The sequence below is a fragment of the Phyllobates terribilis genome, unplaced genomic scaffold (genome assembly GCF_046119375.1).
Source record: "Phyllobates terribilis strain yellow unplaced genomic scaffold, ASM4611937v1 Scaffold_11__3_contigs__length_659146591, whole genome shotgun sequence".
NCBI lineage: Eukaryota > Metazoa > Chordata > Amphibia > Anura > Dendrobatidae > Phyllobates > Phyllobates terribilis.
In genome coordinates, this window is record NW_027362771.1 from 24,422,539 (window position 1) to 24,494,627 (window position 72,089).

Here is a 72,089-nt window from a genome sequence, read left to right on the forward strand (position 1 = left end):
CGGACGGCAATTTCTCCTGCTCTGTCCACATCCACTGTACTACTGATTTAAAACCTCCTCCAAATACACCTCTGGCTCCTCTGTTTTCAGTATTTTCCCTGAGCTCCAACACCGCCAGTTGGCGCTCGGAAGTGCCGTCTGCACAGTCAACACTTGCTGCCGTGTTATTGGGGTTCAGTAACGTAGGCTGTTCCCCTGCTGTGCGGACGGCAATATCTCCTGCTCTGTCCACATTCTCACTACTACAGATTTTAAAGTTGCTACAATTACACCTCTGGCTCCTCTGTTTTCAGTATTATCCCTGAGCTCCAACACCGCCAGTTGGCGCTCGGAAGTGCAGACTGCACAGTCAACACTTGCTGCCGTGTTATTGGGGTTCGGTAACGTCAGCTGTTCCCCTGCTGTGCGGACGGCAATTTCTCCTGCTCTGTCCACATTCTCACTACTACAGATTTTAAAGTTGCTCCAATTACACCTCTGGCTCCTCTGTTTTCAGTATTATCCCTGAGCTCCAACACCGCCAGTTGGCGCTCGGAAGTGCCGTCTGCACAGTCAACACTTGCTGCCGTGTTATTGGGGTTCAGTAACGTCAGCTGTTCCCCTGCTGTGCGGACGGCAATTTCTCCTGCTCTGTCCACATCCACTGTACTACTGATTTAAAACCTCCTCCAAATACACCTCTGGCTCCTCTGTTTTCAGTATTATCACTGAGCTCCAACACCACCAGTTGGCGATAGGAAGTGCCGTCTGCACAGTCAACACTTGCTGCCGTGTTATTGGGGTTCAGTAACGTCAGCTGTTCCCCTGCTGTGCGGACGGCAATTTCTCCTGCTCTGTCCACATTCTCACTACTACAGATTTTAAACTTGCTCCAATTACACCTCTGGCTCCTCTGTTTTCAGTATTATCCCTGAGCTCCAACACCGCCAGTTGGCGCTCGGAAGTGCCGTCTGCACAGTCAACAGTTGCTGCCGTGTTATTGGGGTTCAGTAACGTCAGCTGTTCCCCTGCTCTGCGGACGGCAATTTCTCCTGCTCTGTCCACATTCTCACTACTACAGATTTTAAAGTTGCTCCAATTACACCTCTGGCTCCTCTGTTTTCACTATTATCCCTGAGCTCCAACACCGCCAGTTGGCGCTCGGAAGTGCCGTCTGCACAGTCAACACTTGCTGCCGTGTTATTGGGATTCAGTAACGTCAGCTGTTCCCCTGCTGTGCGGATGGCAATTTCTCCTGCTCTGTCCGCATTCTCACTACTACAAATTTTAAAGTTGCTCCAATTACACCTCTGGCTCCTCTGTTTTCAGTATTATCCCTGAGCTCCAACACCGCCAGTTGGTGCTCCGAAGTGCCGTCTGCACAGTCAACACTTGCTGCCGTGTTATTGGGGTTCGGTAACGTCAGCTATTCCCTTGCTGTGCGGACGGCAATTTCTCCTGCTCTGTCCACATTCTCACTAATACAGATTTTAAAGTTGCTCCAATTACACCTCTGGCTCCTCTGTTTTCAGTATAATCCCTGAGCTCCAACACCGCCAGTTGGCGATCGGAAGTGCCGTCTGCACAGTCAACACTTGCTGCCGTGTTATTGGGGTTCAGTAACGTCAGCTGTTCCCCTGCTGTGCGGACGGCAATTTCTCCTGCTCTGTCCACATCCACTGTACTACTGAGTTAAAACCTCCTCCAAATACACCTCTGGCTCCTCTGTTTTCAGTATTATCCCTGAGCTTCAACACCACCAGTTGGCGGTAGGAAGTGCCGTCTGCACAGTCAACACTTGCTGCTGTGTTATTGGGGTTCAGTAACGTCAGCTGTGTCCCCTGCTGTGCGGACGGCAATTTCTCCTGCTCTGTCCACATTCTCACTACTACAGATTTTAAACTTGCTCCAAATACACCTCTGGCTCCTCTGTTTTCAGTATTATCCTTGAGCTCCAACACCGCCAGTTGGCGCTCGGAAGTGCCGTCTGCACAGTCAACACTTGCTGCCGTGTTATTGGGTTTCAGTAACGTCAGCTGATCCCCTGCTGTGCGGACGGCAATTTCTCCTGCTCTGTCCACATTCTCACTACTACAGATTTTAAAGTTGCTCCAATTACACCTCTGGCTCCTCTGTTTTCACTATTATCCCTGAGCTCCAACACCGCCAGTTGGCGCTCGGAAGTGCCGTCTGCACAGTCAACACTTGCTGCCGTGTTATTGGGGTTCAGTAACGTCAGCTGTTCCCCTGCTGTGCGGACGGCAATTTCTCCTGCTCTGTCCGCATTCTCACTACTACAGATTTTAAAGTTGCTCCAATTACACCTCTGGCTCCTCTGTTTTCAGTATTATCCCTGAGCTCCAACACCGCCAGTTGGTGCTCCGAAGTGCCGTCTGCACAGTTAACACTTGCTGCCGTGTTATTGGGGTTCAGTAACGTCAGCTGCTACCCTGCTGTGCGAACGGCAATTTCTCCTGCTCTGTCCACAATCTCACTACTACAGATTTTAAAGTTGCTCCAATTACACCTCTGGCTCCTCTGTTTTCAGTTTTATCCCTGAGCTCCAACACCACCAGTTGGTGCTCGGAAGTGCCGTCTGCACAGTCAACACTTGCTGCCGTGTTATTGGGGTTCAGTAACGTCAGCTGTTCCCCTGCTGTGCGGACGGCAATTTCTCCTGCTCTGTCCACATCCACTGTACTACTGATTTAAAACCTCATCCAAATACACCTCTGGCTCCTCTGTTTTCAGTATTATCCCTGAGCTCCAACACCGCCAGTTGGCGCTCGAAAGTGCCGTCTGCACAGTCAACACTTGCTGCCGTGTTATTGGGGTTCAGTAACGTCAGCTGTTCCCCTGCTGTGCGGACGGCAATTTCTCCTGCTCTGTCCACATCCACTGTACTACTGATTTAAAACTTCCTCCAAATACACCTCTGGCTCCTCTGTTTTCAGTATTATCACTGAGCTCCAACACCACCAGTTGGCGGTAGGAAGTGCCGTCTGCACAGTCAACACTTGCTGCCGTGTTATTGGGGTTCAGTAACGTCAGCTGTTCCCCTGCTGTGCGGACGGCAATTTCTCCTGCTCTGTCCACATTCTCACTACTACAGATTTTAAACTTGCTCCAATTACACCTCTGGCTCCTCTGTTTTCAGTATTATACCTGAGCTCCAACACCGCCAGTTGGCGCTCGGAAGTGCCGTCTGCACAGTCAACAGTTGCTGCCGTGTTATTGGGGTTCAGTAACGTCAGCTGTTCCCCTGCTGTGCGGACGGCAATTTCTCCTGCTCTGTCCACATTCTCACTACTACAGATTTTAAAGTTGCTCCAATTACACCTCTGGCTCCTCTATTTTCACTATTATCCCTGAGCTCCAACACCGCCAGTTGGCGCTCGGAAGTGCCGTCTGCACAGTCAACACTTGCTGCCGTGTTATTGGGGTTCAGTAACGTCAGCTGTTCCCCTGCTGTGCGGATGGCAATTTCTCCTGCTCTGTCCGCATTCTCACTACTACAAATTTTAAAGTTGCTCCAATTACACCTCTGGCTCCTCTGTTTTCAGTATTATCCCTGAGCTCCAACACCGCCAGTTGGTGCTCCGAAGTGCCGTCTGCACAGTCAACACTTGCTGCCGTGTTATTGGGGTTCGGTAACGTCAGCTATTCCCTTGCTGTGCGGACGGCAATTTCTCCTGCTCTGTCCACATTCTCACTAATACAGATTTTAAAGTTGCTCCAATTACACCTCTGGCTCCTCTGTTTTCAGTAATATCCCTGAGCTCCAACACCGCCAGTTGGCGATCGGAAGTGCCGTCTGCACAGTCAACACTTGCTGCCGTGTTATTGGGGTTCAGTAACGTCAGCTGTTCCCCTGCTGTGCGGACGGCAATTTCTCCTGCTCTGTCCACATCCACTGTACTACTGAGTTAAAACCTCCTCCAAATACACCTCTGGCTCCTCTGTTTTCAGTATTATCCCTGAGCTTCAACACCACCAGTTGGCGGTAGGAAGTGCCGTCTGCACAGTCAACACTTGCTGCTGTGTTATTGGGGTTCAGTAACGTCAGCTGTGTCCCCTGCTGTGCGGACGGCAATTTCTCCTGCTCTGTCCACATTCTCACTACTACAGATTTTAAACTTGCTCCAATTACACCTCTGGCTCCTCTGTTTTCAGTATTATCCTTGAGCTCCAACACCGCCAGTTGGCGCTCGGAAGTGCCGTCTGCACAGTCAACACTTGCTGCCGTGTTATTGGGTTTCAGTAACGTCAGCTGATCCCCTGCTGTGCGGACGGCAATTTCTCCTGCTCTGTCCACAATCTCACTACTACAGATTTTAAAGTTGCTCCAATTACACCTCTGGCTCCTCTGTTTTCACTATTATCCCTGAGCTCCAACACCGCCAGTTGGCGCTCGGAAGTGCCGTCTGCACAGTCAACACTTGCTGCCGTGTTATTGGGGTTCAGTAACGTCAGCTGTTCCCCTGCTGTGCGGACGGCAATTTCTCCTGCTCTGTCCGCATTCTCACTACTACAGATTTTAAAGTTGCTCCAATTACACCTCTGGCTCCTCTGTTTTCAGTATTATCCCTGAGCTCCAACACCGCCAGTTGGTGCTCCGAAGTGCCGTCTGCACAGTTAACACTTGCTGCCGTGTTATTGGGGTTCGGTAACGTCAGCTATTCCCCTGCTGTGCGGACGGCAATTTCTCCTGCTCTGTCCACATTCTCACTAATACAGATTTTAAAGTTGCTCCAATTACACCTCTGGCTCCTCTGTTTTCAGTATTATCCCTGAGCTCCAACACCGCCAGTTGGCGCTCGGAAGTGCCGTCTGCACAGTCAACACTTGCTGCCGTGTTATTGGGGTTCAGTAACGTCAGCTGTTCCCCTGTTGTGCGGACGGCAATTTCTCCTGCTCTGTCCACATCCACTGTACTACTGATTTAAAACCTCCTCCAAATACACCTCTGGCTCCTCTGTTTTCAGTATTATCCCTGAGCTCCAACACCGCCAGTTGGCGCTCGGAAGTGCCATCTGCACAGTCAACACTTGCTGCCGTGTTATTGGGGTTCAGTAACGTCAGCTGTTACCCTGCTGTGCGGACGGCAATTTCTCCTGCTCTGTCCACAATCTCACTACTACAGACTTTAAAGTTGCTCCAATTACACCTCTGGCTCCTCTGTTTTCAGTTTTATCCCTGAGCTCCAACACCACCAGTTGGTGCTCGGAAGTGCCGTCTGCACAGTCAACACTTGCTGCCGTGTTATTGGGGTTCGGTAACGTCAGCTGTTCCCCTGCTGTGCGGACGGCAATTTCTCCTGCTCTGTCCACATTCTCACTACTACAGATTTTAAAGTTCCTCCAATTACACCTCTGGCTCCTCTGTTTTCAGTATTATCCCTTAGCTCCAACACCGCCAGTTGGCGCTCGGAAGTGCCGTCTGCACAGTCAACACTTGCTGCCGTGTTATTGGGGTTCAGTAACGTCAGCTGTTCCCCTGCTGTGCGGACGGCAATTTCTCCTGCTCTGTCCACATTCTCACTACTACAGATTTTAAAGTTGCTCCAATTACACCTCTGGCTCCTCTGTTTTCACTATTATCCCTGAGCTCCAACACCGCCAGTTGGCGCTCGGAAGTGCCGTCTGCACAGTCAACACTTGCTGCCGTGTTATTGGGGTTCAGTAACGTCAGCTGTTCCCCTGCTGTGCGGATGGCAATTTCTCCTGCTCTGTCCGCATTCTCACTACTACAGATTTTAAAGTTGCTCCAATTACACCTCTGGCTCCTCTGTTTTCAGTATTATCCCTGAGCTCCAACACCGCCAGTTGGCGCTCGGAAGTGCCATCTGCACAGTCAACACTTGCTGCCGTGTTATTGGGGTTCAGTAACGTCAGCTGTTCCCCTGCTGTGCGGACGGCAATTTCTCCTGCTCTGTCCACATCCACTGTACTACTGATTTAAAACCTCCTCCAAATACACCTCTGGCTCCTCTGTTTTCAGTATTGTCCCTTAGCTCCAACACCACCAGTTGGCGGTAGGAAGTGCCATCTGCACAGTCAACACTTGCTGCCATGTTATTGGGGTTCAGTAACGTCAGCTTTGTCCCCTGCTGTGCGGACGGCAATTTCTCCTGCTCTGTCCACATTCTCACTACTACAGATTTTAAAGTTGCTCCAATTACACCTCTGGCTCCTCTGTTTTTACTATTATCCCTGAGCTCCAACACCGCCAGTTGGCGCTCGGAAGAGCCGTCTGCACAGTCAACACTTGCTGCCGTGTTATTTTGGTTCAGTAACGTCAGCTGTTCCCCTGCTGTGCGGACGGCAATTTCTCCTGCTCTGTCCGCATTCTCACTACTACAGATTATAAAGTTGCTCCAATTACACCTCTGGCTCCTCTGTTTTCAGTATTATCCGTGAGCTCCAACACCGCCAGTTGGTGCTCCGAAGTGCCGTCTGCACAGTCAATACTTGCTGCCGTGTTATTGGGGTTCGGTAACGTCAGCTATTTCCCTGCTGTGCGGACGGCAATTTCTCCTGCTCTGTCCACATTCTCACTAATACAGATTTTAAAGTTGCTCCAATTACACCTCTGGCTCCTCTGTTTTCAGTATTATCCCTGAGCTCCAACACCGCCAGTTGGCGCTCGGAAGTGCCGTCTGCACAGTCAACACTTGCTGCCGTGTTATTGGTGTTCAGTAACGTCAGCTGTTCCCCTGTTGTGCGGACGGCAATTTCTCCTGCGCTCTGTCCACATCCACTGTACTACTGATTTAAAACCTCCTCCAAATACACCTCTGGCTCCTCTGTTTTCAGTATTATCCCTGAGCTCCAACACCGCCAGTTGGCGCTCGGAAGTGCCGTCTGCACAGTCAACACTTGCTGACGTGTTATTGGGGTTCAGTAATGTCAGCTGTTCCCCTGCTGTGCGGACGGCAATTTCTCCTGCTCTGTCCACATCCACTGTACTACTGATTTAAAACCTCCTCCAAATACACCTCTAGCTCCTCTGTTTTCAGTATTATGCCTGAGCTCCAACACCGCCAGTTGGCGGTAGGAAGTGCCGTCTGCACAGTCAACACTTGCTGCCGTGTTATTGGGGTTCAGTAACGTCAGCTGTTCCCCTGCTGTGCGGACGGCAGTTTCTCCTGCTCTGTCCACATTCTCACTACTACAGATTTTAAAGTAGCTCCAATTACACCTCTGGCTCCTCTGTTTTCAGTATTATCCCTGAGCTCCAACACTGCTTGTTGGCGCTCGGAAGTGCCATCTGCACAGACAACACTTGCTGCCGTGTTATTGGGGTTCAGTAACGTGAGCTGTTCCCCTGCTGTGCGGACGGCAACTTCTCCTGCTCTGTCCACATTCTCACTACTACAGATTTTAAAGTTGCTCCAATTACACCTCTGGCTCCTCTGTTTTCAGTATTATCCCTGAGCTCCAACACCGTCAGTTGGCGCTCGGAAGTGCCGTCTGCACAGTCAACACTTGCTGCCATGTTATTGGGGTTCAGTAACGTCAGCTGTTCCCATGCTGTGCGGACGGCAATTTCTCCTGCTCTGTCCACATCCACTGTACTACTGATTTAAAACCTCCTCCAAATACACCTCTGGCTCCTCTGTTTTCAGTATTATCCCTGAGCTCCATCACCGCCAGTTGGCGCTCGGAAGTGCCGTCTGCACAGTCAGCACTTGCTGACATGTTATTGGGGTTCAGTAACGTCAGCTGTTCCACTGCTGTGCGGATGGCAAATTTTCCTGCTCTGTCCACATTCTCAATACTACAGATTTTAAAGTTGCTCCAATTACACCTCTGGCTCCTCTGTTTTCAGTATTATCCCTGAGCTCCAACACCGCCAGTTGGCGCTCGGAAGTGCCGTCTGCACAGTCAACACTTGGTTCCGTGTTATTGGGGTTCAGTAACGTCAGCTGTTCCCCTGCTATGCGGACGGCAATTTCTCCTGCTCTGTCCACATCCACTGTACTGCTGATTTAAAACCTCCTCCAAATACACCTCTGGCTACTCTGTTTTCAGTATTATCCCTGAGCTCCAACACCGCCAGTTGGCGCTCGGAAGTGCCATCTGCACAGTCAACACTTGCTGCCGTGTTATTGGGGTTCAGTAATGTCAGCTGTTCACCTGCTGTGCGGACGGCAATTTCTCCTTCTCTGTACACATCCACTGTACTACTGATTTAAAACCTCATCCAAATACACCTCTGGCTCCTCTGTTTTCAGTATTATCCCTGAGCTCCAACACCGACAGTTGGCGGTAGGAAGTGCCATCTGCACAGTAAACACTTGCTGCCGTGTTATTGGGGTTCAGTAATGTCAGCTTTCCCCTGCTGTTCGGACGGCAATTTCTCCTGCTCTGTCCACATTCTCACTACTACAGATTTTAAAGTTGCTCCAATTACACCTCTGGCTCCTCTGTTTTCAGTATTATCCCTGAGCTCCAACACCACCAGTTGGCGCTCAGAAGTGCCGTCTGCACAGTCAACACTTGCTGCCGTGTTATTGGTGTTCAGTAACGTCAGCTGTTCCCCTGCTGTGCGGACGGCAATTTCTCCTGCTCTGTCCACATCCACTGTACTACTGATTTAAAACCTCCTCCAAATACACCTCTGGCTCCTCTGTTTTCAGTATTATCCCTGAGCTCCAACACCGCCAGTTGGTGCTCAGAAGTGCCATCTGCACAGTCAACACTTGCTGCCGTGTTATTGGGGTTCAGTAACGTCAGCTGTTCCCCTGCTGTGCGGACGGCAATTTCTCCTGCTCTGTCCACATTTTCACTACTACAGATTTTAAAGTTGCTCCAATTACACCTCTGGCTCCTCTGTTTTCAGTATTATCCCTGAGTAGAGATGAGCGTTGTTCTACTCGAACTGTTCGCCAATCTCAAATTCGAGCTGTTTTGGGCGGTGTTCGAGCCGTTCGGCGAACACGAACAATTTGAGAAAAATTCGGCTGTTCGAGGTTATGTTCGATAACTGTTCGTGCACCAAAATCATAACTGGATTTTTTCTCAGTAATGATGAAAATTAATGTTAATACGCAGTTTGAGTGTACAGCGGGGTGGGGGGAGGGGCAGGGGATGGATCTCTGCAGGAACAATGAAGATCTCCATTTTTTTTTCTCTTTCCCGCATTTGCAGTGGGGAGGTGCAATCTGTCAGCCTATCAGCAGCGCACACACGGAGCGAAGTGCTTTTTTTCACACAAGCAAGGGCATGTGTCATTGGCAGTGTATGTCACATGTCCTTGCCCTATAAGACCAAGCCATTTTCCCCGTCGCCACCATTTTCTCACTGCTGCAGCTGCGTGTTAGACGGCACCGCTGTTGCTGTGTGCGCTATACCTTGTTAATTTCAAGCCAATTTTCGCACAAATCTACAGATAGCTTGGGAGTAGGGAATAGTTGTGATTGCAGTCCTTTTAAGGACTAGGTTACAGCATTTCCTACGACTTTTATCAGGCAGGTCTGTGCTCTTAAATAGATAGATTGTGGGAGTAAAGACTAATTGTAATTGGAGTTCTTTTCAGGACTAGGTTACATCAGTTCCTATCAGTTTTTGCCAGGCAGGTCTGTGCCAGTGCTGTGCAAGTTTTTTTCACAGCATTTGGCTGAATCTAGCAAAGCTAATCCTTTTTGGCCTATTGCAGAGTGTGTTAGTCAGTGGAGTAGCCTATCTGTGTTGCAAGATATACCACCTGTGTATAGAATACCAATTTTTTTACTGCACCTAGTGAAGTAAAATCTTTTGGGCATAGCATCATTCTATTAGTCCATCTATACTGACCTCCATCAGGTTGCAAATTGAATATAATTTTTTTCTGCATCTAGCTCTGAAAAATTATTGGGCTTCTAGCTGTGTGTGGGATTTGTTCTATTAATCCATCTATACAGACCTCCATCAGGTTGCAAACAGAATATATTTTTTTCTGCATCTACCTCTGAAAAAATATTGGGCTTCTAGCTGTGTGTGGGACTTGTTCTATTAATCCATCTATACAGACCTCCATCAGGTTGCAAACTGAATATATTTTTTTCTGCATCTACCTCTGAAAAAATATTGGGCTTCTAGCTGTGTGTGGGACTTGTTCTATTAATCCATCTATACAGACCTCCATCAGGTTGCAAACTGAATATATTTTTTTCTGCATCTACCTCTGAAAAAATATTGGGCTTCTAGCTGTGTGTGGGACTTGTTGTATTAGTCCTTCTATACTGACCTCCATCAGGTTGCAAACTGAATATATTTTTTCTGCATCTACCTCTGAAAAAATATTGGGCTTCTAGCTGTGTGTGGGACTTGTTCTATTAATCCATCTATACAGACCTCCATCAGGTTGCAAACTGAATATATTTTTTTCTGCATCTACCTCTGAAAAAATATTGGGCTTCTAGCTGTGTGTGGGACTTGTTCTATTAATCCATCTATACAGACCTCCATCAGGTTGCAAACTGAATATATTTTTTTCTGCATCTACGTCTGAAAAAATATTGGGCTTCTAGCTGTGTGTGGGACTTGTTGTATTAGTCCATCTATACTGACCTCCATCAGGTTGCAAACTGAATATATTTTTTTCTGCATCTACCTCTGAAAAAATATTGGGCTTCTAGCTGTGTGTGGGACTTGTTCTATTAATCCATCTATACAGACCTCCATCAGGTTGCAAACTGAATATATTTTTTTCTGCATCTACCTCTGAAAAAATATTGGGCTTCTAGCTGTGTGTGGGACTTGTTCTATTAATCCATCTATACAGACCTCCATCAGGTTGCAAACTGAATATATTTTTTTCTGCATCTACCTCTGAAAAAATATTGGGCTTCTAGCTGTGTGTGGGACTTGTTCTATTAATCCATCTATACAGACCTCCATCAGGTTGCAAACTGAATATATTTTTTTCTGCATCTACCTCTGAAAAAATATTGGGCTTCTAGCTGTGTGTGGGACTTGTTCTATTAATCCATCTCTACAGACATCCATCAGGTTGCAAACTGAATATATTTTTTTCTGCATCTACCTCTGAAAAAATATTGGGCTTCTAGCTGTGTGTGGGACTTGTTGTATTAGTCCATCTATACTGACCTCCATCAGGTTGCAAACTGAATATATTTTTTTCTGCATCTACCTCTGAAAAAATATTGGGCTTCTAGCTGTGTGTGGGACTTGTTCTATTAATCCATCTATACAGACCTCCATCAGGTTGCAAACTGAATATATTTTTGTCTGCATCTAGCTCTAAAAAAATATTTGGCCTTCTATCTGTGTGTGGGACTTGTTCTATTAGTCCATCTCTACTGACCTCCATCAGGTTGCAAACTGAATATAATTTTTTTCTGCATCTACCTCTAAAAAAATATTTGGGCTTCTAGCTGTGTGTGGGACTTGTTCTATTAGTCCATCTATACTGACCTCCATAAGGTTGCAAACTGAATATAATTTTTTTCTGCATCTACCTCTGAAAAAATATTTGGCCTTCTAGCTGTGTGTGGGACTTGTTCTATTAGTCCATCTATACTGACCTCCATCAGGTTGCAAATTGAATATAATTTTTTTCTGCATCTAGCTCTGAAAAAATATTTGGCCTTCTAGCAGTGTGTGGGACTTGTTCTATTAGTCCATCTATACTGACCTCCATCAGGTTGCAAATTCAAAATAATTTTTTGTCTGCATCTACCTCTGAAAAAATATTTGGCCTTCTAGCAGTGTGTGGGACTTGTTCTATTAGTCCATCTCTACTGACCTCCATCAGGTTGCAAACTGAATATAATTTTTTTCTGCATCTACCTCTAAAAAAATATTTGGGCTTCTAGCTGTGTGTGGGACTTGTTCTATTAGTCCATCTATACTGACCTCCATAAGGTTGCAAACTGAATATAATTTTTTTCTGCATCTACCTCTGAAAAAATATTTGGGCTTCTAGCTGTGTGTGGGACTTGTTCTATTAGTCATCTATACTGACCTCCATCAGGTTGCAAATTCAAAATAATTTTTTGTCTGCATCTACCTCTGAAAAAATATTTGGCCTTCTAGCAGTGTGTGGGACTTGTTCTATTAGTCCATCTATACTGACCTCCATCAGGTTGCAAACTGAATATAATTTTTTTCTGCATCTAACGCTGAAAAAATATTTGGCCTTCTAGCAGTGTGTGGGTCTCATTGTATTAGGCCATCTATACCAAGCTCCACCAGCTTTTCAATTAGTAATAATTTTTCGCTGCATCTAGCCCTGAAAATAATTTTTCTTCCCAATAGTGGTAGCAATAGAAATATGGGGCGCGCTCCTGGCTTACAAAAATATACGCTTCATAACAAAAAACACCAGCTTAGCGCACTGCATTAATAAGATGGCATCATCGTCTCTCCCAGTGCTAGGCCTACTACCCAGGCTAGCATTCCTGTGCCTAAAACACAATGTATGGGTCCGCGCTAGCCACTATACTGAGGGGTCTAAAGCTGCTGCTAACGCTTTATAACAATTCAATTGGCAGATTTTCACAGAGCTCTTCCACAATGCCCACCCATCGGGACAACAGTTGCCCACCTTCCCTATGGGATCTAGTGGCGAATAGTTGATGCCATTAATCAGAGCGTCAGTTGCCCCGTCGACGTGGCACGCATACGGTAAGGCATGGGAAGAGTGGACACGACTAGTAGCAGGCAGACGGGTTGATCAATGTGAACAAGCCAGATCACAAGTCACCATAGAATTTCTCCACCAGCTAATGATGAGGGGCATATCAGGGGCGTCAGCGCAGCGGTGTCTGACCGGAGTAGCATTTCACTTCCAACTACTGAATTGGGGAGATGTGACAAAGATTCATCATCAGACAATCCATAAAAGGGTGGAAAAGGGGTCAGCCAAGTCAGGAGTGTAGACGTCCCGTCCCGTGTCACTAAAACTGATTTCTCACATCATATCCCTAACACCATTAACATGACACTCACAATTTGAAGCAACACTACTGTCTACTGCATTTGTGATCGCCTTCTTCGGGGCGCTATGCATAAGCGAATTAGTCCCTCAATCCAAAATTAGCACCAGTGGAGGCTTATTACACCAGGACGTAGTCATAGGCAATAATGCAATACGTCTACACATACACAAATCGAAAATGGTTCCAGCGGGCAGGGGCACTTGGGTACTTCTACAACCCACAAACGGTACACTGAGTCGGGTAACAATAGTAAAACCATATCTAACCATCAGATCACAAAGTAATTTGTTCCTATCACACATTGATGGGACGCCATTATCAAGATACCAGTTCCAAGCTATATTTAATAAATGCATAACATCGGCAGGGAACCACCCCAAAGATTACGGGACACACTCATTCCGCATAGGCGCGGCCACAGAAGCAGCAAGAGCAGGACTGTCAGAAACGGAAGTTCAGAGGATAGAGAGATGGTGATCCACGTGTTTGGCAAGATACATAAGACCGGACTTGTTATCCTAACGTGGTTTGTTTCTTTTACAGGTGACGCTAAGCCAACAGTGTGGGTGATAGGCCACTCGTATATATATTGGGCAGATTAAAGGGCGAAAGTCCGCCCAGGCTTGAGGAAATTAGAGTTTCATAACACATATTTCAACTGGAGAGGTATTAGAGGCCTGCTATGGCCACAGGTACTAATGGAGGTAATCAAGGTAGGGAGAGAGGCAAGATGTCTGGTCATCTTAGTTATACAGGCCGGGGGAAACAACCTAGGTCATCACAAGAGCGCATAACTAATGGCAATAATGAAACTAGACACTGAGCGCTTCAGAGAACTTTTCACAAAACTAGCTATAGTATGGTCAGAGATTGTGCCGATAGCGGTATGGCAAGGTGTGCGAGACATCACGGACATCGAACGGACAAGGCGGGTAATAAATATTCGGATGGCAAAATTTAGAAGAGACAGAGGCGGTGTAGTGGTACGACACCGACAACTGGAAGGTGATAAAGCAGGCCTCATACGGCCCGACGGTGTTCACTTAATGGATATTGGACTGGACATATTCCTGTCAGGACTCCAGGACGGAGTGGAACAAGCGTTAAGAGTGATGGGTGGGGGTCAGAGTCCTGCATACGAGTACGCAAGATCCTCCGTGGCCTGGAAATAGAAAGGACGTGTTGGAGAGTTACACTTGTTGGCCAAGTTGCCGGAGTGGAGACCCAGGGCATGCTGCAACAAGCTGAATTATTTTAGAAATAAAATGTCTTTCTAATGGAATGAGTATAAAGAGTTAATAAAGCTGTGACCGATCCTCACCCATCCAGTTGTAAGAGTTACATTATTGTATTGTCAAGGAAAGGGGGGCGGTAGGGGGGCTGAGCGTCTGGGTTTGGTTGGGGGTCCCCACAGTCTGCCTAGGCTAGATGCATTTAAAAATTCTTATTAGATACAGAGGCGGTGCAGCTTGCTTCGCAGCTGGGCTACTACGCCCAAAGTATTGCCTAGGCTAGATGCAGTTAAAAATTCTTTGCTGACTAGCAGACACTGAAGATTTGGAGCAGACCTCTGAGTAAACAGCTCTTCAGACTCAATCATCTGTGTTACCCCAAGCCATAGTGTATGTAGTTTCTTACAGTTAAAAGGGGGGGGGGGAGCGACCCAACCCACCTGGAATTGACGATGCCAACGTCACATAAGACACAGCAAGGGGACTCCAAAAAGAGTTTCCATTTTTTCCCAAAATTGTGGCACAGACACCACTTAACCCTAGAACGCATACCTGGGGCCTCGCAGTCCCTCCCTGTTAATTGTTTTCTATTTTCTGCAAGATTACTTTAGTTAGAATTTTGAAACTCTAGGTATTCTTCATGTATATAGTTGTTTGTCATTTGAGTTTGAGTTATTCAATGTTATTTGCACATGGGCCTAAAAGGCCCCAGGTATATGAAAGTGTAGATTTTTATGGTCATGCGTTCTAGGGTTAAGTGGCATCAAGTGCCCCACAGTTGCTTAAAACGGTTGGTGAGGTGATATTACCAAATCCTCAAGCTTTTAGCCTCCCAAGGATAACACAGGATTAGAAAAGTCCTTGCGAATCCATGATTTGTTCATCTTTATGAACGTGAGTCTGTCTACATTCTCAGTGGACAGCCGCGTGCGCTTATCTGTCAGCACACCATCAGCAGCGCTGAACACACGTTCAGAGAGAACACTGGCTGCAGGGCATGACAAGATCTCCAAGGCGTGAGTGGCGAGCTCCGGCCATTTTTCCAGATTGGAATACCAAAATGAGCAAGGGTCCAGTGACACAGTCATGGCTTCGATGTTCACTTGGAGATACTCCTGCACCATCCTCTCTAGGCATTGACTATGTGTCAGACTTCTTGTCTCCTGTGGCCTTGCAAAGGATGGTCTAAAAAAGTGGTGAAACGATTTCACAAAATTGCTGTTACCAGCAGATACTGTGTTACTGTTACGGTTTGAGTGATGAAGACTCGACAGTCCCGCGGTTGGCAAGTTAGAACTGTGAGATTCACTTCGTGCACCACTGGTGTTTTGTGGAAAAGCACATGTAAGATTCTGCAACAGCGTCTGCAGATACTCCTGCATGCGTCAATCCCTTTTTATGGCAGGAATTATTTCGGCAAATTTACTTTTGTACCGGGGATCTAAGAGTGTGGCAACCCAGTAGTCGAGATTACTTCGAATTCTGCAATCTGAGGGTCATGTTGCAGGTAGTGCAGCAAGAAGGCACTCATGTGTCTTGCGCATCCAGGAGGACCAAGTCCTTGTTGTGTTGGTAGCGAGGTAAGAATCATGCTTCTTTCCTCTGCCCTCTCCCCCCAACCTCGCACAACAGAAATGTGATCAAGGTCTCCCTCATCTGATGAGTCTTCCATGCCCATCGCCAGTTCATCCTCCACTTCTTCCTCGGCTCCTGCACCTTCCTCAACAGTTTGGCTGCTACCATGCGCCCTGTTTAATCCCTCTCCCCCACCCTCCCATGCCTGCCTCCTTGGTGCTGCCAACCGTCTGGACCTTGGAGATGTTATCCCTTCCGCATGCGACTCCTCCTCTACTTCCTCCACCTCCTCTTGTCCGACCACCTGACTCTGAATTCTGTTTAATCTGTGCTCCAGCATGTAAATCACCGGAATAGTTATGCTGATAATGGCATCGTCGTCAGCACTAAACATCTTCGTCGCCATTTCAAAACTGTGCAGAAAGGTGTGTGGCGCCCCTGAGGGCGCAGTCACCACAGAGTTACTGCATCTCACCCAGAGGTGTGGTATCTCACCCTCAGGTAAGGAAGGCGTATGGCTCGGGACCCTAACACCTGCATCCAACACATACCCGCAGTGGGGTTAGGGCGAGATTGCTCCTAAGGGAGAGCACAGTCCCAGGTCCCTAGCTGGTGGGAGGATCCTATGTAGTGGGTGCTTAGGGGAGCAGCTTAGGAGAGCACATGACAGGGAGAGTATAAATAGGAAGCCATCTTAGAAAGAGCAAGCCAGTCAGAGGAGGAAAAGTGACAGGAGCAGAGGCTCGGCATGAGCTCTGCTCCGGAGGCGGGCCTAGCCTGGGAGGCCCAGGACTGAAGGAGAGAAGAGAGGAGTGGGAGCAGGAAGGCTCCAGGAACCGAAGGGACCCTAGGGCTACGGGCCGTGCAGAAGGCCACCTATACTCCCACTGCTACCAGGAGGTAGAGGGGTCATGCCAGATAAGGGGAACCGGTCCCTCAACTAGAGGAGAAACAGCAAGGCTCAACTAGAAACCGGAGGCTGCAGCATTTCATGTACTGCAGGCAAAAGTCCACACCAGTCTCACTAAGAAGGTAGCCACATAGGACCCAGGGGACGGAACACAAGTCGCCCGCCAAGGCCCGAGGATACCGGATAGAAGTGTCACTGGGTGTGAGGTGCAGGGAGAAGGCCAGAGAAAGGACACACAGAAGGGGGTCCTGCTAAGTACTCCGGAGCTATCTGGGGGTGGACTGAGCCCCTCAGTGAGTACGCACAGCACGACGGGTGAGATAGCTCTGGTACCTGTAATCTGGACTGCAACAACTGTGAGTAAAGATCTTGGGACTGCATCACACGGACTCTGTGTTCATTACTGACTCCCTGCACTACAACCACCATCATCCACCAACACTGCCCTGAAGCTACACTCTTCCTGTGGTGAGTAATAATACCATTGCAGCAAAACCACCAGCTTCAGAGGACTGTTCCGCAGCGGCGGCCCCTTTGGCCGCACACCACAGGTGGCGTAGTCGGACATTATAAAATCCATATAAACAAATTACCGTTGGATTGACCGCCCTGGGTCACGGACCGGGTCACCGCCACAGTGACTACAACCCCCAGCGTCTACCGGCCCGGCTCCGGGTACCCCACGGCCCAGGGGGCGCGTCAACTTCATAGGTCCCTGATCTGAGACCACTCCTGCTGTGTGATTTGCCCCACATTTGGATCTCGTTGGCCCAGGCTATACGTCAGAAACTATTGCACCAGGGCTTGTCGGTGCTGCCACAGTCGCTGCAACATGTGCAGAGTTGAATTCCACCGTGTCGGCACATCGCATTTCAGCCGGTGAACTGGCAGGCCCAACGACTTCTGTAGAGATGTAAGTCGTTGAGCTGCGGGATGCGAATTGCGGAAGTGAGCACACAGCGACCGTGCCCTCTGCAGAAGGCCATCTAGTCCGGGATAGTGGGCTAAAAATTTATGGACAACCAGGTTCAACACGTGAGCCATACAAGGCACGTGTGTAACATTGCCCCGGCGAAGGGCCGCACCCAGGTTTGCAGCATTGTCGCACACGCCTTCCCTGGTTGCAGGTCCAGTGGAGACAACCATTCATGAAACTGGGTCTCCAGAGCTGACCACAAGTCCTCAGCTGTGTGACTCACATTTCCCAGACATTTCAAAGTAAACACTGATGCCGTTGAGCCCTGCTGCCAGCATAGTAAGGAGGTGCGCAGTTAGAAAGCAGGTGGCATTACCAGACAGGCTTTGGTTGCAGGTGGAGGACCGAGAGGTGGTTGAGGAGGCAGAAGCAGTGGAGGAACTTCTAGATAAAGAGGATTGACGTACAACTCGCGGGGACGGCAAGACTTGGACAGCAGCCCCTTGTCCTGCTGTCACCATAGTTACCCAGTGCCCTGTCAGCGACATGTAACGCCCCTGTCCATGCCTACTCGTCCAAGTGTCTGTGGTGAAATGCACTCTGTCACACACAGAGTTTCTCAAAGAAGCGGTGATGTTGTGTGCGACATGCTGGTGGAGCGCAGGCACACCTTTCTTTGAGAAGTAGTGCCGACTGGGCATCTGGTACTGGGGCACTGCGACGGACATAAGGTCTCAAAAATCCACTGTGTCCTCCAGGCGGAAAGGCAGCATTTCTGTAGCCAACAGCTTGCAGATGGTGAAATTCAACCTCTTAGCTTTCTCATGGCTAGGAGGAAATGGTCTTTTACTTGTCCACATCTGAGGGACCGAGGGCTGGCTGTTGTGCTTTGACGGGGTTGAGTAGGGTGTCCCTGGCAAACTGCCGGTCTGTGAGGAAGATGCAGGCGGACATGTTAGGTTGCCTTGATCCAAAGGTGGTGCTCTCGATGTCAGAGAGCTCTCAACACCAGCAGGTGTTTCCACTTCCCAATGAACTGACGACCTGCCAATCACACTGGCTGTTGCAGGTAAAGAGGTGGCAGGTCTGCGTCCAAAAACATGTGTGACTGCTGTCCCCCCAGTCACAGAGGATGAAGAGGCCGCGGATGCACAAGATGGGGCAGACGGTGGTTGGCCCAGCCTGCTAGGCCGCATTGTAGCACAGTGAGCTTCCCACTGCAACTTATGCTTCATATCCATGTGACGGTACATGCATGAAGTACTGAAACTATGGATTTTTTGGCCTCTACTTAGCTTTTGGTGACAAATATTACAGATAACACGAGTTGGGTCATCCTTATCGATCTGAATAAATGCCCAGGCTATGCAAGGCTTAGAGCCCATGCGACCTGAAGAGCCACTACGACTTGTGGTCAGAGGCGGAGTTGTGGTTGAGGATGCAGTTGTTGACGTGCTTCCAGTACTCCGTCTCTGTCCAGGAAGGCGCAACCTAACCTCGTCGTCAATAGCATCTGTGACGCCCCGCTGCGCTTGGTATCACAGATCCTAGAAGAGTGTATTGATGGAATCCTCCACAAGAGGCCCCCATAAACATTCACACATCTCCACCTTCCACCTCAGACCAGCAGAGGGAGCCCGTTAGGGATATAAATAGGGAAGGTGGAGCTAGGCAGTTCAGTTCCTCTGAAGAGTTCCTGCAGTAGAGAAGCCTAAGAGAGGTCAGTCTGCAGTGGAGCTCAGTCTAGTCTAGAGAACTCAGTTAATAGTTCAGCAGTGGAGCACGAGGCTCCTGCTAGCTAGATTCAGGGAGCCCAGATAGAGCTTAAGGTGTGCCGGCGTCATAAGATCGGTGAAGCGCGGCAAGCTGCCGTTAGTGTGTATAGCCTATTGAGGGCCCGAGTAGGCCGAAGGCGAGTGGCGAGTTAGTACATAAGGGGCAGAGGAGCTTAACCAGCTCACCCCGAAGCATTTACCGGACACCGGATCCGAGCTTACCGGGATCTCTGTGACCCAGTAAGGCATAACCGGAATCCCTGGAGAACTACAAGTCCCAGGATCGCTAAGGTGCTGATACGTAACAGAGCCAGGAGACGCTTAGGCCCCGCATACTGGGAGCGTGAACTTCAAGAGAAGGCCCTACCACAAGGTCAGCCAGCGCAGGACAGAGACAAAGTTAGGCCTAGCTCCAGGCAGGTCAGAAACTTACTGCGCAGAGGCAAGAAACAGGAGGCCCTACACCCGCTCATTGGGGAGGATCCTGATATGCACCCTTCACCCTACAGTTCTCCAGGATGTGCCTGAATTTCCTCCAGTAAAAGGTACTGAAGTGACTACCGTGTCCGTTTCCGTTCTTGCTCTGACCCAGCTGGGTCTCGCCTGTCCTGCATTCCCCCTGCATACGCTGCCCTGAGACCTAGCTCCACCTGTGGGTAGCTATACCATCGAGCTGCCTTATCATGGGCCTCAGTGGACTGCTGCAGCGCTGGTGCTTCTCACCAGATACCACAGGTGGTGTCACAAACTCTTATAAAATTAACAATTATCCACCCTTTTAAAGAGTGACCCCAGGGTACGGGCCAGGGAGCCAACCACCGCGACATCCCAAAGGCCAGGCAAAGGCCCGGGTGACCTCATCGACTGGCTGACTGTGGGTTGACAGTAAGTGGGATCTCCAACCTTGTCATCATCACCCTGTGTGTTATCACACCCGTCGTCCTCAAAGCCAACCTCTTCCTGCCCTGACCGAAAAGTCAAGTTGTCGCTCCAATCAGGTATTTGAGTCTCATCATCGTCTTCATCATTGTCTCCACCAACAGGAGTTACAGTTTGGGAACGAGGGTCTACATTATGCTCAGAACGTTCTTCATCTGGTCCTGGATCCGACTTATAAAAATTCTGGGCATCAGTGCAGATCATTTCCTCGTCTGGATTAACAGAAGCTCTGGAGCAGACCTCCGTTTCCCAGGCTATAGTATGAGTAAACAGCTGTGCAGACTCAACCATCTGTGTTACCCCATACTCAGACGGGCAGCTGGAGACTTGGGAGCTGTGAGGAAGCAAGTGCGATTGGGGTGACACCTCTGAGGACTGGAGTATTTGTGATGTTGAAGTTGAGGTGGAGGAGAGCCCACTTGAAGGAGCACTTGATATCCGCTGAAGCACCTGCTGTTTTTGTGCCTCATCTGGAATTTGTAGCGATGGGCGTGTCCGTAACAAAGGGATCGTATCACATTGTCTACGAAAAGAAGTCGACATGTTAGTTTGGCTGGAAGATGGTCTTTCTTCTGCAGATGTTACTCCCCCCCCACCGCGGGGGGCTCGACCCACCAGCGGACAGGCACCAGTATTAGGAGAGGGGGGCTGGCCATCAGGGTCCACCGCGGCTCTGGCACAAACCCGGCGACACGGAGGTGGCACGGGCAGTAACGGACTGGCCGTGTCAGCTTCTCACTTTTTGGATTTTAGAAGGGCATGACATGCCTATATCTGTGTCTCCCCCTCCTTTTACTCCTCCACCTCTTTTATTTTCGCATGACTATATGTACTTGTCACTTTTCCATGTGTTAGTTATGTCTTCTGAGCAGTTTGTCAGCTTTTGGACACCTTTGAAGGTGTTTTCTATGTGTTTCTATGTGTTTTTGTTTGCCTGCCATTGGTTTTAACGGTGTTCGAAGGTGTTCGACGAACAGTTCGACGAACAGTTCGGCGAACACACGGGTGTTCGACGAACCGAACCGAACTCGAACACTACGGGGGTGGCTCAACACTATCCCTGAGCTCCAACACCGCCAGTTGGCGCTCGGAAGTGCCGTCTGCACAGTCAACACTTGCTGCCATGTTATTGGGGTTCAGTAACGTCAGCTGTTCCCCTGCTGTGCGGACTGCAATTTTTCCTGCTCTGTCCACATCCACTGTACTACTGATTTAAAACCTCCTCCAAATACACCTCTGGCTCCTCTGTTTTCAGTATTATCCCTGAGCTCCAACACCGCCAGTTGGCGCTCGGAAGTGCCGTCTGCACAGTCAACACTTGCTGTCGTGTTATTGGGGTTCAGTAACGTCAGCTGTTCCCCTGCTGTGCGGACGGCAATTTCTCCTGCTCTGTCCACATCCACTGTACTACTGATTTAAAACCTCCTCCAAATACACCTCTGGCTCCTCTGTTTTCAGTATTATCCCTGAGCTCCAACACCACCAGTTGGCGGTAGGAAGTGCCGTCTGCACAGTCAACACTTGCTGCCGTGTTATTGGGATTCAGTAACGTCAGCTGTTCCCCTGCTGTGCGGACGGCAATTTCTCCTGCTCTGTCCACATTCTCACTACTACAGATTTTAAAGTTGCTCCAATTACACCTCTGGCTCCTCTGTTTTCAGTATTATCCCTGAGCTCCAACACCGCCAGTTGGCGCTCAGAAGTGCCGTCTGCACAGTCAACACTTGCTGCCGTGTTATTGGGGTTCAGTAACGTCAGCTGTTCCCCTGCTGTGCGGATGGCAATTTCTCCTGCTCTGTCCGCATTCTCACTACTACAGATTTTAAAGTTGCTCCAATTACACCTCTGGCTCCTCTGTTTTCAGTATTATCCCTGAGCTCCAACACCGCCAGTTGGTGCTCCGAAGTGCCGTCTGCACAGTCAACACTTGCTGCCGTGTTATTGGGGTTCGGTAACGTCAGCTATTCCCCTGCTGTGCGAACGGCAATTTCTCCTGCTCTGTCCACATTCTCACTAATACAGATTTTAAAGTTGCTCCAATTACACCTCTGGCTCCTCTGTTTTCAGTATTATCCCTGAGCTCCAACACCGCCAGTTGGCGCTCGGAAGTGCCGTCTGCACAGTCAACACTTGCTGCCGTGTTTTTGGGGTTCGGTAACGTCAGCTGTTCCCCTGCTGTGCGGACGGCAATTTCTCCTGCTCTGTCCACATTCTCACTACCACAGATTTTAAAGTTGCTCCAATTACACCTCTGGCTCCTCTGTTTTCAGTATTATCCCTGAGCTCCAACACCGCCAGTTGGCGCTCGGAAGTGCCGTCTGCGCAGTCAACACTTGCTGCCATGTTATTGGGGTTCAGTAACGTCAGCTGTTCCCCTGCTGTGCGGATGGCAATTTCTCCTGCTCTGTCCACATCCACTGTACTACTGATTTAAAACCTCCTCCAAATACACCTCTGGCTCCTCTGTTTTCAGTATTATCCCTGAGCTCCAACACCGCCAGTTGGCGCTCGGAAGTGCCGTCTGCACAGTCAACACTTGCTGCCGTGTTATTGGGGTTCAGTAACGTCAGCTGTTCCCCTGCTGTGCGTACGGCAATTTCTCCTGCTCTGTCCACATCCACTGTACTACTGATTTAAAACCTCCTCCAAATACACCTCTGGCTCCTCTGTTTTCAGTATTATCCCTGAGCTCCAACATTGCCAGTTGGCGCTCGGAAGTGCCATCTGCACAGTCAACACTTGCTGCCGTGTTATTGGGGTTCAGTAACGTCAGCTGTTCCCCTGCTGTGCGGACGGCAATTTCTCCTGCTCTGTCCACATTCTCACTACTACAGATTTTAAAGTTGCTCCAATTACACCTCTGGCTCCTCTGTTTTCAGTATTATGATTGAGCTTCAACACCGCCAGTTGGTGCTCGGAAGTGCCGTCTGCATAGTCAACACTTGCTGCCATGTTATTGGGGTTCAGTAACGTCAGCTGTTCCCATGCTGTGCGGACGGCAATTTCTCCTGCTCTGTCCACATCCACTGTACTACTGATTTAAAACCTCCTCCAAATACACCTCTGGCTCCTCTGTTTTCAGTATTATCCCTGAGCTCCATCACCGCCACTTGGAGCTCGGAAGTGCCGTCTGCACAGTCAGCACTTGCTGCCATGTTATTGGGGTTCAGTAACGTCAGCTGTTCCCCTGCTGTGCGGATGGCAAATTTTCCTGCACTGTCCACATTCTCAATACTACAGATTTTAAAGTTGCTCCAATTACACCTCTGGCTCCTCTGTTTTCAGTATTATCCCTGAGCTCCAACACCGCCGGTTGGCGCTCGGAAGTGCCGTCTGCACAGTCAACACTTGCTGCCGTGTTATTGGGGTTCAGTAACGTCAGCTGTTCCCCTGCTATGCGGACGGCAATTTCTCCTGCTCTGTCCACATTCTCACTACTACAGATTTTAAAGTTGCTCCAATTACACCTCTGGCTCCTCTGTTTTCAGTATTATGCCTGAGCTCCAACACCGCCAGTTGGCGCTCGGAAGTGCCGTCTGCACAGTCAACACTTGCAGCCGTGTTATTGGGGTTCAGTAACATCAGCTGTTCCCCTGCTGTGCGGATGGCAATTTCTCCTGCTCTGTCCACATCCACTGTACTACTGATTTAAAACCTCCTCCAAATACACCTCTGGCTCCTCTGTTTTCAGTATTATCCCTGAGCTCCAACACCGCCAGTTGGTGCTCCGAAGTGCCGTCTGCACAGTCAACACTTGCTGCCGTGTTATTGGGGTTCAGTAACGTCAGCTATTCCCCTGCTGTGCGGACGGCAATTTCTCCTGCTCTGTCCACATTCTCACTAATACAGATTTTAAAGTTGCTCCAATTACACCTCTGGCTCCTCTGTTTTCAGTATTATCCCTGAGCTCCAACACGGCCAGTTGGCGCTCGGAAGTGCCGTCTGCACAGTAAACACTTGCTGCCCTGTTATTGGGTTCAGTAATGTAAGCTGTTCCCCTGCTGTGCGGACGGCAATTTCTCCTGCTCTGTCCACATCCACTGTACTACTGATTTAAAACCTCCTCCAAATACACCTCTGGCTCCTGTTTTCAGTATTATCCCTGAGCTCCAACACCGCCAGTTGGCGCTCGGAAGTGCCATCTGCACAGTCAACACTTGCTGCGGTGTTATTGGGGTTCAGTAACGTCAGCTGTTCCCCTGCTGTGCGGACGGCAATTTCTCCTGCTCTGTCCACATTCTCACTACTACAGATTTTAAAGTTGCTCCAATTACAACTCTGGCTCCTCTGTTTTCAGTATTATCCCTGAGCTCCAACACCACCAGTTGGTGCTCGGAAGTGCCGTCTGCACAGTCAACACTTGCTGCCGTGTTATTTGGGTTCAGTAATGTCAGCTGTTCCCCTGCTGTGCGGACGGCAATTTCTCCTGCTCTGTCCACATTCTCACTACTACAGATTTTAAAGTTGCTCCAATTACACCTCTGGCTCCTCTGTTTTCAGTATTATCCCTGAGCTCCAACACCGCCAGTTGGCGCTCGGAAGTGCCGTCTGCACAGTCAACACTTGCTGCCGTGTTATTGGGGTTCGGTAACGTCAGCTGTTCCCCTGCTGTGCGGACGGCAATTTCTCCTGCTCTGTCCACATTCTCGCTACCACATATTTTAAAGTTGCTCCAATTACACCTCTGGCTCCTCTGTTTTCAGTATTATCCCTGAGCTCCAACACCGCCAGTTGGCGCTCGGAAGTGCCGTCTGCGCAGTCAACACTTGCTGCCATGTTATTGGGGTTCAGTAACGTCAGCTGTTCCCCTGCTGTGCGGACGGCAATTTCTCCTGCTCTGTCCACATCCACTGTACTACTGATTTAAAACCTCCTCCAAATACACCTCTGGCTCCTCTGTTTTCAGTATTATCCCTGAGCTCCAACACCGCCAGGTGGCGCTCGGAAGTGCCGTCTGCACAGTCAACACTTGCTGCCGTGTTATTGGGGTTCAGTAACGTCAGCTGTTCCCCTGCTGTGCGGACGGCAATTTCTCCTGCTCTGTCCACATCCACTGTACTACTGATTTAAAACCTCCTCCAAATACACCTCTGGCTCCTCTGTTTTCAGTATTATCCCTGAGATCCAACACCGCCAGTTGGCGGTAGGAAGTGCCGTCTGCACAGTCAACACTTGCTGCCGTGTTATTGGGGTTCAGTAACGTCAGCTGTTCCCCTGCTGTGCGGACGGCAATTTCTCCTGCTCTGTCCACATTCTCACTACTACAGATTTTAAAGTTGCTCCAATTACACCTCTGGCTCCTCTGTTTTCATTATTATCCCTGAGCTCCAACACTGCTTGTTGGCGCTCGGAAGTGCCGTCTGCACAGTCAACACTTGCTGCCGTGTTATTGGGGTTCAGTAACGTCAGCTGTTCCCCTGCTGTGCGGACGGCAATTTCTCCTGCTCTGTCCACATTCTCACTACTACAGATTTTAAAGTTGCTCCAATTACACCTCTGGCTCCTCTGTTTTCAGTATTATCCCTGAGCTCCAACACCGCCAGTTGGCGCTCGGAAGTGCCGTCTGCACAGTCAACACTTGCTGCCATGTTATTGGGGTTCAGTAACGTCAGCTGTTCCCATGCTGTGCGGACGGCAATTTCTCCTGCTCTGTCCACATCCACTGTACTACTGATTTAAAACCTCCTCCAAATACACCTCTGGCTCCTCTGTTTTCAGTATTATCCCTGAGCTCCATCACCGCCACTTGGCGCTCGGAAGTGCCGTCTGCACAGTCAGCACTTGCTGCCATGTTATTGGGGTTCAGTAACGTCAGCTGTTCCCCTGCTGTGCGGATGGCAAATTTTCCTGCTCTGTCCACATTCTCAATACTACAGATTTTAAAGTTGCTCCAATTACACCTCTGGCTCCTCTGTTTTCAGTATTATCCCCGAGTTCCAACACCGCCAGTTGGCGCTCGGAAGTGCCGTCTGCACAGTCAACACTTGATGCCGTGTTATTGGGGTTCAGTAACGTCAGCTGTTCCCCTGCTATGCGGACGGCAATTTCTCCTGCTCTGTCCACATCCACTGTACTACTGATATAAAACCTCCTCCAAATACACCTCTGGCTCCTCTGTTTTCAGTATTATCCCTGAGCTCCAACACCGCCAGTTGGCGCTCGGAAGTGCCGTCTGCACAGTCAACACTTGCTGCCATGTTATTGGGGTTCAGTAACGTCAGCTGTTCCCCTGCTGTGCGGACGGCAATTTCTCCTGCTCTGTCCACATCCACTGTACTACTGATTTAAAACCTCCTCCAAATACACCTCTGGCTCCTCTGTTTTCAGTATTATCCCTGAGCTCCAACACCGACAGTTGGCGGTAGGAAGTGCCATCTGCACAGTCAACACTTGCTGCCGTGTTATTGGGGTTCAGTAATGTCAGCTGTTCCCCTGCTGTGCGGACGGCAATTTCTCCTGCTCTGTCCACATTCTCACTACTACAGATTTTAAAGTTGCTCCAATTACACCTCTGGCTCCTCTGTTTTCAGTATTATGCCTGAGCTCCAACACCGCCAGTTGGCGCTCGGAAGTGCCGTCTGCACAGTCAACACTTGCAGCCGTGTTATTGGGGTTCAGTAACGTCAGCTGTTCCCCTGCTGTGCGGACAGCAATTTCTCCTGCTCTGTCCACATCCACTGTACTACTGATTTAAAACCTCCTCCAAATACACCTCTGGCTCCTCTGTTTTCAGTATTATCCCTGAGCTCCAGCATTGCCAGTTGGCGCTCGGAAGTGCCATCTGCACAGTCAACACTTGCTGCCGCGTTATTGGGGTTCAGTAACGTCAGCTGTTCCCCTGCTGTGCGGACGGCAATTTCTCCTGCTCTGTCCACATTCTCACTACTACAGATTTTAAAGTTGCTCCAATTACACCTCTGGCTCCTCTGTTTTCAGTATTATCCCTGAGCTCCAACACCGCCAGTTGGCGCTCGGAAGTGCCGTCTGCACAGTGAACACTTGCTGCCGTGTTATTGGGGTTCAGTAACGTCAGCTGTTCCCCTGCTGTGCGGACGTCAATTTCTCCTGCTCTGTCCACATTCTCACTACTACAGATTTTAAAGTTGCTCCAATTACACCTCTGGCTCCTCTGTTTTCAGTATTATCCCTGAGATCCAACACCGCCAGTTGGCGCTCGGAAGTGCTGTCTGCACAGTCAACACTTGCTGCCGTGTTATTGGGGTTCAGTAACGTCAGCTGTTCCCCTGCTGTGCGGACGGCAATTTCTCCTGCTCTGTCCACATTCTCACTACTACAGATTTTAAAGTTGCTCCAATTACACCTCTGGCTTCTCTGTTTTCAGTATTATGATTGAGCTTCAACACCGCCAGTTGGTGCTCGGAAGTGCCGTCTGCATAGTCAACACTTGCTGCCATGTTATTGGGGTTCAGTAACGTCAGCTGTTCCCATGCTGTGCGGACGGCAATTTCTCCTGCTCTGTCCACATCCAGTGTACTACTGATTTAAAACCTCCTCCAAATACACCTCTGGCTCCTCTGTTTTCAGTATTATCCCTGAGCTCCATCACCGCCACTTGGAGCTCGGAAGTGCCGTCTGCACAGTCAGCACTTGCTGCCATGTTATTGGGGTTCAGTAACGTCAGCTGTTCCCCTGCTGTGCGGATGGCAAATTTTCCTGCACTGTCCACATTCTCAATACTACAGATTTTAAAGTTGCTCCAATTACACCTCTGGCTCCTCTGTTTTCAGTATTATCCCTGAGCTCCAACACCGCCGGTTGGCGCTCGGAAGTGCCGTCTGCACAGTCAACACTTGCTGCCGTGTTATTGGGGTTCAGTAACGTCAGCTGTTCCCCTGCTATGCGGACGGCAATTTCTCCTGCTCTGTCCACATTCTCACTACTACAGATTTTAAAGTTGCTCCAATTACACCTCTGGCTCCTCTGTTTTCAGTATTATGCCTGAGCTCCAACACCGCCAGTTGGCGCTCGGAAGTGCCGTCTGCACAGTCAACACTTGCAGCCGTGTTATTGGGGTTCAGTAACATCAGCTGTTCCCCTGCTGTGCGGATGGCAATTTCTCCTGCTCTGTCCACATCCACTGTACTACTGATTTAAAACCTCCTCCAAATACACCTCTGGCTCCTCTGTTTTCAGTATTATCCCTGAGCTCCAACACCGCCAGTTGGTGCTCCGAAGTGCCGTCTGCACAGTCAACACTTGCTGCCGTGTTATTGGGGTTCAGTAACGTCAGCTATTCCCCTGCTGCGCGGACGGCAATTTCTCCTGCTCTGTCCACATTCTCACTAATACAGATTTTAAAGTTGCTCCAATTACACCTCTGGCTCCTCTGTTTTCAGTATTATCCCTGAGCTCCAACACGGCCAGTTGGCGCTTGGAAGTGCCGTCTGCACAGTCAACACTTGCTGCCGTGTTATTGGGCACAGTAATGTAAGCTGTTCCCCTGCTGTGCGGACGGCAATTTCTCCTGCTCTGTCCACATCCACTGTACTACTGATTTAAAACCTCCTCCAAAAACACCTCTGGCTCCTGTTTTCAGTATTATCCCTGAGCTCCAACACCGCCAGTTGGCGCTCGGAAGTGCCATCTGCACAGTCAACACTTGCTGCGGTGTTATTGGGGTTCAGTAACGTCAGCTGTTCCCCTGCTGTGCGGACGGCAATTTCTCCTGCTCTGTCCACATTCTCACTACTACAGATTTTAAAGTTGCTCCAATTACAACTCTGGCTCCTCTGTTTTCAGTATTATCCCTGAGCTCCAACACCACCAGTTGGTGCTCGGAAGTGCCGTCTGCACAGTCAACACTTGCTGCCGTGTTATTTGGGTTCAGTAATGTCAGCTGTTCCCCTGCTGTGCGGACGGCAATTTCTCCTGCTCTGTCCACATTCTCACTACTACAGATTTTAAAGTTGCTCCAATTACACCTCTGGCTCCTCTGTTTTCAGTATTATCCCTGAGCTCCAACACCGCCAGTTGGCGCTCGGAAGTGCCGTCTGCACAGTCAACACTTGCTGCCGTGTTATTGGGGTTCGGTAACGTCAGCTGTTCCCCTGCTGTGCGGACGGCAATTTCTCCTGCTCTGTCCACATTCTCGCTACCACATATTTTAAAGTTGCTCCAATTACACCTCTGGCTCCTCTGTTTTCAGTATTATCCCTGAGCTCCAACACCGCCAGTTGGCGCTCGGAAGTGCCGTCTGCGCATTCAACACTTGCTGCCATGTTATTGGGGTTCAGTAACGTCAGCTGTTCCCCTGCTGTGCGGACGGCAATTTCTCCTGCTCTGTCCACATCCACTGTACTACTGATTTAAAACCTCCTCCAAATACACCTCTGGCTCCTCTGTTTTCAGTATTATCCCTGAGCTCCAACACCGCCAGGTGGCGCTCGGAAGTGCCGTCTGCACAGTCAACACTTGCTGCCGTGTTATTGGGGTTCAGTAACGTCAGCTGTTCCCCTGCTGTGCGGACGGCAATTTCTCCTGCTCTGTCCACATCCACTGTACTACTGATTTAAAACCTCCTCCAAATACACCTCTGGCTCCTCTGTTTTCAGTATTATCCCTGAGATCCAACACCGCCAGTTGGCGGTAGGAAGTGCCGTCTGCACAGTCAACACTTGCTGCCGTGTTATTGGGGTTCAGTAACGTCAGCTGTTCCCCTGCTGTGCGGACGGCAATTTCTCCTGCTCTGTCCACATTCTCACTACTACAGATTTTAAAGTTGCTCCAATTACACCTCTGGCTCCTCTGTTTTCATTATTATCCCTGAGCTCCAACACTGCTTGTTGGCGCTCGGAAGTGCCGTCTGCACAGTCAACACTTGCTGCCGTGTTATTGGGGTTCAGTAACGTCAGCTGTTCCCCTGCTGTGCGGACGGCAATTTCTCCTGCTCTGTCCACATTCTCACTACTACAGATTTTAAAGTTGCTCCAATTACACCTCTGGCTCCTCTGTTTTCAGTATTATCCCTGAGCTCCAACACCGCCAGTTGGCGCTCGGAAGTGCCGTCTGCACAGTCAACACTTGCTGCCATGTTATTGGGGTTCAGTAACGTCAGCTGTTCCCATGCTGTGCGGACGGCAATTTCTCCTGCTCTGTCCACATCCACTGTACTACTGATTTAAAACCTCCTCCAAATACACCTCTGGCTCCTCTGTTTTCAGTATTATCCCTGAGCTCCATCACCGCCACTTGGCGCTCGGAAGTGCCGTCTGCACAGTCAGCACTTGCTGCCATGTTATTGGGGTTCAGTAACGTCAGCTGTTCCCCTGCTGTGCGGATGGCAAATTTTCCTGCTCTGTCCACATTCTCAATACTACAGATTTTAAAGTTGCTCCAATTACACCTCTGGCTCCTCTGTTTTCAGTATTATCCCCGAGTTCCAACACCGCCAGTTGGCGCTCGGAAGTGCCGTCTGCACAGTCAACACTTGATGCCGTGTTATTGGGGTTCAGTAACGTCAGCTGTTCCCCTGCTATGCGGACGGCAATTTCTCCTGCTCTGTCCACATCCACTGTACTACTGATATAAAACCTCCTCCAAATACACCTCTGGCTCCTCTGTTTTCAGTATTATCCCTGAGCTCCAACACCGCCAGTTGGCGCTCGGAAGTGCCGTCTGCACAGTCAACACTTGCTGCCATGTTATTGGGGTTCAGTAACGTCAGCTGTTCCCCTGCTGTGCGGACGGCAATTTCTCCTGCTCTGTCCACATCCACTGTACTACTGATTTAAAACCTCCTCCAAATACACCTCTGGCTCCTCTGTTTTCAGTATTATCCCTGAGCTCCAACACCGACAGTTGGCGGTAGGAAGTGCCATCTGCACAGTCAACACTTGCTGCCGTGTTATTGGGGTTCAGTAATGTCAGCTGTTCCCCTGCTGTGCGGACGGCAATTTCTCCTGCTCTGTCCACATTCTCACTACTACAGATTTTAAAGTTGCTCCAATTACACCTCTGGCTCCTCTGTTTTCAGTATTATGCCTGAGCTCCAACACCGCCAGTTGGCGCTCGGAAGTGCCGTCTGCACAGTCAACACTTGCAGCCGTGTTATTGGGGTTCAGTAACGTCAGCTGTTCCCCTGCTGTGCGGACAGCAATTTCTCCTGCTCTGTCCACATCCACTGTACTACTGATTTAAAACCTCCTCCAAATACACCTCTGGCTCCTCTGTTTTCAGTATTATCCCTGAGCTCCAGCATTGCCAGTTGGCGCTCGGAAGTGCCATCTGCACAGTCAACACTTGCTGCCGCGTTATTGGGGTTCAGTAACGTCAGCTGTTCCCCTGCTGTGGGGATGGCAATTTCTCCTGCTCTGTCCACATTCTCAATACTACAGATTTTAAAGTTGCTCCAATTACACCTCTGGCTCCTCTGTTTTCAGTATTATCCCTGAGCTCCAACACCGCCAGTTGGCGTTCGGAAGTGTCGTCTGCACAGTCAACACTTGCTGCCTTGTTATTGGGGTTCAGTAACGTCAGCTGTTCCCCTGCTGTGCGGACGGCAATTTCTCCTGCTCTGTCCACATCCACTGTACTACTGATTTAAAACCTCCTCCAAATACACTTCTGGCTCCTCTGTTTTCAGTATTATCCCTGAGCTCCAACACCGCCAGTTGGCGCTCGGAAGTGCCATCTGCACAGTCAACACTTGCTGCCATGTTATTGGGGTTCAGTAACGTCAGCTGTTCCCCTGCTGTACGGACGGCAATTTCTCCTGCTCTGTCCACATCCACTGTACTACTGATTTAAAACCTCCTCCAAATACACCTCTGGCTCCTCTGTTTTCAGTATTATCCCTGAGCTCCAACACCGACAGTTGGCGGTAGGAAGTGCCATCTGCACAGTCAACACTTGCTGCCGTGTTATTGGGGTTCAGTAATGTCAGCTGTTCCCCTGCTGTGCGGACGGCAATTTCTCCTGCTCTGTCCACATTCTCACTACTACAGATTTTAAAGTTGCTCCAATTACACCTCTGGCTCCTCTGTTTTCAGTATTATGCCTGAGCTCCAACACCGCCAGTTGGCGCTCGGAAGTGCCGTCTGCACAGTCAACACTTGCAGCCGTGTTATTGGGGTTCAGTAACGTCAGCTGTTCCCCTGCTGTGCGGACAGCAATTTCTCCTGCTCTGTCCACATCCACTGTACTACTGATTTAAAACCTCCTCCAAATACACCTCTGGCTCCTCTGTTTTCAGTATTATCCCTGAGCTCCAGCATTGCCAGTTGGCGCTCGGAAGTGCCATCTGCACAGTCAACACTTGCTGCCGCGTTATTGGGGTTCAGTAACGTCAGCTGTTCCCCTGCTGTGGGGATGGCAATTTCTCCTGCTCTGTCCACATTCTCAATACTACAGATTTTAAAGTTGCTCCAATTACACCTCTGGCTCCTCTGTTTTCAGTATTATCCCTGAGCTCCAACACCGCCAGTTGGCGTTCGGAAGTGTCGTCTGCACAGTCAACACTTGCTGCCTTGTTATTGGGGTTCAGTAACGTCAGCTGTTCCCCTGCTGTGCGGACGGCAATTTCTCCTGCTCTGTCCACATCCACTGTACTACTGATTTAAAACCTCCTCCAAATACACTTCTGGCTCCTCTGTTTTCAGTATTATCCCTGAGCTCCAACACCGCCAGTTGGCGCTCGGAAGTGCCATCTGCACAGTCAACACTTGCTGCCATGTTATTGGGGTTCAGTAACGTCAGCTGTTCCCCTGCTGTACGGACGGCAATTTCTCCTGCTCTGTCCACATCTACTGTACTACTGATTTAAAACCTCCTCCAAATACACCTCTGGCTCCTCTGTTTTCAGTATTATCCCTGAGCTCCAACACCGCCAGTTTGCGGTAGGAAGTGCCGTCTGCACAGTCAACACTTGCTGCCGTGTTGTTGGGGTTCAGTAACGTCAGCTGTTCCCCTGCTGTGCGGACGGCAATTTCTCCTGCTCTGTCCACATTCTCACTACTACAGATTTTAAAGTTGCTCCAATTACACCTCTGGCTCCTCTGTTTTCAGTATTATCCCTGAGCTCCAACACCGCCAGTTGGCGTTCGGAAGTGCCGTCTGCACAGTCAACACTTGCTGCCTTGTTATTGGGGTTCAGTAACGTCAGCTGTTCCCCTGCTGTGCGGACGGCAATTTCTCCTGCTCTGTCCACATCCACTGTACTACTGATTTAAAACCTCCTCCAAATACACTTCTGGCTCCTCTGTTTTCAGTATTATCCCTGAGCTCCAACACCGCCAGTTGGCGCTCGGAAGTGCCATCTGCACAGTCAACACTTGCTGCCATGTTATTGGGGTTCAGTAACGTCAGCTGTTCCCCTGCTGTGCGGACGGCAATTTCTCCTGCTCTGTCCACATTCTCACTACTACAGATTTTAAAGTTGCTCCAATTACACCTCTGGCTCCTCTGTTTTCAGTATTATCCCTGAGCTCCAACACCGCTAGTTGGTGCTCGGAAGTACCATCTGCACAGTCAACACTTGCTGCCCTGTTATTGGGGTTCAGTAAAGTCAGCTGTTCCCCTGCTGTGCGGACGGCAATTTCTCCTGCTCTGTCCACATTCTCACTACTACAGATTTTAAAGTTGCTCCAATTACACCTCTGGCTCCTCTGTTTTCAGTATTATTCCTGAGCTCCAACACCGACAGTTGGCGCTCGGAAGTGCCGTCTGCACAGTCAACACTTGCTGCCGTGTTATTGGGGTTCAGTAACGTCAGCTGTTCCCCTGCTGTGCGGACGGCAATTTCTCCTGCTCTGTCCACATTCTCACTACTACAAATTTTAAAGTTGCTCCAATTACACCTCTGGCTCCTCTGTTTTCAGTATTATCCCTGAGCTCCAACACCGCCAGTTGGCGCTCGGAAGTGCCGTCTGCACAGTCAACACTTGCTGCCATGTTATTGGGGTTCAGTAACGTCAGCTGTTCCCCTGCTGTGCGGACGGCAGTTTCTCTGCTCTGTCCACATCCACTGTACTATTGATTTAAAACCTCCGCCAAATACACCTCTGGCTCCTCTGTTTTCAGCATTATCCCTGAGCTCCAACACCGCCAGTTGGCGCTCGGAAGTGCCGTCTGCACAGTCAGCACTTGCTGCCATGTTATTGGGGTTCAGTAACGTCAGCTGTTCCCCTGCTGTGGGGATGGCAATTTCTCCTGCTCTGTCCACATTCTCAATACTACAGATTTTAAAGTTGCTCCAATTACACCTCTGGCTCCTCTGTTTTCAGTATTATCCCTGAGCTCCAACACCGCCAGTTGGCGTTCGGAAGTGTCGTCTGCACAGTCAACACTTGCTGCCTTGTTATTGGGGTTCAGTAACGTCAGCTGTTCCCCTGCTGTGCGGACGGCAATTTCTCCTGCTCTGTCCACATCCACTGTACTACTGATTTAAAACCTCCTCCAAATACACTTCTGGCTCCTCTGTTTTCAGTATTATCCCTGAGCTCCAACACCGCCAGTTGGCGCTCGGAAGTGCCATCTGCACAGTCAACACTTGCTGCCATGTTATTGGGGTTCAGTAACGTCAGCTGTTCCCCTGCTGTACGGACGGCAATTTCTCCTGCTCTGTCCACATCTACTGTACTACTGATTTAAAACCTCCTCCAAATACACCTCTGGCTCCTCTGTTTTCAGTATTATCCCTGAGCTCCAACACCGCCAGTTTGCGGTAGGAAGTGCCGTCTGCACAGTCAACACTTGCTGCCGTGTTATTGGGGTTCAGTAACGTCAGCTGTTCCCCTGCTGTGCGGACGGCAATTTCTCCTGCTCTGTCCACATTCTCACTACTACAGATTTTAAAGTTGCTCCAATTACACCTCTGGCTCCTCTGTTTTCAGTATTATCCCTGAGCTCCAACACCGCCAGTTGGCGTTCGGAAGTGCCGTCTGCACAGTCAACACTTGCTGCCTTGTTATTGGGGTTCAGTAACGTCAGCTGTTCCCCTGCTGTGCGGACGGCAATTTCTCCTGCTCTGTCCACATCCACTGTACTACTGATTTAAAACCTCCTCCAAATACACTTCTGGCTCCTCTGTTTTCAGTATTATCCCTGAGCTCCAACACCGCCAGTTGGCGCTCGGAAGTGCCATCTGCACAGTCAACACTTGCTGCCATGTTATTGGGGTTCAGTAACGTCAGCTGTTCCCCTGCTGTGCGGACGGCAATTTCTCCTGCTCTGTCCACATTCTCACTACTACAGATTTTAAAGTTGCTCCAATTACACCTCTGGCTCCTCTGTTTTCAGTATTATCCCTGAGCTCCAACACCGCTAGTTGGTGCTCGGAAGTACCATCTGCACAGTCAACACTTGCTGCCCTGTTATTGGGGTTCAGTAAAGTCAGCTGTTCCCCTGCTGTGCGGACGGCAATTTCTCCTGCTCTGTCCACATTCTCACTACTACAGATTTTAAAGTTGCTCCAATTACACCTCTGGCTCCTCTGTTTTCAGTATTATTCCTGAGCTCCAACACCGACAGTTGGCGCTCGGAAGTGCCGTCTGCACAGTCAACACTTGCTGCCGTGTTATTGGGGTTCAGTAACGTCAGCTGTTCCCCTGCTGTGCGGACGGCAATTTCTCCTGCTCTGTCCACATTCTCACTACTACAAATTTTAAAGTTGCTCCAATTACACCTCTGGCTCCTCTGTTTTCAGTATTATCCCTGAGCTCCAACACCGCCAGTTGGCGCTCGGAAGTGCCGTCTGCACAGTCAACACTTGCTGCCATGTTATTGGGGTTCAGTAACGTCAGCTGTTCCCCTGCTGTGCGGACGGCAGTTTCTCTGCTCTGTCCACATCCACTGTACTATTGATTTAAAACCTCCGCCAAATACACCTCTGGCTCCTCTGTTTTCAGCATTATCCCTGAGCTCCAACACCGCCAGTTGGCGCTCGGAAGTGCCGTCTGCACAGTCAGCACTTGCTGCCATGTTATTGGGGTTCAGTAACGTCAGCTGTTCCCCTGCTGTGGGGATGGCAATTTCTCCTGCTCTGTCCACATTCTCAATACTACAGATTTTAAAGTTGCTCCAATTACACCTCTGGCTCCTCTGTTTTCAGTATTATCCCTGAGCTCCAACACCGCCAGTTGGCGTTCGGAAGTGCCGTCTGCACAGTCAACACTTGCTGCCTTGTTATTGGGGTTCAGTAACGTCAGCTGTTCCCCTGCTGTGCGGACAGCAATTTCTCCTGCTCTGTCCACATCCACTGTACTACTGATTTAAAACCTCCTCCAAATACTCTTCTGGCTCCTCTGTTTTCAGTATTATCCCTGAGCTCCAACACTGCCAGTTGGCGATCGGAAGTGCCATCTGCACAGTCAACACTTGCTGCCATGTTATTGGGGTTCAGTAACGTCAGCTGTTCCCCTGCTGTACGGACGGCAATTTCTCCTGCTCTGTCCACATCTACTGTACTACTGATTTAAAACCTCCACCAAATACACCTCTGGCTCCTCTGTTTTCAGTATTATCCCTGAGCTCCAACACCGCCAGTTTGCGGTAGGAAGTGCCGTCTGCACAGTCAACACTTGCTGCCGTGTTATTGGGGTTCAGTAACGTCAGCTGTTCCCCTGCTGTGCGGACGGCAATTTCTCCTGCTCTGTCCACATTCTCACTACTACAGATTTTAAAGTTGCTCCAATTACACCTCTGGCTCCTCTGTTTTCAGTATTATCCCTGAGCTCCAACACCGCCAGTTGGCGCTCGGAAGTGCCGTCTGCACAGTCAACACTTGCTGCCGTGTTATTGGGGTTCAGTAACGTCATCTGTTCCCCTACTGTGCGGACGGCAATTTCTCCTGCTCTGTCCACATTCTCACTACTACAGATTTTAAAGTTGCTCCAATTACACCTCTGGCTCCTCTGTTTTCAGTATTATCCCTGAGCTCCAACACCGCCAGTTGGCGCTCGGAAGTGCCGTCTGCACAGTCAGCACTTGCTGCCATGTTATTGGGGTTCAGTAACGTCAGCTGTTCCCCTGCTGTGCGGATGGCAATTTCTCCTGCTCTGTCCACATTCTCAATACTACAGATTTTAAAGTTGCTCCAATTACACCTCTGGCTCCTCTGTTTTCAGTATTATCCCTGAGCTCCAACACCGGCAGTTGGCTCTCGGAAGTGCCGTCTGCACAGTCAACACTTGCTGCCGTGTTATTGGGGTTCAGTAACGTCAGCTGTTCCCCTGCTGTGCGGACGGCAATTTCTCCTGCTCTGTCCACATTCTCACTACTACAAATTTTAAAGTTGCTCCAATTACACCTCTGGCTCCTCTGTTTTCAGTATTATCCCTGAGCTCCAACACCGCCAATTGGCGCTCGGAAGTGCCGTCTGCACAGTCAACACTTGCTGCCATGTTATTGGGGTTCAGTAACGTCAGCTGTTCCCCTGCTGTGCGGACGGCAGTTTCTCTGCTCTGTCCACATCCACTGTACTATTGATTTAAAACCTCCTCCAAATACACCTCTGGCTCCTCTGTTTTCAGCATTATCCCTGAGCTCCAACACCGCCAGTTGGCGCGCGGAAGTGCCGTCTGCACAGTCAGCACTTGCTGCCATGTTATTGGGGTTCAGTAACGTCAGCTGTTCCCCTGCTGTGCGGATGGCAATTTCTCCTGCTCTGTCCACATTCTCAATACTACAGATTTTAAAGTTGCTCCAATTACACCTCTGGCTCCTCTGTTTTCAGTATTATCCCTGAGCTCCAACACCGGCAGTTGGCTCTCGGAAGTGCCGTCTGCACAGTCAACACTTGCTGCCGTGTTATTGGGGTTCAGTAACGTCAGCTGTTCCCCTGCTGTGCGGACGGCAATTTCTCCTGCTCTGTCCACATTCTCACTACTACAAATTTTAAAGTTGCTCCAATTACACCTCTGGCTCCTGTGTTTTCAGTATTATCCCTGAGCTCCAACACCGCCAGTTGGCGCTCGGAAGTGCCGTCTGCACAGTCAACACTTGCTGCCATGTTATTGGGGTTCAGTAACGTCAGCTGTTCCCCTGCTGTGCGGACGGCAGTTTCTCTGCTCTGTCCACATCCACTGTACTATTGATTTAAAACCTCCTCCAAATACACCTCTGGCTCCTCTGTTTTCAGCATTATCCCTGAGCTCCAACACCGCCAGTTGGCGCGCGGAAGTGCCGTCTGCACAGTCAGCACTTGCTGCCATGTTATTGGGGTTCAGTAACGTCAGCTGTTCCCCTGCTGTGGGGATGGCAATTTCTCCTGCTCTGTCCACATTCTCAATACTACAGATTTTAAAGTTGCTCCAATTACACCTCTGGCTCCTCTGTTTTCAGTATTATCCCTGAGCTCCAACACCGCCAGTTGGCGTTCGGAAGTGCCGTCTGCACAGTCAACACTTGCTGCCTTGTTATTGGGGTTCAGTAACGTCAGCTGTTCCCCTGCTGTGCGGACGGCAATTTCTCCTGCTCTGTCCACATCCACTGTACTACTGATTTAAAACCTCCTCCAAATACACTTCTGGCTCCTCTGTTTTCAGTATTATCCCTGAGCTCCAACACCGCCAGTTGGCGCTCGGAAGTGCCATCTGCACAGTCAACACTTGCTGCCATGTTATTGGGGTTCAGTAACGTCAGCTGTTCCCCTGCTGTACGGACGGCAATTTCTCCTGCTCTGTCCACATCTACTGTACTACTGATTTAAAACCTCCTCCAAATACACCTCTGGCTCCTCTGTTTTCAGTATTATCCCTGAGCTCCAACACCGCCAGTTTGCGGTAGGAAGTGCCGTCTGCACAGTCAACACTTGCTGCCGTGTTATTGGGGTTCAGTAACGTCAGCTGTTCCCCTGCTGTGCGGACGGCAATTTCTCCTGCTCTGTCCACATTCTCACTACTACAGATTTTAAAGTTGCTCCAATTACACCTCTGGCTCCTCTGTTTTCAGTATTATCCCTGAGCTCCAACACCGCCAGCTGGCGTTCGGAAGTGCCGTCTGCACAGTCAACACTTGCTGCCTTGTTATTGGGGTTCAGTAACGTCAGCTGTTCCCCTGCTGTGCGGACGGCAATTTCTCCTGCTCTGTCCACATCCACTGTACTACTGATTTAAAACCTCCTCCAAATACACTTCTGGCTCCTCTGTTTTCAGTATTATCCCTGAGCTCCAACACCGCCAGTTGGCGCTCGGAAGTGCCATCTGCACAGTCAACACTTGCTGCCATGTTATTGGGGTTCAGTAACGTCAGCTGTTCCCCTGCTGTGCGGACGGCAATTTCTCCTGCTCTGTCCACATTCTCACTACTACAGATTTTAAAGTTGCTCCAATTACACCTCTGGCTCCTCTGTTTTCAGTATTATCCCTGAGCTCCAACACCGCTAATTGGTGCTCGGAAGTACCATCTGCACAGTCAACACTTGCTGCCCTGTTATTGGGGTTCAGTAAAGTCAGCTGTTCCCCTGCTGTGCGGACGGCAATTTCTCCTGCTCTGTCCACATTCTCACTACTACAGATTTTAAAGTTGCTCCAATTACACCTCTGGCTCCTCTGTTTTCAGTATTATCCCTGAGCTCCAACACCGCCAGTTGGCGTTCGGAAGTGCCATCTGCACAGTCAACACTTGCTGCCTTGTTATTGGGGTTCAGTAACGTCAGCTGTTCCCCTGCTGTGCGGACAGCAATTTCTCCTGCTCTGTCCACATCCACTGTACTACTGATTTAAAACCTCCTCCAAATACACTTCTGGCTCCTCTGTTTTCAGTATTATCCCTGAGCTCCAACACTGCCAGTTGGCGATCGGAAGTTCCATCTGCACAGTCAACACTTGCTGCCATGTTATTGGGGTTCAGTAACGTCAGCTGTTCCCCTGCTGTACGGACGGCAATTTCTCCTGCTCTGTCCACATCTACTGTACTACTGATTTAAAACCTCCTCCAAATACACCTCTGGCTCCTCTGTTTTCAGTATTATCCCTGAGCTCCAACACCGCCAGTTTGCGGTAGGAAGTGCCGTCTGCACAGTCAACACTTGCTGCCGTGTTATTGGGGTTCAGTAACGTCAGCTGTTCCCCTGCTGTGCGGACGGCAATTTCTCCTGCTCTGTCCACATTCTCACTACTACAGATTTTAAAGTTGCTCCAATTACACCTCTGGCTCCTCTGTTTTCAGTATTATCCCTGAGCTCCAACACCGCCAGTTGGCGCTTGGAAGTGCCGTCTGCACAGTCAACACTTGCTGCCGTGTTATTGGGGTTCAGTAACGTCATCTGTTCCCCTACTGTGCGGACGGCAATTTCTCCTGCTCTGTCCACATTCTCACTACTACAGATTTTAAAGTTGCTCCAATTACACCTCTGGCTCCTCTGTTTTCAGTATTATCCCTGAGCTCCAACACCGCCAGTTGGCGCTCGGAAGTGCCGTCTGCACAGTCAGCACTTGCTGCCATGTTATTGGGGTTCAGTAACGTCAGCTGTTCCCCTGCTGTGCGGATGGCAATTTCTCCTGCTCTGTCCACATTCTCAACACTACAGATTTTAAAGTTGCTCCAATTACACCTCTGGCTCCTCTGTTTTCAGTATTATCCCTGAGCTCCAACACCGCCAGTTGGCTCTCAGAAGTGCCGTCTGCACAGTCAACACTTGCTGCCGTGTTATTGGGGTTCAGTAACGTCAGCTGTTCCCCTGCTGTGCGGACGGCAATTTCTCCTGCTCTGTCCACATCCACTGTACTACTGATTTAAAACCTCCTCCAAATACACCTCTGGCTCCTCTGTTTTCAGTGTTATCCCTGAGCTCCAACACCGCCAGTTGGCGCTCGGAAGTGCCGTCTGCACAGTCAACACTTGCTGCCATGTTACTGGGGTTCAGTAACGTCAGCTGTTCCCCTGCTATGCGGACGGCAATTTCTCCTGCTCTGTCCACATGCACTGTACTACTGATTTAAAACCTCCTCCAAAAACACCTCTGGCTCCTCTGTTTTCAGTATTATCCCTGAGCTCCAACACCGCCAGTTGGCAGTAGGAAGTGCCGTCTGCACAGTCAATGCTTGCTGCCGTGTTATTGGGGTTCAGTAACATCAGCTGTTCCCCTGCTGTGCGGACGGCAATTTCTCCTGATCTGTCCACATTCTCACTACTACAGATTTTAAAGTTGCTCCAGTTACACCTCTGGCTCCTCTGTTTTCAGTATTATCCCTGAACTCCAACACCGCCAGTTGGCGCTCGGAAGTGCCGTCTGCACAGTCAACACTTGCTGCCGTGTTATTGGGGTTCAATAACGTCAGCTGTTCCCCTGCTGTGCGGACGGCAATTTCTCCTGCTCTGTCCACATTCTCACTACTACAGATTTTAAAGTTGCTCCAATTACACCTCGGGCTCCTATGTTTTCAGTATTATCCCTGAGCTCCAACACCGCCAGTTGGCGCTCGGAAGTGCCGTCTGCACAGTCAACACTTGCTGCCGTGTTATTGGGGTTCAGTAACGTCAGCTGTTCCCCTGCTGTGCGGACGGCAATTTCTCCTGCTCTGTCCACATTCTCACTACTACAGATTTTAAAGTTGCTCCAATTACACCTCTGGCTCCTCTGTTTTCAGTATTATCCCTGAGCTCCAACACTGCCAGTTGGCGCTCGGAAGTGCCGTCTGCACAGTCAACACTTGCTGCCGTGTTATTGGGGTTCAGTAACGTCAGCTGTTCCCCTGCTGTGCGGACGGAAATTTCTCCTGCTCTGTCCACATTCTCACTACTACAGATTTTAAAGTTGCTCCAATTACACCTCTGGCTCCTCTGTTTTCAGTATTATCCCTGAGCTCCAACACCGCCAGTTGGCGCTCGGAAGTGCCCTCTGCACAGTCAAAACTTGCTGCCATGTTATTGGGGTTCAGTAACGTCAGCTGTTCCCCTGCTGTGCGGACGGCAATTTCTCCTGCTCTGTCCACATCCACTGTACTATTGATTTAAAACCTCCTCCAAATACACCTCTGGCTCCTCTGTTTTCAGTATTATCCCTGAGCTCCAACACCACCAGTTGGCGCTCGGAAGTGCCGTCTGCACAGTCAGCACTTGCTGCCATGTTATTGGGGTTCAGTAACGTCAGCTGTTCCCCTGCTGTGCGGATGGCAATTTCTCCTGCTCTGTCCACATTCTCAATACTACAGATTTTAAAGTTGCTCCAATTACACCTCTGGCTCCTCTGTTTTCAGTATTATCCCTGAGCTCCAACACCGCCAGTTGGCTCTCGGAAGTGCCGTCTGCACAGTCAACACTTGCTGCCATGTTATTGGGGTTCAGTAACGTCGGGCTGTTCCCCTGCTGTGCGGACGGCAATTTCTCCTGCTCTGTCCACATCCTCTGTACTACTGATTTAAAACCTCCTCCAAATACACCTCTGGCTACTCTGTTTTCAGTATTATCCCTGAGCTCCAACACTGCCAGTTGACGCTCGGAAGTGCCGTCTGCACAGTCAACACTTGCTGCCGTGTTATTGGGTTTCAATAACGTCAGCTGTTCCCCTGCTGTGCGGACGGCAATTTCTCCTGTTCTGTCCACATTCTCACTACTACAGATTTTAAAGTTGCTCCAATTACACCTCTGGCTCCTCTGTTTTCAGTATTATCCCTGAGGTCCAACAACGCCAGTTGGCGCTCGGAAGTGCCGTCTGCACAGTCAACACTTGCTGCCATGTTATTGGGGTTCAGTAACGTCAGCTGTTCCCCTGCTGTGCGGATGGCAATTTCTCCTGCTCTGTCCACATTCTCAATACTACAGATTTTAAAGTTGCTCCAATTACACCTCTGGCTCCTCTGTTTTCAGTATTATCCCTGAGCTCCAACACCGGCAGTTGGCTCTCGGAAGAACCGTCTGCACAGTCAACACTTGCTGCCGTGTTATTGGGGTTCAGTAACGTCAGCTGTTCCCCTGCTGTGCGGACGGCAATTTCTCCTGCTCTGTCCACATCCACTGTACTACTGATTTAAAACCTCCTCCAAATACACCTCTGGCTCCTCTGTTTTCAGTGTTATCCCTGAGCTCCAACACCGCCAGTTGGCGCTCGGAAGTGCCGTCTGCACAGTCAACACTTGCTGCCGTGTTACTGGGGTTCAGTAACGTCAGCTGTTCCCCTGCTATGCGGACGGCAATTTCTCCTGTTCTGTCCACATGCACTGTACTACTGATTTAAAACCTCCTCCAAAAACACCTCTGGCTCCTCTGTTTTCAGTATTATCCCTGAGCTCCAACACCGCCAGTTGGCAGTAGGAAGTGCCGTCTGCACAGTCAATGCTTGCTGCCGTGTTATTGGGGTTCAGTAACATCAGCTGTTCCCCTGCTGTGCGGACGGCAATTTCTCCTGATCTGTCCACATTCTCACTACTACAGATTTTAAAGTTGCTCCAATTACACCTCTGGCTCCTCTGTTTTCAGTATTATCCCTGAACTCCAACACCGCCAGTTGGCGCTCGGAAGTGCCGTCTGCACAGTCAACACTTGCTGCCGTGTTATTGGGGTTCAATAACGTCAGCTGTTCCCCTGCTGTGCGGACGGCAATTTCTCCTGCTCTGTCCACATTCTCACTACTACAGATTTTAAAGTTGCTCCAATTACACCTCGGGCTCCTATGTTTTCAGTATTATCCCTGAGCTCCAACACCGCTAGTTGGCGCTCGGAAGTGCCGTCTGCACAGTCAACACTTGCTGCCGTGTTATTGGGGTTCAGTAACGTCAGCTGTTCCCCTGCTGTGCGGACGGCAATTTCTCCTGCTCTGTCCACATTCTCACTACTACAGATTTTAAAGTTGCTCCAATTACACCTCTGGCTCCTCTGTTTTCAGTATTATCCCTGAGCTCCAACACCGCCAGTTGGCACTCGGAAGTGCCGTCTGCACAGTCAACACTTGCTGCCGTGTTATTGGGGTTCAGTAACGTCAGCTGTTCCCCTGCTGTGCGGACGGCAATTTCTCCTGCTCTGTCCACATTCTCACTACTACAGATTTTAAAGTTGCTCCAATTACACCTCTGGCTCCTCTGTTTTCAGTATTATCCCTGAGCTCCAACACCGCCAGTTGGCGCTCGGAAGTGCCGTCTGCACAGTCAACACTTGCTGCCATGTTATTGGGGTTCAGTAACGTCAGCTGTTCCCCTGCTGTGCGGACGGCAATTTCTCCTGCTCTGTCCACATCCTCTGTACTACTGATTTAAAACCTCCTCCGAATACACCTCTGGCTACTCTGTTTTCAGTATTATTCCTGAGCTCCAACACTGCCAGTTGACGCTCGGAAGTGCCGTCTGCACAGTCAACACTTGCTGCCGTGTTATTGGGGTTCAGTAACGTCAGCTGTTCCCCTGCTGTGCGGACGGCAATTTCTCCTACTCTGTCCACATTCTCACTACTTCAGATTTTAAAGTTGCTCCAATTACACCTCTGGCTCCTCTGTTTTCAGTATTATCCCTGAGCTCCAACACCGCCAGTTGGCGCTCGGAAGTGCCGTCTGCACAGTCAACACTTGCTGCCGTGTTATTGGGGTTCAGTAACGTCAGCTGTTCCCCTGCTGTGCGGACGGCAATTTCTCCTGCTCTGTCCACATTCTCACTACTACAGATTTTAAAGTTGCTCCAATTACACCTCTGGCTCCTCTGTTTTCAGTATTATCCCTGAGGTCCAACACCGCCAGTTGGCGCTCGGAAGTGCCGTCTGCACAGTCAACACTTGCTGCCATGTTATTGGGGTTCAGTAACGTCAGCTGTTCCCCTGCTGTGCGGACGGCAATTTCTCCTGCTCTGTCCACATCCACTGTACTATTGATTTAAAACCTCCTCCAAATACACCTCTGGCTCCTCTGTTTTCAGTATTATCCCTGAGCTCCAACACCACCAATTGGCGCTCGGAAGTGCCGTCTGCACAGTCAGCACTTGCTGCCATGTTATTGGGGTTCAGTAACGTCAGCTGTTCCCCTGCTGTGCGGATGGCAATTTCTCCTGCTCTGTCCACATTCTCAATACTACAGATTTTAAAGTTGCTCCAATTACACCTCTGGCTCCTCTGTTTTCAGTATTATCCCTGAGCTCCAACACCGCCAGTTGGCGCTCGGAAGTGCCGTCTGCACAGTAAACACTTGCTGCCGTGTTATTGGGGTTCAGTAACGTCAGCTGTTCCCCTGCTGTGCGGACGGCAATTTCTCCTGCTCTGTCCACATCCTCTGTACTACTGATTTAAAACCTCCTCCAAATACACCTCTGGCTACTCTGTTTTCAGTATTATCCCTGAGCTCCAACACTGCCAGTTGACGCTCGGAAGTGCCGTCTGCACAGTCAACACTTGCTGCCATGTTATTGGGGTTCAATAACGTCAGCTGTTCCCCTGCTGTGCGGACGGCAATTTCTCCTGCTCTGTCCACATTCTCACTACTACAGATTTTAAAGTTGCTCCAATTACACCTCGGGCTTCTCTGTTTTCAGTATTATCCCTAAGCTCCAACACCGCTAGTTGGCGCTCGGAAGTGCCGTCTGCACAGTCAACACTTGCTGCCGTGTTATTGGGGTTCAGTAACGTCAGCTGTTCCCCTGCTGTGCGGACGGCAATTTCTCCTACTCTGTCCACATTCTCACTACTACAGATTTTAAAGTTGCTCCAATTACACCTCTGGCTCCTCTGTTTTCAGTATTATCCCTGAGCTCCAACACCGCCAGTTGGCACTCGGAAGTGCCGTCTGCACAGTCAACACTTGCTGCCGTGTTATTGGGGTTCAGTAACGTCAGCTGTTCCCCTGCTGTGCGGACGGCAATTTCTCCTGCTCTGTCCACATTCTCACTACTACAGATTTTAAAGTTGCTCCAATTACACCTCTGGCTCCTCTGTTTTCAGTATTATCCCTGAGCTCCAACACCGCCAGTTGGCGCTCGGAAGTGCCGTCTGCACAGTCAACACTTGCTGCCATGTTATTGGGGTTCAGTAACGTCAGCTGTTCCCCTGCTGTGCGGACGGCAATTTCTCCTGCTCTGTCCACATCCACTGTACTATTGATTTAAAACCTCCTCCAAATACACCTCTGGCTCCTCTGTTTTCAGTATTATCCCTGAGCTCCAACACCACCAGTTGGCGCTCGGAAGTGCCGTCTGCACAGTCAGCACTTGCTGCCATGTTATTGGGGTTCAGTAACGTCAGCTGTTCCCCTGCTGTCCGGATGGCAATTTCTCCTGCTCTGTCCACATTCTCAATACTACAGATTTTAAAGTTGCTCCAATTACACCTCTGGCTCCTCTGTTTTCAGTATTATCCCTGAGCTCCAACACCGCCAGTTGGCTCTCGGAAGTGCCGTCTGCACAGTCAACACTTGCTGCCATGTTATTGGTGTTCAGTAACGTCAGCTGTTCCCCTGCTGTGCGGACGGCAATTTCTCCTGCTCTGTCCACATCCTCTGTACTACTGATTTAAAACCTCCTCCGAATACACCTCTGGCTACTCTGTTTTCAGTATTATTCCTGAGCTCCAACACTGCCAGTTGACGCTCGGAAGTGCCGTCTGCACAGTCAACACTTGCTGCCGTGTTATTGGGGTTCAATAACGTCAGCTGTTCCCCTGCTGTGCGGACGGCAATTTCTCCTGCTCTGTCCACATTCTCACTACTACAGATTTTAAAGTTGCTCCAATTACACCTCGGGCTCCTCTGTTTTCAGTATTATCCCTAAGCTCCAACACCGCTAGTTGGCGCTCGGAAGTGCCGTCTGCACAGTCAACACTTGCTGCCGTGTTATTGGGGTTCAGTAACGTCAGCTGTTCCCCTGCTGTGCGGACGGCAATTTCTCCTACTCTGTCCACATTCTCACTACTTCAGATTTTAAAGTTGCTCCAATTACACCTCTGGCTCCTCTGTTTTCAGTATTATCCCTGAGCTCCAACACCGCCAGTTGGCGCTCGGAAGTGCCGTCTGCACAGTCAACACTTGCTGCCGTGTTATTGGGGTTCAGTAACGTCAGCTGTTCCCCTGCTGTGCGGACGGCAATTTCTCCTGCTCTGTCCACATTCTCACTACTACAGATTTTAAAGTTGCTCCAATTACACCTCTGGCTCCTCTGTTTTCAGTATTATCCCTGAGGTCCAACACCGCCAGTTGGCGCTCGGAAGTGCCGTCTGCACAGTCAACACTTGCTGCCATGTTATTGGGGTTCAGTAACGTCAGCTGTTCCCCTGCTGTGCGGACGGCAATTTCTCCTGCTCTGTCCACATCCACTGTACTATTGATTTAAAACCTCCTCCAAATACACCTCTGGCTCCTCTGTTTTCAGTATTATCCCTGAGCTCCAACACCACCAATTGGCGCTCGGAAGTGCCGTCTGCACAGTCAGCACTTGCTGCCATGTTATTGGGGTTCAGTAACGTCAGCTGTTCCCCTGCTGTGCGGATGGCAATTTCTCCTGCTCTGTCCACATTCTCAATACTACAGATTTTAAAGTTGCTCCAATTACACCTCTGGCTCCTCTGTTTTCAGTATTATCCCTGAGCTCCAACACCGCCAGTTGGCGCTCGGAAGTGCCGTCTGCACAGTAAACACTTGCTGCCGTGTTATTGGGGTTCAGTAACGTCAGCTGTTCCCCTGCTGTGCGGACGGCAATTTCTCCTGCTCTGTCCACATCCTCTGTACTACTGATTTAAAACCTCCTCCAAATACACCTCTGGCTACTCTGTTTTCACTATTATCCCTGAGCTCCAACACTGCCAGTTGACGCTCGGAAGTGCCGTCTGCACAGTCAACACTTGCTGCCATGTTATTGGGGTTCAATAACGTCAGCTGTTCCCCTGCTGTGCGGACGGCAATTTCTCCTGCTCTGTCCACATTCTCACTACTACAGATTTTAAAGTTGCTCCAATTACACCTCGGGCTTCTCTGTTTTCAGTATTATCCCTAAGCTCCAACACCGCTAGTTGGCGCTCGGAAGTGCCGTCTGCACAGTCAACACTTGCTGCCGTGTTATTGGGGTTCAGTAACGTCAGCTGTTCCCCTGCTGTGCGGACGGCAATTTCTCCTACTCTGTCCACATTCTCACTACTACAGATTTTAAAGTTGCTCCAATTACACCTCTGGCTCCTCTGTTTTCAGTATTATCCCTGAGCTCCAACACCGCCAGTTGGCACTCGGAAGTGCCGTCTGCACAGTCAACACTTGCTGCCGTGTTATTGGGGTTCAGTAACGTCAGCTGTTCCCCTGCTGTGCGGACGGCAATTTCTCCTGCTCTGTCCACATTCTCACTACTACAGATTTTAAAGTTGCTCCAATTACACCTCTGGCTCCTCTGTTTTCAGTATTATCCCTGAGCTCCAACACCGCCAGTTGGCGCTCGGAAGTGCCGTGTGCACAGTCAACACTTGCTGCCATGTTATTGGGGTTCAGTAACGTCAGCTGTTCCCCTGCTGTGCGGACGGCAATTTCTCCTGCTCTGTCCACATTCTCACTACTACAGATTTTAAAGTTGCTCCAATTACACCTCTGGCTCCTCTGTTTTCAGTATTATCCCTGAGGTCCAACACCGCCAGTTGGCGCTCGGAAGTGCCGTCTGCACAGTCAACACTTGCTGCCATGTTATTGGGGTTCAGTAACGTCAGCTGTTCCCCTGCTGTGCGGACGGCAATTTCTCCTGCTCTGTCCACATCCACTGTACTATTGATTTAAAACCTCCTCCAAATACACCTCTGGCTCCTCTGTTTTCAGTATTATCCCTGAGCTCCAACACCACCAATTGGCGCTCGGAAGTGCCGTCTGCACAGTCAGCACTTGCTGCCATGTTATTGGGGTTCAGTAACGTCAGCTGTTCCCCTGCTGTGCGGATGGCAATTTCTCCTGCTCTGTCCACATTCTCAATACTACAGATTTTAAAGTTGCTCCAATTACACCTCTGGCTCCTCTGTTTTCAGTATTATCCCTGAGCTCCAACACCGCCAGTTGGCGCTCGGAAGTGCCGTCTGCACAGTAAACACTTGCTGCCGTGTTATTGGGGTTCAGTAACGTCAGCTGTTCCCCTGCTGTGCGGACGGCAATTTCTCCTGCTCTGTCCACATCCTCTGTACTACTGATTTAAAACCTCCTCCAAATACACCTCTGGCTACTCTGTTTTCAGTATTATCCCTGAGCTCCAACACTGCCAGTTGACGCTCGGAAGTGCCGTCTGCACAGTCAACACTTGCTGCCATGTTATTGGGGTTTAATAACGTCAGCTGTTCCCCTGCTGTGCGGACGGCAATTTCTCCTGCTCTGTCCACATTCTCACTACTACAGATTTTAAAGTTGCTCCAATTACACCTCGGGCTTCTCTGTTTTCAGTATTATCCCTAAGCTCCAACACCGCTAGTTGGCGCTCGGAAGTGCCGTCTGCACAGTCAACACTTGCTGCCGTGTTATTGGGGTTCAGTAACGTCAGCTGTTCCCCTGCTGTGCGGACGGCAATTTCTCCTGCTCTGTCCACATTCTCACTACTACAGATTTTAAAGTTGCTCCAATTACACCTCGGGCTTCTCTGTTTTCAGTATTATCCCTAAGCTCCAACACCGCTAGTTGGCGCTCGGAAGTGCCGTCTGCACAGTCAACACTTGCTGCCGTGTTATTGGGGTTCAGTAACGTCAGCTGTTCCCCTGCTGTGCGGACGGCAATTTCTCCTACTCTGTCCACATTCTCACTACTACAGATTTTAAAGTTGCTCCAATTACACCTCTGGCTCCTCTGTTTTCAGTATTATCCCTGAGCTCCAACACCGCCAGTTGGCACTCGGAAGTGCCGTCTGCACAGTCAACACTTGCTGCCGTGTTATTGGGGTTCAGTAACGTCAGCTGTTCCCCTGCTGTGCGGACGGCAATTTCTCCTGCTCTGTCCACATTCTCACTACTACAGATTTTAAAGTTGCTCCAATTACACCTCTGGCTCCTCTGTTTTCAGTATTATCCCTGAGCTCCAACACCGCTAGTTGGCGCTCGGAAGTGCCGTCTGCACAGTCAACACTTGCTGCCGTGTTATTGGGGTTCAGTAACGTCAGCTGTTCCCCTGCTGTGCGGACGGCAATTTCTCCTGCTCTGTCCACATTCTCACTACTACAGATTTTAAAATTGCTCCAATTACACCTCGGGCTTCTCTGTTTTCAGTATTATCCCTAAGCTCCAACACCGCTAGTTGGCGCTCGGAAGTGCCGTCTGCACAGTCAACACTTGCTGCCGTGTTATTGGGGTTCAGTAACGTCAGCTGTTCCCCTGCTGTGCGGACGGCAATTTCTCCTGCTCTGTCCACATTCTCACTACTACAGATTTTTAAGTTGCTCCGATTACACCTCTGGCTCCTCTGTTTTCAGTATTATCCCTGAGCTCCAACACCGCCAGTTGGCGCTCGGAAGTGCCGTCTGCACAGTCAACACTTGCTGCCATGTTATTGGGGTTCAGTAACGTCAGCTGTTCCCCTGCTGTGCGGACGGCAATTTCTCCTGCTCTGTCCACATCCACTGTACTATTGATTTAAAACCTCCTCCAAATACACCTCTGGCTCCTCTGTTTTCAGTATTATCCCTGAGCTCCAACACCACCAGTTGGCGCTCGGAAGTGCCGTCTGCACAGTCAGCACTTGCTGCCATGTTATTGGGGTTCAGTAACGTCAGCTGTTCCCCTGCTGTGCGGATGGCAATTTCTCCTGCTCTGTCCACATTCTCAATACTACAGATTTTAAAGTTGCTCCAATTACACCTCTGGCTCCTCTGTTTTCAGTATTATCCCTGAGCTCCAACACCGCCAGTTGGCTCTCGGAAGTGCCGTCTGCACAGTCAACACTTGCTGCCATGTTATTGGGGTTCAGTAACGTCAGCTGTTCCCCTGCTGTGCGGACGGCAATTTCTCCTGCTCTGTCCACATCCTCTGTACTACTGATTTAAAACCTCCTCCAAATACACCTCTGGCTACTCTGTTTTCAGTATTATCCCTGAGCTCCAACACTGCCAGTTGACGCTCGGAAGTGCCGTCTGCACAGTCAACACTTGCTGCCATGTTATTGGGGTTTAATAACGTCAGCTGTTCCCCTGCTGTGCGGACGGCAATTTCTCCTGCTCTGTCCACATTCTCACTACTACAGATTTTAAAGTTGCTCCAATTACACCTCGGGCTTCTCTGTTTTCAGTATTATCCCTAAGCTCCAACACCGCTAGTTGGCGCTCGGAAGTGCCGTCTGCACAGTCAACACTTGCTGCCGTGTTATTGGGGTTCAGTAACGTCAGCTGTTCCCCTGCTGTGCGGACGGCAATTTCTCCTGCTCTGTCCACATTCTCACTACTACAGATTTTAAAGTTGCTCCAATTACACCTCGGGCTTCTCTGTTTTCAGTATTATCCCTAAGCTCCAACACCGCTAGTTGGCGCTCGGAAGTGCCGTCTGCACAGTCAACACTTGCTGCCGTGTTATTGGGGTTCAGTAACGTCAGCTGTTCCCCTGCTGTGCGGACGGCAATTTCTCCTACTCTGTCCACATTCTCACTACTACAGATTTTAAAGTTGCTCCAATTACACCTCTGGCTCCTCTGTTTTCAGTATTATCCCTGAGCTCCAACACCGCCAGTTGGCACTCGGAAGTGCCGTCTGCACAGTCAACACTTGCTGCCGTGTTATTGGGGTTCAGTAACGTCAGCTGTTCCCCTGCTGTGCGGACGGCAATTTCTCCTGCTCTGTCCACATTCTCACTACTACAGATTTTAAAGTTGCTCCAATTACACCTCTGGCTCCTCTGTTTTCAGTATTATCCCTGAGCTCCAACACCGCTAGTTGGCGCTCGGAAGTGCCGTCTGCACAGTCAACACTTGCTGCCGTGTTATTGGGGTTCAGTAACGTCAGCTGTTCCCCTGCTGTGCGGACGGCAATTTCTCCTGCTCTGTCCACATTCTCACTACTACAGATTTTAAAGTTGCTCCAATTACACCTCGGGCTTCTCTGTTTTCAGTATTATCCCTAAGCTCCAACACCGCTAGTTGGCGCTCGGAAGTGCCGTCTGCACAGTCAACACTTGCTGCCGTGTTATTGGGGTTCAGTAACGTCAGCTGTTCCCCTGCTGTGCGGACGGCAATTTCTCCTGCTCTGTCCACATTCTCACTACTACAGATTTTTAAGTTGCTCCGATTACACCTCTGGCTCCTCTGTTTTCAGTATTATCCCTGAGCTCCAACACCGCCAGTTGGCGCTCGGAAGTGCCGTCTGCACAGTCAACACTTGCTGCCATGTTATTGGGGTTCAGTAACGTCAGCTGTTCCCCTGCTGTGCGGACGGCAATTTCTCCTGCTCTGTCCACATCCACTGTACTATTGATTTAAAACCTCCTCCAAATACACCTCTGGCTCCTCTGTTTTCAGTATTATCCCTGAGCTCCAACACCACCAGTTGGCGCTCGGAAGTGCCGTCTGCACAGTCAGCACTTGCTGCCATGTTATTGGGGTTCAGTAACGTCAGCTGTTCCCCTGCTGTGCGGATGGCAATTTCTCCTGCTCTGTCCACATTCTCAATACTACAGATTTTAAAGTTGCTCCAATTACACCTCTGGCTCCTCTGTTTTCAGTATTATCCCTGAGCTCCAACACCGCCAGTTGGCTCTCGGAAGTGCCGTCTGCACAGTCAACACTTGCTGCCATGTTATTGGGGTTCAGTAACGTCAGCTGTTCCCCTGCTGTGCGGACGGCAATTTCTCCTGCTCTGTCCACATCCTCTGTACTACTGATTTAAAACCTCCTCCGAATACACCTCTGGCTACTCTGTTTTCAGTATTATCCCTGAGCTCCAACACTGCCAGTTGACGCTCGGAAGTGCCGTCTGCACAGTCAACACTTGCTGCCGTGTTATTGGGGTTCAGTAACGTCAGCTGTTCCCCTGCTGTGCGGAGGGCAATTTCTCCTACTCTGTCCACATTCTCACTACTACAGATTTTAAAGTTGCTCCAATTACACCTCTGGCTCCTCTGTTTTCAGTATTATCCCTAAGCTCCAACACCGCCAGTTGGCGCTCGGAAGTGCCGTCTGCACAGTCAACACTTGCTGCCGTGTTATTGGGGTTCAGTAACGTCAGCTGTTCCCCTGTTGTGCGGACGGCAATTTCTCCTACTCTGTCCACATTCTCACTACTACAGATTTTAAAGTTGCTCCAATTACACCTCTGGCTCCTCTGTTTTCAGTATTATCCCTGAGCTCCAACACCGCCAGCTGGCGCTCGGAAGTGCCGTCTGCACAGTCAACACTTGCTGCCGTGTTATTGGGGTTCAGTAACGTCAGCTGTTCCCCTGCTGTGCGGACGGCAATTTCTCCTGCTCTGTCCACATTCTCACTACTACAGATTTTAAAGTTGCTCCAATTACACCTCTGGCTCCTCTGTTTTCAGTATTATCCCTGAGGTCCAACACCGCCAGTTGGCGCTCGGAAGTGCCGTCTGCACAGTCAACACTTGCTGCCATGTTATTGGGGTTCAGTAACGTCAGCTGTTCCCCTGCTGTGCGGATGGCAATTTCTCCTGCTCTGTCCACATTCTCAATACTACAGATTTTAAAGTTGCTCCAATTACACCTCTGGCTCCTCTGTTTTCAGTATTATCCCTGAGCTCCAACACCGGCAGTTGGCTCTCGGAAGTGCCGTCTGCACAGTCAACACTTGCTGCCGTGTTATTGGGGTTCAGTAACGTCAGCTGTTCCCCTGCTGTGCGGACGGCAATTTCTCCTGCTCTGTCCACATCCACTGTACTACTGATTTAAAACCTCCTCCAAATACACCTCTGGCTCCTCTGTTTTCAGTGTTATCCCTGAGCTCCAACACCGCCAGTTGGCGCTCGTAAGTGCCGTCTGCACAGTCAACACTTGCTGCCGTGTTACTGGGGTTCAGTAATGTCAGCTGTTCCCCTGCTATGCGGATGGCAATTTCTCCTGCTCTGTCCACATGCACTGTACTACTGATTTAAAACCTCCTCCAAAAACACCTCTGGCTCCTCTGTTTTCAGTATTATCCCTGAGCTCCAACACCGCCAGTTGGCAGTAGGAAGTGCCGTCTGCACAGTCAATGCTTGCTGCCGTGTTATTGGGGTTCAGTAACATCAGCTGTTCCCCTGCTGTGCGGACGGCAATTTCTCCTGATCTGTCCACATTCTCACTACTACAGATTTTAAAGTTGCTCCAATTACACCTCTGGCTCCTCTGTTTTCAGTATTATCCCTGAACTCCAACACCGCCAGTTGGCGCTCGGAAGTGCCGTTTGCACAGTCAACACTTGCTGCCGTGTTATTGGGGTTCAATAACGTCAGCTGTTCCCCTGCTGTGCGGACGGCAATTTCTCCTGCTCTGTCCACATTCTCACTACTACACATTTTAAAGTTGCTCCAATTACACCTCTGGCTCCTCTGTTTTCAGTATTATCCCTGAGCTCCAACACCGCCAGTTGGCGCTCGGAAGTGCCGTCTGCACAGTCAGCACTTGCTGCCATGTTATTGGGGTTCAGTAACGTCAGCTGTTCCCCTGCTGTGCGGATGGCATTTTCTCCTGCTCTGTCCACATTCTCAATACTACAGATTTTAAAGTTGCTCCAATTACACCTCTGGCTCCTCTGTTCTCAGTATTATCCCTGAGCTCCAACACCGCCAGTTGGCTCTCGGAAGTGCCGTCTGCACAGTCAACACTTGCTGCCATGTTATTGGGGTTCAGTAACGTCAGCTGTTCCCCTGCTGTGCGGACGGCAATTTCTCCTGCTCTGTCCACATCCTCTGTACTACTGATTTAAAACCTCCTCCGAATACACCTCTGGCTACTCTGTTTTCAGTATTATCCCTGAGCTCCAACACTGCCAGTTGACGCTCGGAAGTGCCGTCTGCACAGTCAACACTTGCTGCCGTGTTATTGGGGTTCAATAACGTCAGCTGTTCCCCTGCTGTGCGGACGGCAATTTCTCCTGCTCTGTCCACATTCTCACTACTACAGATTTTAAAGTTGCTCCAATTACACCTCGGGCTCCTCTGTTTTCAGTATTATCCCTAAGCTCCAACACCGCTAGTTGGCGCTCGGAAGTGCCGTCTGCACAGTCAACACTTGCTGCCGTGTTATTGGGGTTCAGTAACGTCAGCTGTTCCCCTGCTGTGCGGACGGCAATTTCTCCTACTCTGTCCACATTCTCACTACTACAGATTTTAAAGTTGCTCCAATTACACCTCTGGCTCCTCTGATTTCAGTATTATCCCTGAGCTCCAACACCGCCAGTTGGCGCTCGGAAGTGCCGTCTGCACAGTCAACACTTGCTGCCGTGTTATTGGGGTTCAGTAAAGTCAGCTGTTCCCCTGCTGTGCGGACGGCAATTTCTCCTGCTCTGTCCACATTCTCAATACTACAGATTTTAAAGTTGCTCCAATTACACCTCTGGCTCCTCTGTTTTCAGTATTATCCCTGATGTCCAACACCGCCAGTTGGCGCTCGGAAGTGCCGTCTGCACAGTCAACACTTGCTGCCATGTTATTGGGGTTCAGTAACGTCAGCTGTTCCCCTGCTGTGCGGACGGCAATTTCTCCTGCTCTGTCCACATCCACTGTACTATTGATTTAAAACCTCCTCCAAATACACCTCTGGCTCCTCTGTTTTCAGTATTATCCCTGAGCTCCAACACCACCAATTGGCGCTCGGAAGTGCCGTCTGCACAGTCAGCACTTGCTGCCATGTTATTGGGGTTCAGTAACGTCAGCTGTTCCCCTGCTGTGCGGATGGCAATTTCTCCTGCTCTGTCCACATTCTCAATACTACAGATTTTAAAGTTGCTCCAATTACACCTCTGGCTCCTCTGTTTTCAGTATTATCCCTGAGCTCCAACACCGCCAGTTGGCGCTCGGAAGTGCCGTCTGCACAGTAAACACTTGCTGCCGTGTTATTGGGGTTCAGTAACGTCAGCTGTTCCCCTGCTGTGCGGACGGCAATTTCTCCTGCTCTGTCCACATCCTCTGTACTACTGATTTAAAACCTCCTCCAAATACACCTCTGGCTACTCTGTTTTCAGTATTATCCCTGAGCTCCAACACTGCCAGTTGACGCTCGGAAGTGCCGTCTGCACAGTCAACACTTGCTGCCGTGTTATTGGGGTTCAATAACGTCAGCTGTTCCCCTGCTGTGCGGACGGCAATTTCTCCTGCTCTGTCCACATTCTCACTACTACAGATTTTAAAGTTGCTCCAATTACACCTCGGGCTCCTCTGTTTTCAGTATTATCCCTAAGCTCCAACACCGCTAGTTGGCGCTCGGAAGTGCCGTCTGCACAGTCAACACTTGCTGCCGTGTTATTGGGGTTCAGTAACGTCAGCTGTTCCCCTGCTGTGCGGACGGCAATTTCTCCTACTCTGTCCACATTCTCACTACTACAGATTTTAAAGTTGCTCCAATTACACCTCTGGCTCCTCTGTTTTCAGTATTATCCCTGAGCTCCAACACCGCCAGTTGGCGCTCGGAAGTGCCGTCTGCACAGTCAACACTTGCTGCCGTGTTATTGGGGTTCAGTAACGTCAGCTGTTCCCCTGCTGTGCGGACGGCAATTTCTCCTGCTCTGTCCACATTCTCACTACTACAGATTTTAAAGTTGCTCCAATTACACCTCTGGCTCCTCTGTTTTCAGTATTATCCCTGAGGTCCAACACCGGCAGTTGGCGCTCGGAAGTGCCGTCTGCACAGTCAACACTTGCTGCCGTGTTATTGGGGTTCAGTAACGTCAGCTGTTCCCCTGCTGTGCGGACGGCAATTTCTCCTGCTCTGTCCACATCCACTGTACTACTGATTTAAAACCTCCTCCAAATACACCTCTGGCTCCTCTGTTTTCAGTGTTATCCCTGAGCTCCAAAACCGCCAGTTGGCGCTCGGAAGTGCCATCTGCACAGTCAACACTTGCTGCCGTGTTACTGGGGTTCAGTAACGTCAGCTGTTCCCCTGCTATGCGGACGGCAATTTCTCCTGCTCTGTCCACATGCACTGTACTACTGATTTAAAACCTCCTCCAAAAACACCTCTGGCTCCTCTGTTTTCAGTATTATCCCTGAGCTCCAACACCGCCAGTTGGCAGTAGGAAGTGCCGTCTGCACAGTCAATGCTTGCTGCCGTGTTATTGGGGTTCAGTAACATCAGCTGTTCCCCTGCTGTGCGGACGGCAATTTCTCCTGATCTGTCCACATTCTCACTACTACAGATTTTAAAGTTGCTCCAATTACACCTCTGGCTCCTCTGTTTTCAGTATTATCCCTGAACTCCAACACCGCCAGTTGGCGCTCGGAAGTGCCGTCTGCACAGTCAACACTTGCTGCCGTGTTATTGGGGTTCAATAACGTCAGCTGTTCCCCTGCTGTGCGGACGGCAATTTCTCCTGCTCTGTCCACATTCTCACTACTACAGATTTTAAAGTTGCTCCAATTACACCTCGGGCTCCTATGTTTTCAGTATTATCCCTGAGCTCCAACACCGCTAGTTGGCGCTCGGAAGTGCCGTCTGCACAGTCAACACTTGCTGCCGTGTTATTGGGGTTCAGTAACGTCAGCTGTTCCCCTGCTGTGCGGACGGCAATTTCTCCTGCTCTTTCCACATTCTCACTACTACAGATTTTAAAGTTGCTCCAATTACACCTCTGGCTCCTCTGTTTTCAGTATTATCCCTGAGCTCCAACACCGCCAGTTGGCGCTCGGAAGTGCCGTCTGCACAGTCAACACTTGCTGCCGTGTTATTGGGGTTCAGTAACGTCAGCTGTTCCCCTGCTGTGCGGACGGCAATTTCTCCTGCTCTGTCCACATTCTCACTACTACAGATTTTAAAGTTGCTCCAATTACACCTCTGGCTCCTCTGTTTTCAGTATTATCCCTGAGCTCCAACACCGCCAGTTGGCGCTCGGAAGTGCCGTCTGCACAGTCAACACTTGCTGCCATGTTATTGGGGTTCAGTAACGTCAGCTGTTCCCCTGCTGTGCGGACGGCAATTTCTCCTGCTCTGTCCACATCCACTGTACTATTGATTTAAAACCTCCTCCAAATACACCTCTGGCTCCTCTGTTTTCAGTATTATCCCTGAGCTCCAACACCACCAGTTGGCGCTCGGAAGTGCCGTCTGCACAGTCAACACTTGCTGCCGTGTTATTGGGGTTCAGTAACGTCAGCTGTTCCCCTGCTGTGCGGACGGCAATTTCTCCTACTCTGTCCACATTCTCACTACTACAGATTTTAAAGTTGCTCCAATTATACCTCTGGCTCCTCTGTTTTCAGTATTATCCCTGAGCTCCAACACCGCCAGTTGGCGCTCGGAAGTGCCGTCTGCACAGTCAACACTTGCTGCCGTGTTATTGGGGTTCAGTAACGTCAGCTGTTCCCCTGCTGTGCGAACGGCAATTTCTCCTGCTCTGTCCACATTCTCACTACTACAGATTTTAAAGTTGCTCCAATTACACCTCTGGCTCCTCTGTTTTCAGTATTATCCCTGAGGTCCAACACCGCCAGTTGGCGCTCGGAAGTGCCGTCTGCACAGTCAACACTTGCTGCCATGTTATTGGGGTTCAGTAACGTCAGCTGTTCCCCTGCTGTGCGGACGGCAATTTCTCCTGCTCTGTCCACATTCTAACTACTACAGATTTTAAAGTTGCTCCAATTACACCTCGGCTCCTCTGTTTTCAGTATTATCCCTGAGCTCCAACACCGCTAGTTGGCGCTCGGAAGTACCATCTGCACAGTCAACACTTGCTGCCATGTTATTGGGGTTCAGTAACGTCAGCTGTTCCCCTGCTGTGCGGACGGCAATTTCTCCTGCTCTGTCCAAATTCTCACTACTACAGATTTTAAAGTTGCTCCAATTACACCTCTGGCTCCTCTGTTTTCAGTATTATCCCTGAGCTCCAACACCGACAGTTTACGCTCGGAAGTGCCGTCTGCACAGTCAACACTTGCTGCCGTGTTATTGGGGTTCAGTAACGTCAGCTGTTCCCCTGCTGTGCGGACGGCAATTTCTCCTGCTCTGTCCAAATTCTCACTACTACAGATTTTAAAGTTGCTCCAATTACACCTCTGGCTCCTCTGTTTTCAGTATTATCCCTGAGGTCCAACACCGCCAGTTGGCGCTCGGAAGTGCCGTCTGCACAGTCAACACTTGCTGCCATGTTATTGGGGTTCAGTAACGTCAGCTGTTCCCCTGCTGTGCGGACAGCAGTTTCTCCTGCTCTGTCCACATCCACTGTACTATTGATTTAAAACCTCCTCCAAATACACCTCTGGCTCCTCTGTTTTCAGTATTATCCCTGAGCTCCAACACCGCCAGTTGGCGCTCGGAAGTGCCGTCTACACAGTCAGCACTTGCTGCCATGTTATTGGGGTTCAGTAACGTCAGCTGTTCCCCTGCTGTGCGGATGGCAATTTCTCCTGCTCTGTCCACATTCTCAATACTACAGATTTTAAAGTTGCTCCAATTACACCTCTGGCTCCTCTGTTTTCAGTATTATCCCTGAGCTCCAACACCGCCAGTTGGCGTTCGGAAGTGCCGTCTGCACAGTCAACACTTGCTGCCTTGTTATTGGGGTTCAGTAACATCAGCTGTTCCCCTGCTGTGCGGACGGCAATTTCTCCTGCTCTGTCCACATCCACTGTACTACTGATTTAAAACCTCCTACAAATACACTTCTGGCTCCTCTGTTTTCAGTATTATCCCTGAGCTCCAACACCGCCAGTTGGCGCTCGGAAGTGCCATCTGCACAGTCAACACTTGCTGCCATGTTATTGGGGTTCAGTAACGTCAGCTGTTCCCCTGCTGTACGGACGGCAATTTCTCCTGCTCTGTCCACATCTACTGTACTACTGATTTAAAACCTCCTCCAAATACACCTCTGGCTCCGCTGTTTTCAGTATTATCCCTGAGCTCCAACACCGCCAGTTTGCGGTAGGAAGTGCCGTCTGCACAGTCAACACTTGCTGCCGTGTTATTGGGGTTCAGTAACGTCAGCTGTTCCCCTGCTGTGCGGATGGCAATTTCTCCTGCTCTGTCCACATTCTCACTACTACAGATTTTAAAGTTGCTCCAATTACACCTCTGGCTCCTCTGTTTTCAGTATTATCCCTGAGCTCCAACACCGCCAGTTGGCGCTCGGAAGTGCCGTCTGCACAGTCAACACTTGCTGCCGTGTTATTGGGGTTCAGTAACGTCAGCTGTTCCCCTACTGTGCGGACGGCAATTTTTCCTGCTCTGTCCACATTCTCACTACTACAGATTTTAAAGTTGCTCCAATTACACCTCTGGCTCCTCTGTTTTCAGTATTATCCCTGAGCTCCAACACCGCCAGTTGGCGCTCGGAAGTGCCGTCTGCACAGTCAGCACTTGCTGCCATGTTATTGGGGTTCAGTAATGTCAGCTGTTCCCCTGCTGTGCGGATGGCAATTTCTCCTGCTCTGTCCACATTCTCAATACTACAGATTTTAAAGTTGCTCCAATTACACCTCTGGCTCCTCTGTTTTCAGTACTATCCCTGAGCTCCAACACCGCCAGTTGGCGCTCGGAAGTGCCGTCTGCACAGTCAACACTTGCTGCCTTGTTATTGGGGTTCAGTAACGTCAGCTGTTCCCCTGCTGTGCGGACGGCGATTTCTCCTGCTCTGTCCACATCCACTGTACTACTGATTTAAAACCTCCTCCAAATACACCTCTGGCTCCTCTGTTTTCAGTATTATCCCTGAGCTCCAACACCACCAGTTGGCGCTCGGAAGTGCCGTCTGCACAGTCAGCACTTGCTGCCATGTTATTGGGGTTCAGTAACGTCAGCTGTTCCCCTGCTGTGCGGATGGCAATTTCTCCTGCTCTGTCCACATTCTCAATACTACAGATTTTAAAGTTGCTCCAATTACACCTCTGGCTCCTCTGTTTTCAGTATTATCCCTGAGCTCCAACACCGCCAGTTGGCGTTCGGAAGTGCCGTCTGCACAGTCAACACTTGCTGCCTTGTTATTGGGGTTCAGTAACATCAGCTGTTCCCCTGCTGTGCGGACGGCAATTTCTCCTGCTCTGTCCACATCCACTGTACTACTGATTTAAAACCTCCTACAAATACACTTCTGGCTCCTCTGTTTTCAGTATTATCCCTGAGCTCCAACACCGCCAGTTGGCGCTCGGAAGTGCCATCTGCACAGTCAACACTTGCTGCCATGTTATTGGGGTTCAGTAACGTCAGCTGTTCCCCTGCTGTACGGACGGCAATTTCTCCTGCTCTGTCCACATCTACTGTACTACTGATTTAAAACCTCCTCCAAATACACCTCTGGCTCCGCTGTTTTCAGTATTATCCCTGAGCTCCAACACCGCCAGTTTGCGGTAGGAAGTGCCGTCTGCACAGTCAACACTTGCTGCCGTGTTATTGGGGTTCAGTAACGTCAGCTGTTCCCCTGCTGTGCGGATGGCAATTTCTCCTGCTCTGTCCACATTCTCACTACTACAGATTTTAAAGTTGCTCCAATTACACCTCTGGCTCCTCTGTTTTCAGTATTATCCCTGAGCTCCAACACCGCCAGTTGGCGCTCGGAAGTGCCGTCTGCACAGTCAACACTTGCTGCCGTGTTATTGGGGTTCAGTAACGTCAGCTGTTCCCCTACTGTGCGGACGGCAATTTTTCCTGCTCTGTCCACATTCTCACTACTACAGATTTTAAAGTTGCTCCAATTACACCTCTGGCTCCTCTGTTTTCAGTATTATCCCTGAGCTCCAACACCGCCAGTTGGCGCTCGGAAGTGCCGTCTGCACAGTCAGCACTTGCTGCCATGTTATTGGGGTTCAGTAATGTCAGCTGTTCCCCTGCTGTGCGGATGGCAATTTCTCCTGCTCTGTCCACATTCTCAATACTACAGATTTTAAAGTTGCTCCAATTACACCTCTGGCTCCTCTGTTTTCAGTACTATCCCTGAGCTCCAACACCGCCAGTTGGCGCTCGGAAGTGCCGTCTGCACAGTCAACACTTGCTGCCTTGTTATTGGGGTTCAGTAACGTCAGCTGTTCCCCTGCTGTGCGGACGGCGATTTCTCCTGCTCTGTCCACATCCACTGTACTACTGATTTAAAACCTCCTCCAAATACACCTCTGGCTCCTCTGTTTTCAGTATTATCCCTGAGCTCCAACACCACCAGTTGGCGCTCGGAAGTGCCGTCTGCACAGTCAGCACTTGCTGCCATGTTATTGGGGTTCAGTAACGTTAGCTGTTCCCCTGCTGTGCGGATGGCAATTTCTCCTGCTCTGTCCACATTCTCAATACTACAGATTTTAAAGTTGCTCCAATTACACCTCTGGCTCCTCTGTTTTCAGTATTATCCCTGAGCTCCAACACCGCCAGTTGCCTCTCGGAAGTTCCGTCTGCACAGTCAACACTTGCTGCCGTGTTATTGGGGTTTAGTATCGTCAGCTGTTCCCCTGCTGAGCGGACGGCAATTTCTCCTGCTCTGTCCACATCCACTGTTCTACTGATTTAAAACCTCCTCCAAATACACCTCTGGCTCCTCTGTTTTCAGTATTATCCCTGAGCTCCAACACCGCCAATTGGCGCTCGGAAGTGCCGTCTGCACAGTCAACGCTTGCTGCCGTGTTATTGGGGTTCAGTAACATCAGCTGTTCCCCTGCTGTGCGGACGGCAATTTCTCCTGCTCTGTCCACATTCTCACTACTACAGATTTTAAAGTTGCTCCAATTTCACCTCTGGCTCCTCTGTTTTCAGTATTATCCCTGAGCTCCAACACCGCCAGTTGGCGCTCGGAAGTGCCGTCTGCACAGTCAACACTTGCTGCCGTGTTATTGGGGTTCAGTAACGTCAGCTGTTCCCCTGCTGTGCGGACGGCAATTTCTCCTGCTCTGTCCACATTCTCACTACTACAGATTTTAAAGTTGCTCCAATTACACCTCGGGCTCCTCTGTTTTCAGTATTATCCCTGAGCTCCAACACCGCTAGTTGGCGCTCGGAAGTGCCGTCTGCACAGTCAACACTTGCTGCCGTGTTATTGGGGTTCAGTAACGTCAGCTGTTCCCCTGTTGTGCGGACGACAATATCTCCTGCTCTGTCCACATTCTCACTACTACAGATTTTAAAGTTGCTCCAATTACACCTCGGGCTCCTCTGTTTTCAGTATTATCCCTGAGCTCCAACACCGCTAGTTGGCGCTCGGAAGTGCCGTCTGCACAGTCAACACTTGCTGCCGTGTTATTGGGGTTCAGTAACGTCAGCTGTTCCCCTGTTGTGCGGACGGCAATTTCTCCTGCTCTGTCCACATTCTCACTACTACAGATTTTAAAGTTGCTCCAATTACACCTCTGGCTCCTCTGTTTTCAGTATTATGCCTGAGCTCCAACACCGCCAGTTGGCGCTCGGAAGTGCCGTCTGCACAGTCAACACTTGCTGCCATGTTATTGGGGTTCAGTAACGTCAGCTGTTCCCCTGCTGTGCGGACGGCAATTTCTCCTGCTCTGTCCACATCCACTGTACTATTGATTTAAAACCTCCTCCAAATACACCTCTGGCTCCTCTGTTTTCAGTATTATCCCTGAGCTCCAACACCACCAGTTGGCGCTCGGAAGTGCCGTCTGCACAGTCAGCACTTGCTGCCATGTTATTGGGGTTCAGTAACGTCAGCTGTTCCCCTGCTGTGCGGATGGCAATTTCTCCTGCTCTGTCCACATTCTCAATACTACAGATTTTAAAGTTGCTCCAATTACACCTCTGGCTTCTCTGTTTTCAGTATTATCCCTGAGCTCCAACACCGCCAGTTGGCGCTCGGAAGTGCCGTCTGCACAGTCAACACTTGCTGCCGTGTTATTGGGGTTCAGTAACGTCAGCTGTCCCCCTGCTGTGCGGACGGCAATTTCTCCTGCTCTGTCCTCATCCACTGTACTACTGATTTAAAACCTCCTCCAAATACACTTCTGGCTCCTCTGTTTTCAGTGTTATCCCTGAGCTCCAACACCGCCAGTTGGCGCTCGGAAGTGCCGTCTGCACAGTCAACACTTGCTGCCATGTTATTGGGGTTCAGTAACGTCAGCTGTTCCCCTGCTGTGCGGACGGCAATTTCTCCTGCTCTGTCCACATTCTCACTACTACAGATTTTAAAGTTGCTCCAATTACACCTCGGGCTCCTCTGTTTTCAGTATTATCCCTAAGCTCCAACACCGCCAGTTGGCGCTCGGAAGTGCCATCTGCACAGTCAACACTTGCTGCCGTGTTATTGTATCACCCTGGACTGGGCGCCACAAGTGTAATTAAAGCTGTGTCTGAGAGCAAGGGGGAGGTTCTCTAGTCAGGGGAACGTCAGCATGCAATGTCTCCTGTCTCAGGCCAGTAGGGGGAGCTGGCTGCCCCTATAAAAGCTGGTACTGGGGGCAGGGTTAGAGAGAACCAGATGACCTGTCTCAGGACTGAGACGTGTCTCAGCAGAGCAGGGACAGACAGTTGCATTGTTACCTAAGAGGAAGTGTGGCAGGAGGAGAGCCACAAGCCAGAGACAAGAGTCGAAGAGAGCCTGTCTTGGCAGATAACAGACTTAATCTACCAGACTTTGGTGTCTGAGGCTGGAAGGATTCCACATCCCCCAGCAGAGAGCCAGTACGCAAGGGACTGTATATTCCTTGGCCTATGAAGCCTGGAGGCCCTGCCACAACCGAAGGGACCTGTAAAGCCGTACAAGGCTGGGAGCAGAAAGGAACCCACGTCGCAGGCCATACAGGCGAGAATACACGGAAAGCTCGGAAACGTGGGCTGTTTCCCTATCAGGAGGAGATAGCCAGAAGGTGCACAGAAAGCACGGTAGGCCTACACCCTCACCCTGACCAGGGCCAATTTCCCCGTTGCTCTCAGACATCTAGGTCCCCTCCTAGCCGGGACTATTTGTGGGTCAGTTTACCTGTTCTAGTAAAGACCCTGGACAGCAACCTGTTGTCTGTGTGCTCCTTGCTCCTCCAGCACTACCAACACCTCGACTCTCACTACCATCACTCCCACCATCCACTATACTGCCCTGGGGCCGCACTCTTCCCGTGGGGAGTCACACTACCATAGCTGCACACCTCATCAGCCCCAGCGGACTGCATGCAGTGGTGGTTCCTAATAACCGCAATCCACGGGTGGCATAGTCGGACATAAACATCAGCACATAACGTACTACCACTGGCCTGACCACCCTGAGCCACGGAACCGGGTTTCCACTACTACTCCCACCGTTTCTCTATTGCCCGGATTCGAGTGCCCCACGGCCCAGGGGGTAAGTCATTATTTGGGTTCGATAACGTCAGCTGTTCCCCTGCTGTGCTGACGGCAAATTCTCCTGCTTTGTCCACATCCACTGTACTACTGATTTAAAACTTGCTCCAATTACACCTCTGTTTCCTCTGTTTTTAGTATTTACCCTGGGCTCCAATACCGCTAGTTGCTGCTCAGAAGTGCCGTCTGCACAGTCAACACTTGCTCCAGTGTTATTGGGGTTCAGTAACGTCAGCTGTTCCCCTGCTGTGTGTCCGGCAAATTCTCCTGCTTTGTCCACATCCACTGTACTACTGATTTAAAACTTGCTCCAATTACACCTAAGGCTCCTCTGTTTTTAGTATTTACCCTGGGCTCCAATACCGCTAGTTGCTGCTCAGAAGTGCCGTCTGCACAGTCAACGCTTGCTCCAGTGTTATTGGGGTTCAGTAACGTCAGCTGATCCCCAGCTGTGTGTCCGGCAAATTCTCCTGCTTTGTCCACATCCACTGTACTACTGCTTTAAAACCTCCTCCAAATACACCTCTGGCCCCTCTGTTTTTAGTATTTACCCTGGGCTCCAATACCGCTAGTTGCTGCTCAGAAGTGCCGTCTGCACAGTCAACGCTTGCTCCAGTGTTATTGGGGTTCAGTAACGTCAGCTGATCCCCAGCTGTGTGTCCAGCAAATTCTCCTGCTTTGTCCACATCCACTGTACTACTGATTTAATACTTGCTCCACTTACACTTCTGGCTCCACTTTGTTTTTAGTATTTACCCTGGGTTCCAGCACCGCCAGCTGGTTCTCGGTAGTTCCATTTGCTCTTGTACCTTCTACTACCCATCCGGGTTCCAGTACCATCAGCTGGTTCTCGGCAGTGCCTTTGGATTAGGTGCCTCCTTCTCGGTATCCAAGTTCCACCAACGTCTGCTGGTTCCCGGTAGTGCTTTCTGGCACAGGTACCTCCTGCTTAGTAACCGAGTTCCAGTACCGTCAGCTGGTCTTCGGCAGTTCCATTGGCTCTTGTACCTTCTACTACCCATCCGGGTTCCAGTACCCTCAGCTGGTTCTCGGCAGTGTCTTTGGCACGGGTACTCCCTCCTGCCCAGCCTGGTTCCAGCACGCCAGCTGTTTCCGGGTAGTGTCAACGTCACTTTGCCTCCAATGCGTTGTCCTGTCGTGTTGCGGTCGGGTTAGATGACTCTATGGTGCCTGCAGTTTAGGTGACTCCTATGTGGGCTGCGGGATCTGGCAATGAAGGCTGGTTCCATAGTGCCAATAGGACAAGCACCCCCTGTAGGACTGTGGGTTTTGGTAACTGCGGCCGGCTCGCGGCCTTGAACTTTTTTTTTACATGGGTACCTTCTGCTACCCATCCGGGTTCCAGTACCGTCAGCTGGTTCTCGGCAGTGCCTTTGGGTTAGGTGCCTCCTTCTCGGTATCCAAGTTCCACCAACGTCTGCTGGTCCTTGGTAGTGCTTTCTGGCACAGATACCTCCTGCTTAGTAACCGAGTTCCAGTACCGTCAGCTGGTCTTCGGCAGTTCCATTGGCTCTTGTACCTTCTGCTACCCATCCGGGTTCCAGTACCGTCAGCTGGTCCTCGGTAGTTCCATTTGCTCTTGTACCTTCTACTACCCATCTGGGTTCCAGTACCGTCAGCTGGTTCTCGGCAGTGTCTTTGGCACGGGTACTCCCTCCTGCCCAGCCTGGTTCCAGCACGCTAGCTGTTTCTGGGTAGTGTCAACGTCACTTTGCCTCCAATGCGTTGTCCTGTCGTGTTGCGGTCGGGTTAGCCGACTCTATGGTGCCTGCAGTCTAGGTGACTCCTATGTGGGCTGCGGGATCTTTCAATGAAGGCTGGTTCCATAGTGCCAATAGGACAAGCACCCCCTGTAGGACTGTGGGTTTTGGTAACTGCGGCCGGCTCGCGGCCTTGAACTTTTTTTTACATGGGTACCTTCTGCTACACATCCGGGTTCCAGTACCGTCTGCTGGTCCTCGGTAGTTCCTCAGCTTTCTTGTGCCTTCTGCTACATTTCCAAGTTCAAGCTTTTTGAAATGGTTCTTGGTAATCACTCTGGATCTCCCTGACGAGGACCCTGAAGACGAGTACCCTGAAGACCAGCCCTAAGAAGACGAGGACCCCGAAGACGACGACCCTGAAGACGAGGACCCTGAAGACCACCCCGAAGAAGACGAGGACCCTGAAGACCACCACGAAGAAGACGAGGACCCTGAAGACTACCCCGAAGAAGACGAGGACCTTGAAGACCACCCCGAAGAAGACGAGGACCCCGAAGACGAGGACCCAGAAGACTAACCCGATGAAGACGAGGACCCCGAAGACGAGGACCCCCGAAAACGACGACCCTGAAGACCACCCCAAAGAAGACCAAGAAGATGAACCTGAAGATGTTGACCAAGAGGACAAAGAAGAGAAGACAAGCACCATGATACAGAAGAACAAGAGACAGAAAACCAAGAAGCAGAAATACAAGAAGCTGCAGAACAAAAAGCGGAAGAACATTAAGCATAAGACTAAAAATCAGAGCAAAAGATAACATCTAAATTATAAGCAGAAGAGGACTAAGCAGTGTATGGGGGTGAGTCCGTTCCTCCTCGTGGTGCCCCTGGAAAAGACCTGCTGCTGCAGGCCAAACTGAACGTGGACAAATCCTGTTGTAAATCTTTTGTGACGGGCAGAACGAAAGGTGTAATGTCCAACGTTTTATAGATAACAACTACAGGAATGCCTGTCACAAATAAAAATATGATGAAGAAGAAGAATATGAAGAAGATGAAGAAGTAGAATATGAAGAATGTAAAAAAAAGAATAATACGAAGAAGGTGAAGAAGAAGATGAAGAAGGTGAAGAAGTGGATGAAAAAGATGCTGAGGATGATGAAGGAGAAAGTGTGGGAGAAGTAAAAAAGAAGGTGAAGAGCATGGAAGTAGTGAAACATAAATATCTGACAAAATATAAAAATACTTAACATAGTCAATATTTCCGTAACTCAGAACGTCTTAAAAAAAATATTAATTCCTGCTATTCCATTTGATTGGGCTAAACCTCTATGCCTTTATTGTCTCCCCCACCTCCCCCAATACATTCTACATTATTCTTAGTTGTTTTCCTTCATGTAGAATTAACCTACAAGGAAAGAAAGGGTTTATTTTCATTCCGATATTTCTGTCCCATTGACTTGCATTTTTTTCCGGTATCGGAATCGGCGATATCCGATACGTTTTCAGTATCGGTCCGATCCAATCCGATCCGATATTTCCCGATATCGGAAGGTATCGCTCAACACTATTTAGGAGGTGTCCCATTTATGTCCTAGTCCTTAGTTCTTTTAGGGACCCCTCCCTTTATTCTATAGGTCTCCGTTCAGACTAGCCGAGGACGAAGGCGGGTCTGTTCACAAGGAACAGGCATCCCGCTACATTTTAAGGGATTCACCTTAGTCTTACTGTAGGGACAGCTTTCCCTTTTCTTTCCTTAGTTTATGTTGCAGATCATAACAGTAAGTCCAGCCCAAAAAAAAAACTAAAAGGAAAAAAAATTCGGGGATCAGTATGGTTTCCGTCCAGGATTTGGCTCAACGCCTGCAGGGATTGTCTCTGGAGGTGTCCGAGCTTCAGCAACACGTGAGTAGCTGTCCTGGAGTGCATTTTGTTGAACCCAAGGTAGGACTGCCTGATGTCTTTTATGGTAAACAGCAAGATTTTTTTTCCTTTAAAAATGCTTGTTTGTTATATTTTCATTTGAGACCAAGATCCTCTGGGAATGAATCACAGCGCATTGGTTTTATTATGTCACTTTTGCACAAAGAACCACAGGGTTGGGCCTTTTCTCTTCAGCCTAATGATCTGTGTTTAAGTTCTGTTGAAGAATTTTTTTCTGCTATGGGACTATTATATGACGATCCTGATCCAATCTCATCTGCTGTATCAGAACTTAGACGTTTGAATCAGGGGTCAGACGATATTGAAAATTACTGCACACACTTCAGGAGATGGGCTTCAGAAGTTAAATGCTCAAGATGATGCTCCAACTAACACTCCCCATGGGAGGTTGTTCGTGCCTAGAGCCTTTAGGAGAGATTTGTTTGTGGAGTGTCATGAGTCTCGGTTGGCAGGTCATCCAGGAGTTTCGGAGACTAAGAGACATATCAGTCGCAGTTTTTGGTGGCCTGGATAGCAGAAGGAAGTCATCAAGTTGGTGCGTCAGTGTACTGTGTGTGCTAGGTCAAGGCTTCACATACTCCTGCTGCGGGGTTGCTTTGCCCGCTGGAGGTTCCTAATGCGCCTTGGATTCATCTCACTATGGATTTTATTACTAATCTTCCGGTGTCCGAGGGTTTTACTGTCATCTGGGTGGTCGTGGACCGTTTTAGTAAGATGTGTGATTTGGTTCCATTCGTTAAGTTGTCCTGCGCCAAGACACTCGCTAAGGCATTTGTTAAGGAGATTGTCAAGCTCCATGGCGTTCCCACGGATATTGTTTCTGATAGAGGACCTCAGTTTGTGGCTTGCTTTTGGCGTGCTTTTTGTGACAGGTTGGGAGTCCATTTGTCATTTTCGTCTGGGTATCACCCTGAGTCGAATGGACAGACTGAAAGAAAGAACCAGGATGTAGAAAATTTTTGCGTTGTTTTGTGACGGACAATCAAGAGGTGTGGTCTGAGTTTCTGACTCTCACAGAATTTGCTCTTAACATTCATACATCCTCCTCTGCTGGGTGTTCTCCTTTTTTTTGTTGTACTGGGAGACATCCATCTTTTGGTTCCTTCTCCAAATTAGGGTCGGCGGTGCCGGAGGAGGAGAATTTTTCCGGTGATTTGGAGAGAGTTTGGACTAATGTACGCTGTAACCTGCAAGAGGCTAACAAGAAGTCCAAGAAGTATTTTGACAGGAAACGTAAAGAGGTTTTGTTTACTGTGGGTGACATGGTTTGGTTGTCCTCAAAGAACCTGCGGTTGAGGATTCCCTCTAAAAAACTGGGTCCTAAGTTTGTGGGTCCATTTATAGTGCTTCAGGTTGTTAACCCGTCTGCTGTTAGGTTGGATGTCCCTACTTCCTGGAAGATTAATCCTGTGTTTCATGTTTCCTTGTTGAAAAAGGCTGACATATCTAATAGGGACGCCACTGTCACAGTTCCCCCTGTGGTGGAAGATGGCAAATATGAAATTTCGCGTATCTTGAATTCTAGATGGCATAGAGGGAAATTACAGTATCTTGTCTCCTGGAAGGGTTTCGGTCCCGAAGACAACTCCTGGGTAAGGACGGATGATGTCTCTGCTCCTAGGCTTTTTAAAGCTTTCCACAGGAGGTTTCCTGATAGGCCTTGGCCTGGAGGATCCGGAGGATCCTCATAGAAGAGGGGGTATTGTTAGAACCCTCCTGTTAGTTTTTGCTATCTTGTGTTTTGCGGTCATGTGACCAGCTGCCTATATATTCCAGCTCCACCCTTCTGGCTTTGCTGGACTTCAATGTTGCTTTGACTGTCTCTCTAGCCCGGTCCTTCAGTGCCTATCTCTGTCAGTTCTTGGTCCTCTGCACCTTTAGAACTTTTTGTCAGTTTGTCCTTTTTGCTCTGCAACAACTTCTGTTTAGGACGTGCACACACTCCACACCCCTCAAGGTGAGCAGACTTGTTCCTATTTTTTTCTTTTATAACATGGAAAGAGGGCCGACTAGTCTGGGGAAACTGACGCCCCATCGACTAGTCAAAGCCCTTATTAGCATAGGAATAGTTCACCTTATAAATGCTTTTATTAAAACATTAATTAAACTGAATAACATTATTCATGGCTGGTTAGGTAGGGAATTTAATCATATGTATGTGAATGATTCTTGGCTGTTGTACATGGGGGACATGACAGGTTCCCTTCAATACAACTAATTGCTGGAGCTCTACTACCACCTATGGGCTAAAAAAGAAATTGCAAGACCGTGATTCCCTCCAGGCTTCATATCCCACTAATGTTACTAATGTTAATAGGTTAATAGCATCTAAGCCTCCCTCATAACTAAAACGGAACTCTATCAAAGGCAACATATCAACAGATTACTTCTTCCCTACAAGATGGTTAAAATTGGAAGTGGCCCTTACAGAGAAACTAATGCAACTTATAGAACAAAAAAGGACAGATGGAGAAGTTTGTCAAGAAGTCACTTACAACCCACTATACAACTTCTAACAGAGCCATGACACTCCTAAAAGAATCCAGCGACACAGTAAAGGAAACAGTCTTTGAGCAAAATGATTGCGATAAGCATAGTAACACTCAAGACTCCCGCTCTTTCACCCAAAAGGTTAAAGCTCCAGATACACTCATAAAGGAAATACGAGATGTGAAACAAGAAATTAACCAAACTGGATCAAAAGTTGAATCCATATGTGGAACCCCAGGGGTCTGGTTACCACAGTAATAGCAATATTACGTCTGAGAGCAGGTGGGAGGTCTCCTGGTCAGGCACCCTAAGCATGCCACACCTCCTGCCCAGTCCTGGGAGGGGAAGAACTTCCCCTATATAAACTGGGGGCTGAGGCAGGGTTAGTGAGAAAGAGAAGAAGAGGAGTCCCAGACAGAGACACAGTCTGGTCTGGAGTGGAGCAGAAGCAGGGAAAGCAAGATCAGGAGCTC